The sequence below is a fragment of the Haliaeetus leucocephalus genome, unplaced genomic scaffold (genome assembly GCF_000737465.1).
Source record: "Haliaeetus leucocephalus isolate CR32 unplaced genomic scaffold, Haliaeetus_leucocephalus-4.0 Scaffold646, whole genome shotgun sequence".
NCBI classification, from domain to species: Eukaryota; Metazoa; Chordata; class Aves; order Accipitriformes; family Accipitridae; genus Haliaeetus; species Haliaeetus leucocephalus.
In genome coordinates, this window is record NW_010973082.1 from 2247837 (window position 1) to 2314884 (window position 67048).

The 67048-nt window shown below is 47.6% G+C and overlaps 1 protein-coding gene across 1 annotated transcript; it reads right to left on the bottom strand.

The window, feature by feature from the left end:
• Positions 1–24159: 24159 nt before the first annotated feature.
• Positions 24160–43751, bottom strand: MAP2K6 (mitogen-activated protein kinase kinase 6). Its single transcript, XM_010578732.1, has 12 exons — positions 43745–43751; positions 41725–41791; positions 40713–40761; positions 38091–38204; positions 36459–36578; positions 35564–35680; positions 35045–35096; positions 32831–32958; positions 32060–32137; positions 31145–31284; positions 28164–28209; positions 24160–24709 (listed from the first exon to the last, which is right to left on the bottom strand). The coding sequence occupies exons 1-12, from the start codon at positions 43749–43751 to the stop codon at positions 24632–24634; spliced, it is 996 nt and encodes a 331-aa protein (XP_010577034.1). The 3' UTR covers positions 24160–24631.
• Between the last annotated feature and the right edge of the window lie 23297 nt (positions 43752–67048).

Consider the following 67048-nt stretch of genomic DNA (forward strand, 5'->3'; position numbering starts at 1 on the left):
TCCGTCCCCCCCTGCCCCATGCTGTCCACAGCCGGACCCAGCCCCATTTTACAGCAGACATCATCCCTCATGATGCCAACGAGTCTTTTCTTCCCCACAGCGTTGCCAGAGTTTAATACTGTAAAGGCCGGACTCAAAGTCGGCTGCAAGGTTTTAGCTCCCGACACTTCCCAAATAACCTCGCGCGGGATTAACCGGCATTAATAGACATTGTGGTCCTGGGGACACAGCAGAGACATCAGAGCTTCTCTGAGGAGAAACAACTGCACTTTTTAAGCTGTGCCGATTTCTTCCTCTTGTCCCCCCCCCTTCTTCTTTTTATCTTCTTGTATTTCAGGAGGGAGAGGAGGAGGAGGAAGGAAAGGGTAATTTTGACTGATGACAAGGAAACAATTTGGTGTAACTCTAGCCAGTTTTTTGTCAAACACTCAGCACCCAGCATCATTTTCCCCAGCTTGGGGAGGCTCATCTTACCATACTACCTGGAGGGTGTTTAACGGGCTACATCCATCCCCCCAGCAGGCCAGAGTTTTCCACACTTCCATGGAAGGAGGAAATTTGTGTTTCTTTTTTTCATTTTTTTTTTTTTTTCAAACACAACTTGTCCTTTCTGCCTTGGGGCGGGCTGGGGAGCAGCTCCCGAGCTGGCTCCACTCTGCGGGAAGCAGCAGCACCTCTTAGCAAGGAAAAAAAATCCCAACACATGGAAAGCCTTAAAAATTGCCATTTAGGTTTTTGTGCTGAAATATCTTCAGTAGGGCACAAAAGAGGGAATGTAGGTCTGCAATATTTATGCTGATAGGAGAAGACTGAAACGGAGATAGGAAAAGGCTGAAGAACTACAATTGCATCGGAGGGACTTGATGCAAGAGGCTGCAGCTCTAAGAAAGGATTTTAATAAAAGACAGCACGAAAGCATCAGTGATCAGGAGCTGGTCCAGCTTACATGGGCCGCAGGGTCTGAAATTTCCCTCTAGTGTCTGAGAGGGGTCGAGCCTCCGTTTTGGCATCACTCCCTCCCCTTTGGCCCCTCCAGCTCAGCTCACGGGGCTCCTTCTTAACTCGGAGATGTCTTTCTACACCAGCATCTTCTCAATGATGATGACCAAGGAAAGGGAAGATCACCCAGCCGTGCTCTAGCTATGCACGGCCCTCAGTTCATATACACTGTGTTAAATGTGAATAGTCTTGGCTGATAACATACTGTACAAGAAAGTATAGAGGAAAAGGTGAAGCAGCTCAGAGGAAGGACAGCTGGAAGAGAGGAGTCATTGTCAGCGCATGAATCACAAGTATAGGCAAAGACATTTGTCTGCATTATGAATAACAGTCCTTCCTTAGCTGAATAAAATGATTAACTTTTAAAAACCCAGCTGCTTTTTATTATTAATGTTCTACCTGAGTGCCTTGCACTTGTGAATAAAATAAATTTGGGTTGGTTTCAGATTTATCTTCAGGTGGTTTCACTTCAAGCATTTTAGAGAGAAAAACTGGTTTGCAAACAAAATAGAGATTGTTAAATATGTTTATAATCAAATGGTTTCATGGACATATTCTCAACTCATAGAAGCTTTTTCATTTCAGTTGGTGGGTTTTTATGTTTGATGATTGCTTTGAATAAAACAGAGTTTGGAATTTTTTTGTTTGTTTTTTCTTCTGACTTAGGATGAAGAGAAGTACACAGCATCTGGTAAAGTTGTGCGAGCATGTGGTTTAAACCTGCTTCGAAGCAGTCGCAAGTGTGTTATGCATATTTATCAGGGACACAGGGATTATAATACAATTATTCACTACTAGTCAATAAAAAAGGAATTATTGTAACAGCTTCCATGTCACACATGGGATCACATTGCAATTAGGAAGGAAGAGCCCACAGTTAATCACTCCAAATGCTTTCTTCGTATTTTACAACCTACTGAGGGGAACATTTCCAGGGAGAAGTGACAACCTGAAGATGCTGTGGCTCAGCACCCGCTGCCTCTGGGCAAAGGCAAAGGTGCCAGGACCAAACCGGCGACACCTTCCCGCAGCAAGGACGGTGGCAGCTCCGTGGCGCTGGGCATGGGCACGAGTCTGCAAAGCTCTCCAGCCAACGTCTCTTTGCTGCAGAAATCACTAGGAAGTGATACAACTAAGAGGATTTAGGACCTGAACGACTTCTGCAGGTCTGGGCAGATGTGGTCCTGTATCGCGGCCAACATACAAGAAAATTTAACCTGATTCCCTTGCATTAATCCCACTACGGAAAAAGAGTTTTTGCAGCAAAAGCAGAAGGGGAAAGGGCTGAGCGCTGCCCCTGGATCGTTCATCTGCATTAGAGGGGGAGGCGAGGGGCAAAGGGCAGCGGGGACGGCTGCCCCCCACCACGGCAGGCTGCTGAATTACTGCACGGGGCCACGAAGCTGCTCCCTGTCACTGCAGAGTATTTGCTTTCAGGGGATGACAACAGTGCCCATCAGAAAAAGCAGCAATTTCTAAACCGTCCCATATTCCGATTCAGTACCATGAAATGGAAGAAGCTGTACATGCTACTGTTAACGTATAGAGACAGTGAGGGATTTGCGACTCATTTTTCTCTGTTAGCTGGTCAAGCGGTCGAGAGAGAAGTCACTCTGTCATCACCCAGGTTTGTTTCCCTGGGCTTCAAGGGAAACACGCACTCATTTTCCAAAGCCTGTGCTATCCTGAAGTGCATCTAGCCACGGATGTGATAACTGTCGGAACTGCTGCTGGTGCTGGGTTAGTTTGCTGTTGCTGTAATAGATCAGTCTTCTTCCAAGCACAATAAATGCTGTGACCACCAGCCCCAGAAGTCTCTCTTCTAATTAAAGGCTTTAGGTATGGATATTCCAAGAGCTGCTGAGATCCGGTGGAAGTGGGACAATGTAAACACCTTGGAAAACGCCTCAGTTTCCAAATGAGTTCCCCACATAAAAAACTGTAGCAGCTGATCTACCAGAGCAGACCAGCAGTGAAGCCAGTGCATTGGCCCTCGCTCTGCTAAGCCATAGGGGAGATGGAAAAATAGGGCTTATTGCTTCATTCCTGATCATTACTGATCAGCAGTGATCCAGAAACTTGGTAAAGGAGCTCTATTATTTTTTTCCCAGCTCTTGTATATAAAGTGTCTATTACTGTTATTGATTCCTGTCCTACTGCGCCGAATGTCATGCTCTGGGATGGGTTATAGGACCTAAAAAGCAAAAGCTTTTCTTGCTCTGGGGGCAACAGGGACTGGAAACATTTGATCCACGTTTTCAAAGTTCTCTGAGGATTTTCCTCTCCCAGGGAGGCTGTGACCTTGGGCATGGCCCATCAGGGGTAGTAAAAACCATTCTGCATACTTTGACATTATCTTCCATCAAAGAATCCCTGAGGCCTTTTTACACTCATTAATTAAACCTCATGTGCTGCCTGGGCGGTAGATACAGGTTATCCACCTCTATTTACGTTGGAGAAGGTTAATTGGCTCATTGGACCTCACAGAGCCAGGCTAGCAGGTGCCCTCCCATTCCTGCTGAGCTCCCAAATAACCTGGGACCCAGTAACCTCGCACTGGTGCTGTTTTCTCTTGAATCCCATCACAGACCACACAGGGGAATCAAGTGAGCAATACCAAAAAAACCCTCCTGCCTGTATCCATCGCCTGCTTCCCCTCTTGCTTTTCTTAGTATCCAGAAGAGAGAAAGAAAAAAAAAAATTTAAAGGCAACATGAAACCACTCCGCACTCCCAATGAGAAAATAAAAATGGATGTTGCAGGCTCATGTGTTCTATACGTTTCCAAATATTTCCATCTGCTCTTGAAATTTCCATTAGGAGTTGCCAAAAAGTCTTACAAAATTGTTAACACGATGGTAAATTTAGATTCTTTTTATGGAGAGACGTTTCCCCACCCTCTTAAAAGTCTGGTATCAATTTGTTCTGTCACTGATAAGCCAAAGGTATTGCTGAATTTGCCCTTTTGCCCTGCTCGTGGGCTTAGCGCAGGCAGAGCCGCTCGCTGGGACAGGGACGGGAGCGCAGAGGCAGCATCCACGAGGGGAGTGGGTCCGGCTTCACCCCTCCATCCTCCTGCTATCAGCGTGAACAACAGAAATACCTGGCAAGAAAATTACGGACCGTCTATTGCTGGTTTCCCCAGCCATCACCCCGTTGACCTGTTCTGCAGTTTGGAAACTCCCAAATGAAGGTCGGAGGCTGTTGGTGTGTCCTGCCCGTGCGCTACCCAGGCTCCCAGCCCCTAATTAAAACCTCTGCACTAACGAGCAGGTTTCTGTGCTCAGAAGGGCTCAGGGCAGCTATGCCTTTAGCTGGAGGAGGGCAGAGTGTTAAGCTGGACGTGTCCCCATCGCCTGCCATCAAGGCACCCACAAATACGGGACCTGGTTTGGTGGCTTCGCAGGGGGCAATGACGGAGGAGGGAGCCAGGCAGAGGTGGGGACCAGAGGAATAGCATCACTCAGGGGCCTTGGAAGCTAAAACAAAAGAGCAAGATGAGGTGGGGAAAGCAGGGAGAGGCCATAGCATCTCCTTGGCCAGGCATCGGGTACCACGGGGATGCTGCTCGCTGTGTCGGCCACATGCAGTGGATGCACTCGTGAATATTTATATGTGTAATGACGCCCCACAGGCAGAGCTCTGGCATAAGCAACTTAATTCAGATGAAGTTGTGTCATCAGGCTGTTTCGTCAAGGATAGCTGGATCAAAATACTCTTGCTTTTTCAGTAAAACAGGGTATTCTTTCTTGTCAGAAAGTGCCTTTTCTGGTTGGCTCTCGTGTGCGCTCTATCCAGTGAATTAATAGTGGCATCATTCAGGGCTGATCAACCTGTTATTAGCGTAACTGAGCAAGAGCACAGTGAGTACTCTGCAATATTATTTTAAGGCAATTACTCTCTGTGACCTTTTAATAATAGTCCTGTTCCCACAGCATAGCAAATAAGGGCCATTTTCCAGAGGAGGCACTTAATAGAGATAAAAGATTCAGAGCCGTTGCAAAAAGGCAGAAAGCACCACTCACTTCTCCGGCAGTGGGACTGATGCTGAAGAACTGGCAGAGCCCGAGCCTTATACAACCTGTTGTTTTGCGTCTTGAGATAGACCCTGTACGGCTTAGACAAGTGAACTCCCTACTACAACCTGAGCTTCTGTGCAATATCGGAGCCCTCGCCAGAGCTTTCCCTGCCCTCCTGGCAAAGCTGCTCCATTTTCAGAGGCATTTCTCCATGTAGAGAGTGATCTCTCCTCCCATGTTCCCAGGCTGTTCTGCCAGGCTGCCTCCGCCGGTGACCCTCCATCTCCCGGGATTAAATATGCTGCACCAGGGCTGATTAGCAAAACCCCAGTGCAAAAAAACCCTTACAGACACCTTTAGTTATGAGTAAAACCCTGCTACAGCACCTAGGGACGCAGCATTGCTAGATGGACGCTGTAAGGGCACTATAATGCACTTAGGGACACTATAAATCATAACTTCATTAATCTGAGTTTGACTTTGGTTAATCTTCCTTAAGGAAAGAGGGAGAGGTGCAGGTCTGTATTCTTGCTCCCGGGTGAACAACACGACAACGAGCCCAGGGAAGGAGAATTAAAGATGCCTCATTTCATCCTTTCTACTTAAGATATTCCCTGATGTGCCCCAGAGCTTTGCCCATCTCGGGGGACGCTGCTCCACTTCCAGACGACTTCTCCGCCTGGCTCCCGGCACAACCCACGCGGCACCGCACAAAGGCCAGCGGCCGGGCAGGGGCTGAGGGGGCGAAGCAGAAAAACCACAGCCGCTGCCTTTAGAAATGAGCCGTTCCCGCTGAAAGGAAACCTATTTGATCTCTTCCTAACCCCTTCCCTGCAATTATGCTTATCGTATTTCCCTCCTGATGTATTTCTTCTTCGAGAGCAACATCTTCTGCTTCCGATCCCGGCGCGGCGTTTCGGGCAGCGCTCGCTCTCATGCTCCGAGACACGAACATAAATGTATTGCCACCTGCAGCCTGCTTGTAAAAGAGCCGCGCTCGGGATCGAGCTGCTGAAACCAGACTTGCAGGCTGGTATTGAATCTGCTTGTACCCTTCCAAATCCCTAGATTATTCAGGAATGACGGGCATCAGCCCTTGTCTCATCATTGTGTAAGGTAATTAGTCCACTTTATTTCAGATTTTAGAGCTTGACCTTTGTCCGGAGATGCGAGCTCAGAGGAAACAGGAAAGTTTCCATCTGATTACATGCTTGGGCAATATGAATTACTAACTACCTGGGGTAGTGTTATTCAAGCCTTGGTGTTAAAAAGATGTGGTTAATATCTTCCTTGCTTTTCATGTTCTTGTCCATTTTCAGAGCAAAACTTCCTTGCCTTCAGTGCTAAATACCTGCAGGGATCCACGGCAGCACTCCTCAGCTCTGCAGAGACAGGCAGAGCGCGTGTGTTTATGCTGCCATGCGTTATCTTTAACTGTTAATATTTCATAACATTGCATTTTTTAAGTATTAGTGACTGTGCTCTCAGCCAGGATTTTTTTTTAATATTTGTAGGCAAAAAAAATCATATTTGCCTGAAGAAAGTATCAAAATTTGAACAGATGGGAGTTTTTACCAAAAGAAGACTGTTTTGCTCAGAAATCATTCCATTTCCAAAACCTCAAATAAAGTTTCATATCTTTCAGCAGATCTTGGACCGGGATTATAAATTCAAAATAAAAATACAGAAATTTCCTATGTTGAGCTTATAAATGCTAGTTTACGATATTTTCTGGTGTCTTAATGAGAGCCATGTGACCAAAGTTACATATTCTAGGAAATAGCCAAAAGGCACATATTATTTTACAGGTATATTTTTAAATGTAGAGGATTGCTTTTTAAAATTTTAACACAAGATGTTATTATCCTTTTTTAATTAAAAAATTACTGGGCTATTTTTTCCATTTTTAATATGCTCTGCACTGCACAAGAGAACCAAGTCCTGCCTCCAGAGTCCCCAGGGCACTGCAGATGGTTGCACCAGGGGTATTTACATTCCCCTTGCAGCTCCCAAAAGCCCAGACTCACCCGTTTTCCTCCCCGTAAGCCCTCAAAAAGGGTTTTGTGAGTACAGCACCGATGATGTTGTTGGATAGTAAGAGCATCATTAAACCACATTTGTTGTACTTAAACCCAGCAAACTGAGACAGTGACCATAATGGTACATAATGGTATCGGAGGGGGAAGACTCGGGGCCGTTGCTAAGCCTCGCCAGTTATATATTATGAGTTTTAGCGTCGCAGGAGACCTGAGCTCTCTGCTCCTCACAACTTGGTCCTTGTAATTATCCCCATCTCCAGCCCCATCTCCGCTTGTTTGTCCCTATTGACAGCGTTGCTATTGAATACCCAGTAATGGGTTGTAGCCTCCAGCGATCCTCCCTCTCGATTTCTAGCTCAGGGAAAACACAACAGATGAGCCCATACACTAAAAGGCTGGGAGGCCATGCTCGCTTAAGACAGTGGTTCCCTGTAAAGTCAACAGCGGAGCTCTTTCGGGTCTTGGGCACATGGGGCACACACCAATGATGACCCAGCAGCGGTTTCTCTCTATCTATACGGTGCTAAACATGGGCTCCAGATACAGTTTGCAATTAAATCCATCAGCTGTCAGCACTGGGTGGGCACCTTGAGGCTGACCTAGGGAGAAAAGGCACTGGGTCAGGTTCAGGAGCAGTATGGAGACGTCCTTCGCCCCGGGCTGGCTCATGCCGGGAAGAAGCCACAGCTGAAATCTTGTCCTGGCACTTCAGATCTCCAGATGCTACCACAAGATCAACACGTATCCTTCAGACAGTCCATAGAAGCCTTCAGCGGCACCAATTTGATTGTAAAATATTTGCATGTTTTCAATTATAATTTAGCCCAGGCAGGCCCACGAGACTCTTTGCAATACCGAGACTGTGTGATGGATGCATTATATCCTCTTAAGCGTTGCCTGGTGGGCCAGAAAAACTCTGGGTTGACAAGAGTTAAGGACTGGGGGCTGGGAATTAATTGACATCTTCCATCTTCATATGATCTCAGGTGGATACTTTATTTTTTTGTCTGAGGAGGTTTATTTTCCTCCAGATTGATTGGATGAGTTGTGTTCCCAGAGATCAGAGAGTTCAGATGGCAGAGGATCCTCTTACCAGAAGATGAAAGCCAATATAATCAACTGCACAACTTCAAAACATGCAGCTTGTTCTTGTTGGCTGCACCTAAGTTTTCCCTGCAGAGAAGCTGTCGACAATGATTTGATATCAATCCAGTAACAATCCCTGGTTTCTAATAATAATTTGCACTTCAGTAGAAATGTTCATGTGAGTCTCTGAGAACATTTAGCAGATGGTCATTAGTGAAGCTCCCCAGTTCTCCTGCAAGGAAGAGATAACAATTATTAGCCTTGTTTTACAGATGGTGACACTGAGGTGAGGCACTGAAAGGTGAAATAACTCTCCTAATTTTCCATAATGAGCCAGTGGCAACAGATCTATGAATGAAACCCAGGCATCCTGCTGCGATTACTCCACAAACCCTATATCCTTATCTCTTACAGGAAGACATGGTCAAAGAGGTGAGCCTGGAAAGCAAAAAGCGAATGACTCAAAGGCAGGATTCATGACACATTTCTGGAAATAAGGAATTAGGTCTGGGTCAATAAATAACTGGAAAACCAGGGGGACGCAATGTGAGAGGCATGTGAAATGAGGATGGATGGAAAAGAAAGAAGATAATGGAAGGGAGGGGAAGGAAAACAGAGCGTAGCTCTGACTTTTTATTTCCACTCTTGGTTTCAATCAACGTTGTAAAATTAAAGGTTAGGGCTCTGAAAGAAAGAAGAAAGCGACCTCCATCTGCTCCCGTGGGGGTACAGCTAATGGGTGAGGCTTCAAATGTGAATTGCCGATAACAAAACCCTCCTCCTCGCGTGTCCGATGGTACGTCACCCCGCAGCAAAGTGCCGGCCGCGGTGCTGCCGGGGGCACTGGCTTGTGTTTTGGGTGCCACAGAGACCTGCCTCTCCCTGGGCTGGGCAAGGAAACGGGGCTGGAGCTCCTGGGAATGCCGGCTCTGCCCAACGGCATCCGCACGCCGTCTTTTACCAAAAAACCCAGGTGCTGGCTGGGCTAGAGAGCGCTCGCCCCTGCTTTCCGCGGCCGGCAGCGGCTGGGCAGTAGGTCAGCCGCCGAGCTGGAGGTGCACGGACGGGTGCTTCGGGGACTAATTTTAGCTTTCAGTTACACTGTCTTTTCCTTTCTCACCCAGAACGTCTGGACTGCTAATACTGATGGACTGGCTGATACTACAAAACGCCCTGCTAACATCACACATACGCGATGAGGGGAACACAGCCCAGCTAGCTGGCCCAGCGGTGGACTTTATACAACAGCCAAATGGAAGCCAAAAGACTTGAGTTTAATCCCTCCAGTTAAGTCATCTAGATTCCTTCTCGCCACCAGCCATCTGATCTCAATCAACAAATCTTGGCCTTCATCTCCTAACCTAGACGAGAGTTGCAATGCTGAAGCCTGAAGTAATCTGCATGCAAAAGGCTTTAGTAATGATTCCCTCAAGAGGGATTATTATTATTAGTTATTATTAGTATTAGTATGTGAAAGTGGTAGGCAAACAAGAAAGGTGTCTTAGTAATGTTTGCCATTAATAATTTGTTAACATTCTGTAATGTTCTTCCATTTATTTTCAATACTTATAGTTGACAGAAGCATATTGAGAGGGACCCATTAACATGAATATGTTAAAACCAATCACTGGGTATCAAAATAAGATGCTTTTTTAAGACTGAAAATACGTCCAATTTGGCTATTCCTCTCATAACATTAGTAGGATTTGGCAAGAAAATGAAACAGAATTAAATGTCTGTATCTTTAACATCAGTAAACTACCTCACCTCTAGATGCAATGTATTTTTAAGAAGCTTTGCAATATATTGCTTTCAGCATCCCACCATGCACTTGCAGAACCAGAGAGACAGACAGAGCCAGAACTGTAACCAAACATGTGTTGGGGTGGTAATACATGGCTTTGTAGCAGGAAATATCAGGGCAATTTGAGAGAGCAGAAATGATGTCTGCATTGGCAAGATCAAAGATACAGTTCAAAAAAACATAACCATGAACATAAACATAGATGCTGCTATTGCAGGTGCTCCTGAGCAGCATGGAGAGCTTGCTGGAAGGAGTAAGTGCCCACCAGTAGCTGACTGGCATGAAAATTGGGATGGGAATTTTGGAGTGGAAATCAAACTGCAGCGTAGCCAACCTGCAGAGAAAGAACTATATTTGAACAGGTACCGTGTGCTTAAAAAAACTCCTGCAGTTTCTTCAAACCCTTCGTCCATAGTCCTAGACATCTGTCACCATGGAGAAGTATTAGGAAAATGCCATCTGTCAAGCCAAAGTGTGTCCCAGTAAAAGTCACAAATCAAAGTTGGATTCTAGATATTCAAGGCTATCTTTAGCAAGAATAGATGTGAAACACGTCTCTCTTCAATTTTATAATCTCTAACGACTGCAAATTGTTTATGCCTCAGCATTTGATTTTTCCTTATCATCTCTTTCCAGTTTCAGCAAGCACCACATATACAGAAAACAAGGACACGTTCAGGGGACGAGGTACTTTCCACAAGGGCAGGGATATTTCTCTCTGAGTGCTACTTGCTGTGGCAGAGGATCGCTCTTGTGCCGTGTGAAGAGAAAATTGTGTGTATATTCACAAGTCCACAACCACCAGGCAAAGGCATTTCAGCAGCCACCTCCTTTCTAGTTTTGAGGATTTCAGAAAGCCTCTAGTAGCAAATTTATCACCATTATTAGTACAGAAACCCCAAGGTCAAATCACCTTGTCTTGCATGGGTGCAAGACCAAAAGGCAGGATTCCCAGCCTCACAAACACTTCAGTTACTGTAAAATGGCTCTTATTCTTTTCTTCACTTAATTCCATGAGACTGCTGCTGTTAAAAGGTATTTGGGACTTCATTCCAGCTTAATCTGCATTTGTCTTAGAGAAAGTTTTGCCTTTGGTGATGGTGAGAGTGGATTAAGACGGGTGCCTGCAACTTCTGAAAACCCATTGCCAACCCAACATTGGCTCTACAAGTCACATCCAGTGTGAGCGACTGAGTTTTGGGAAAATACCCCAAAGAAGGACCATATAAAAGATATGCTTTAGGCTGGATGCTTTTAAATATTGTCTTGTACAGGCCTGGAGTTCCTGTTCGGCTGTGAGAACCTCAACCTTCGCTCCTCTTCTTTTGCTCATTTCAGTGTGATGTTAGTTGTGATAATGCAGGACATTATTTCGCAATTTCATTTTCTGCACATACATGAAATACTATATAGTAGGCAAGGGAGACAGAGGGAACAAGATCTGCCATTTCGCCAGCTAAAACAATTGTATTACAAAGCTCAGCACAGTTTACATTACTGTGCCGTGTTCAATCAAACTCTATCCCAAAGGTGCATACGTATCTCCAGACTATTTCAGGGGTTGGCAGCTGCTTCAGAACACTTACTCCTTTTTATTTTTTATTTTTTTTTCATCTTGGGGCTTTTAAAATTGATGGGAGGCTGAAGGCAAGAACTGATGCATTGTAGATGACAACAAAAGAGGCTCCATAAAATTGCTTTTGGCATCTCGTGTGCGTTCTGTCTACATCTTATAAATTACTGCTGCATTTCAGCGACAAAAATAGTTTTGTATTTGGAATTGATTACAGTGAGATAAAGCTCTAATAAAAAAAATGTACTGATGCATAAATGTTCTGAACATACAAGGGTAATTTGATTTGATAAAATACAAGTATGGCTCTTAATTTCTTCCTTTTAAACAGAACACACATACACATACCACAGTGCAGATAAAACTTCGGCAGCTGTTTTGCTTAGGATTCCCAGAAATGGTTATGTGCCTCTTGCAACTCTTCTCTTCAGACATTTTTATGGCAATGTCCGTATCACCGGCATTCCCATCACCGACGCCGGGTAACATTCTCCCTCCAATCTGAAAGCGTTCAGCCCAGGCCACTGTGCTTTCTTCTATGCGATAAACATTGATTCCTCTCCTGTGCCCTTAAAGGTTATTATATTAACTGGGCTATTTTTGTTTAGTTTGTTCCCTAGCGCATCAGCTCTGCAACTAGTGCTTTTGCCTTAACTGGGACTGCAGGATCAGCAGAGGGAGCTGATATATTGTTTTCGGCAATTCTAATACAAATGGAAGCATAATTTTATTTACATGAGAAAGAGGGAAATAGCGATTCATGTTTCAGTATGACCCAGACCAGCACGCCTTACTCAAGCAAAATGCTATTTGACTTAGCCTAATAAATTAAGGGTGAAAATTGGCTTTGCATCATGACAAATGCACAGCCTAATAGTTAACCTTTAAAGAAATGCAAGGCTTAATTGCACATAATAGTGATGGGGCTGGCAGTGGAATCCAGGGTCGGATCCAGGATTTGGTGAGACAGAGCAAAGCACCACGTCTGTTTTCCAGCCTGCGAGCGCCGGGGCCGACAGCTGCACAAAACCAACGCTCGCTTCGGCCACATCGGTGCAAGGTGCTGAGCGAGCCACCGGGATTCCAAACCCCCGCAGCACGTGTGTTGGTGTCCCAGCCCCAAGACCCGCACCCCCAGGCAATGCTGGGCACGGAGGCCGTGTCCGCTCGCAGCCCCTCGAACCCCCCTATCCACGCTGGAAAGCTTATTTTTGGGGGGGGAGGGCAGGAAGCCGGCCCCTCTCGTCGCACCAGCACCCTGCCAGAGCCACGGCGGGAGCCGGGGCTCGCGCCTTTGATGTGGGCTGGACGGGATGTGGATGTGTCTGCTCTCGCCAGCCACGCTAGCCGAAGCGCAGAAAGAAAAACCAACGGCAGAAAGACTGATAATTATTTCTGTAGAGCAGCTTGAGCATTCCTGAGTTTTCAGTAATGTGCGATAAGCCGTTGTGAGTAAGATGATCCTTAAAAACCTTCCATATGAACAGCAAAAGCAGTACAAAGTGTGTGCCCAACAACTGGTAGTACTTCCACGGGGTAAATACAGGTAGACCGACAGCACGTTACTTTTAAATTTCATTTATTTATTTTTGTGTACATTTTTCTTAATTTGACTGACATACCATTGCTATAAAGATGCCCTGCTCTTTGAATATTTAATCCAAGACCACTAGTTCAAGTGTGGTTATGAAAAGTCACGGCAAACATATGACTGGAAAGAGGTGGTTGGTTTTGACTTCCAGGCAGTTGTTTGAAGCATTTCATAGATGCACACAATATTCAGCAGAACACACGCACACACAGTGCTGAGTTTAACACACACACGCGCGCGCGCACACACACACACATCTGGAAAACGGTTACAGTGGTTGAAGTTTCAAAAAGGTGTACTGTCCCCTTCTCTCAGCAGCAGTGAAAAACCTTTGGATATCCTGAGAAATAAAATTGAAGCGTAGTAAAGAAGATTAACTCATTTCATCAGCAAGGTTTGGGTTTTTTTTTCAAGTTAAATATGTTCTCCCAATCTAATTTTTTTTAAACGAAGAGCGTGGAGGGAAAGGATCTGGGGCAGTCGGGGTTAAAGAATACCAGTTCAATTGTTCCACCAATATCCTTAATCCAGTACAACAAAGATCCTAAAAGCATCTCATGAAAACAACAACAACATTAAATAAAAACCTACCTAATGTTACACACATGGTCCTACTGTCAGTCTCCTACTATTTATCATCTTCATGGTATGAGGAGCGGCTTTGAGATGAATGAAGACAACACAGGTTAAGAGAAGTGTTTCAGATGGAGCAGACGTGAAGCCGTACGGGTGGGCAGCCAGGCAACTCTCTGGAGTGCAGGGAGAACCCTGTGAGCTTTGCAATATCTGACTGATGAAATTTCGCCTGGTTGCAGGCAGGAATAGGAGCTCGGAGCGATAGTTCATCACGGCACGGGGTGGCACTGCCTCCTGGCAGCTGGCTCTGCGTGGCTACAAACCCTGGGCAAAGCCTGAGGGGACCTTAACCAGTCCTGACAAGAACCTGGGTGGCATCTCACAAAGATGACAGCACCTCATTTCTTTTAAATATACCACCAGTACATGTTCCCAAGAACTGGCCAAGGCAGGGATGCTATCTCTGGACAAATCCACCCTCCCCCAAAGCTATGATGTGGGGGTCTTGCATTAGGATGTGGGCAGTTTTGATTCTCATGAGGAGAGAGTTACCTCCACAAGGCTAAAAACTGAGTAACTCTCATGCATTGTCCTGCCTTTCCATCTAATATTACCTTTCCCGTTCCTCCCATCGATGAGAACACCATGTTTCTCCTGATGAGCCGCAGAGCCTGTGCTCCTGCGAGCTCCCCTGTGCCATGCGCTCCCTCGCTGCGAGAGGGGTTGTGTGAGGTTACGGGCTGCTAAGTAGCAACGAGCACCGCAGAGGAAACAGGCCAGCAAAGACTTAGACAACAAAAACAAACATGAAGCAATTAAAAGAAGGATGGGAGATGTGGTCTGATGTACTTTTGCCAAGAAATAAATATTTTACATTGCCTTTTTTAAAAACACTTGCATTGTGTTTTTTAAATCTCCAAAATGGTAGACTTACTCGCTCCACCCACCCATGCACAACACGTGCACACACACACACACTCTCACACACACACACTCTCTCTCTCTCTCTAATGCACATACCTTTCCAGCTTTGTAGAGCTACTGGATTTACTTTGAGACAAGTTTCTTGTGCATTTTGACAATTTACTTTGAGACAAGTTATTTGCAAGAAGGCAAAGTTCATGCGTGGCTTTGACAGCTCCACTTTCTCATAAATGGTTTTTGAAAAGCAGAAAGCAAATGAGGGCCAAAGCTCCATTTAAAGTTCACCTCAGATGCCTGAAAAGCATTTATACCCACATCCTTCTGAGGTCCCTGCTTTATGAACTTCTAATGAATTCCACATTCTGCTACCCAACGTTTCTTATACATAGGGGGAAGAAAAAACAAACCAGAAAACCAATGCAAGCTGTTTGAAAACAGATGCACCACAGCATTCTTTATCAGATAGGCTGGGGAGGCTTCTGAAGCAGTGGAGCAGCAAGGCACCTTTGCAAAGAGGAGAAAGGGAATAAAAAGAACAAAAAGCTGATGGTTTTGCACCCTCAAACCTGCTTGTCTCACACAGGTCACGCTTACAGGATTTCACCTCAATGTCTCTTACAGAGCAAGAAGCAGCTGTTCCTTAGTTGCTCCATCATTTCTGTAGGACTCGTGTCCTCCGTACCCAGAGCAGACATTTGGCCAGAGGGTGCCCGGGTGGCCCTCAGTCCTGCTTCAAAGCAATCCTGGCAACCCCAAGTCTCACTGGCTCGAGGGCTAAAGGAAAACTCCAGGCAAATTCGATACAGAAAAGCCTGGCATGAGACTTGGACAAACCAAGTTCATCACAAACCAGATTTTATTTTTCAGGTGGAAAACTATCTTTTTCTCAGAATGCCAGTGCGCTTTTGGTTAATGATGTTGTGACATAGAGCATTTTTACTAGTTAAACTGAACCCTGATGCTAGTTAATCCCCTCTTGAAGGAACAATTACAACCCAACTGATGCTTTTCCTATCAAAACCAAAACAGTAGGTTTATTCAGAAGCCTCCAAGATGTTTAAAGAAAAATTGAAAAATGTGATTTTTTAAAAAAGATTCCTAATCCCAATCCCTAATTCTAGAACAAACCAGGTCACTAAAAGAAAATCTAAATTGCTATAAATATAATTTAAAATCATAATTAGCCATCTACTGCCATTCGCCATCCCAGCTGTTAGGAGATACTACAGTGATTCCATATGGCTCAAGGGCAGGCTGGGAGATACCTTCAGCACGTCTTGGATAGTACCAGAAATGGATAAATAATAAATAGTAAGAACATGAGAAAGAATAATCAGCCTTCCACATGTAAGGAAAAGCAGAGACTTTCACAGTTGTAAAACAAATGATGTTAATGTGAAAAAAAAATCCTAAAAATAAAGTAAAATAAGGACTTGTATTACAGCAGGTTGGAAAGCCTTCTCTTTTCTAACATGTTCAAAACACAGGTGCTTTGCCTGTGCCTCTTCGATACCAGCAGACCACTGGGAAGTGGTTGCTTTTCCATTGTGCTCATCTTTTTTATTTTATTCTAGCTGAAAGCATGTAGACATATCCTTGTTACAAATTTACCACCATCTCAAGAAAAAGCAGATTTCACGCCTTAAGACAGAAACTCTAGAAATTTCATATATTTTCATGCTAAACATGGATCTTTGCCAATAACTCTGTAATTGCTTCAATTGGAGATTTTGGACATTTTTAGACAGTTATTTTTTTCTACGAGAAATGACAAGTTTTACTCCAACACATTTCCAGTTTGCAAGAAACTACATTTAGCAGCTTCCCCCCAATGTATTGCTATTAAAAAATAAATGCAAAATTCCTACTATTTTGTATGTTGTGACTATTTCCAGCAGACCCACTGGCACAGTAACAGTTGTCACCAAGCACAAGCCGCTCGATTCACAATTATGGAGGAAACAAAACGGTGGCAGAGCTCTGGAAATTCACTTCATACATAGATTATATAGGAAATGTTTGGAGCCAGATCCTGGTTTTGGCGATAGTGTATTTTGAACCAAGCTTTTTTTTGCCTGTAGAGCCCCAGTCTGTCAGAAGCCCACCAAATGGTACGGTCCATGCTATTAGATATTTATAAGATATTTATGCAAGACTCATGACTAAATCTGGGCTAAACGTGGACGGAGAGCTCTGCAGCTGCACCTGTATATGTGAAAATTTGATCCTGACTTAACAGCTATGACAGAGACTGTAATTTATCTTTAAACACACCTTTTTGGCTCTTATGAGGCACTTAATCTACATCTCTTCACTCTGGCTGCGTAAATCAAGGACACCTGGCCCTTCCTAACTTTTCACAGTATCCGTCCTGAAAAAAACCATACAAGTGGGCTGAAAAATACCGAAGGCTTTCAGTTATTGTTCCAGGACACTCTGAGATGGCTGAATGTTCTTTACTAGAGGGAAAAAAATGAGACGTGGCAGACCCTGATACCTCCATCACACAGCTCCTGGGGAAACTGTATCTACCTATGTTTTTGGAGGCCGTCGGCACGCTTGCTGCCAGACTGCTCTTTCCAGCCATCAGACATTGGCCACCTCTTACTGTAGAACTGATCCCCATCCGCCTTCTGGCACAATTTGGTGCGTACGCTTGCGTGACGGGTCACAGAGTTTTGGAAAGACCATGTTCTGATCTCTTATTTTCTCAAAAAGAATTAGGATAAATCCTGAGGTGGCCTGAATTATTCCTGTAAGAGAAACCAAACAGAAACTTTCCTGATCGGTTCGGTAATACTTGGGGTGTGTTTACCCTTTATTTAAAAATTACACTGTTGTGAGTTTCCTGGATTTAGCTAGGCCTAAAAGCGAAAGTAACATATCAAAATACCCTGCAATAAACTTCTAGGAAGGGTTTTCAGGTCTGGCTAAAACCACACAGCTTTGGAAATTGCCGAAAGACATCTGATCTTTTGAGATTTCCATCTCTATTTCCAGAGCGTTTAAGATGCTTCCAAGCTTTTCCCAGCGTATCCTTGCGGTACCTCACAGCCGCTGGACTTTTGCCCCATCATTTAGAGAAAACCAAGAGCCTTTCGAGGAAGGAAACGCGGCCTGTCCTGCAGCCCAGCTGCCGGCAAGGGCGAGCCGCCTTGGACTGAGGCTGCTGCAACACCAGCGCTGCTCCACTTCCAGAAAGGGATTTTTAATGCAATGGCAGCGAAGCACGAAAGGAGAAGCTCTCGCTTCGGCTGGATACCTGCAGGGTAGCTAGCCTCTGGCTGCAGCATCCCATTAAGCAGGCACTGGATAACAGACAGGCAGCTCCTTTCTCCCCCAAAGCCCTCTGCGGAGAGCTGGCTGGAGGCCCCTTTCCCTTGCCTTCACTCTGACCAACCGCCTAGAAAAAAGGCTGCTAGTAAAATCCCAGACAGTAAAATACAAAATGTAAAGGTGACTGAGACGTAAGGTGACGATGGAGGCAAAGAGCTTTCTAGCAACCCAGGAGTGCACTAAAGGAGGCCATGTAATAAATGTCATGCAGCCAAAATTGTTCCCAGTGGAATGGCACTGCCGGCTGCATAGGCCCCTGAAGAATTCATTTATCACTGTGGCCTGTAAATTAGATATTTCCACCATTAGGCTAGTTAGAGACCACCTTAAAATGTTTACCCTCTTCTTTCTCAGCTACAGAGGCCTTTCCCATGCTTTCTCCATCATTTAAGTCAGACCTCTGAATCTCACTGACGAGCTCGGCAGGGGAAGCAGCAATGCACAAGGCCACGCAGCAGGCAACAAGCATCAGCTCGCGATTTTTCCCTGTGGGTTTCTTTTGGGGTTTAGATTTTGTTTCTCTTGCTGGATGTGGGGATGCAGTGGCAATCTGGGACTTGTGAGCAAACCCATTACCTACAAATCCGGGCCTGAAGGAGTACATGGCAAAAGAAAGGGGAGACAGGCTGCTCTCACCAGGCTATGTACTCCATTGAGTCTGTGGTCGCCTCTTTCGCCCCCTCTTTCTGCTCCAGCCTTCCCCATCAACTCCCAGCTGCCTATCAGAGGACTCTTTTTGTCCTTATGCCATTAAAACCACCCTTGCAGTTTACTACACTCTCTTTAGAGTCCTCTTCATTTATACAGCACATGAAGCTTTGCGCCCAGACCACTGGGACCACCACCTCCTATCTGTATCTATACACATCTGCAAACACATAAAAGCCGAGATTCAACTGAGCTTTTTCTGGCCCTCTTTATTAACAAAATCAACTGCTTTTATGATGTGGGGTTATGTGAAGGAGCAGCATCCTTTCAACCTGCAACACAGCTGCCTACTGCACAGAAAGCATCTATTCAAGCCATGGCCCGGGAGAGCGAATCTCACTGCACTGCAGAGCTCTGGCCTGCTAGAACGCACGTCAAATTTCATATTATCCATCTGCTCCAGTAAAGGCTGAGCTGAAATATTAATTAGGAGATCTGATCCCTTCTCACCAGAAACAATCTGGATTTTATAGCTCAGCCAGAGGCCAGCGAAGCAGACAAAGCTCTGTGATACATCCTTTGCTGCTGGTTAACGGCTTTCAAGGAAACAACCAACTTGGGGGGAGGACACAGACTGTAAAACACGTGGACATCTGGTCTGTTTTGTCCACCCTTCATCTCCCCCATGCTCAACCCCCACCTCCTAAGTGCATGTTCAGAACACAGAGAGACGACTCCTCTAACATAAACAGCTATAATATAGCAATAAAGATTAATGAGTAAAACTTGCCATTTTATGTATAATCCGTGGGGATTTACAATCATTAATCTTTATTAGTGTGTAATAACTGTTTAGACATTAAGAACAGATTCTCAGCTGGACAAAACTGGCCTTATTCCAGCCAAGCCAATGGAGCAATGCCAGTTTACACCCTCCATGACCCTAGCTCTAAATGAGACCCATCCCCATCTGTAGGAATCATATCACTAACAGTATTTCCCCAACAGCAGGAGCACACTAGTGAAGGCAACTATTTGTCTTTCTCTGTATCTGAAAAAGAGAGCTGCATGTGTCCAGGAAGCTCAACAATAGACATGTCAATAAACATGAGGAAATTCAATGAAAAAGCAACAGCAACAAAAGGAACCCCAAGGAGCAGGGAAGTGGATGATTTTTGAGGCAAGACTATAAGATCTGGTTTGGCAGGAGCATAACTAAGAGGGATGTAGCAATCTTTGGCATGTGAAAGAGTGAAAGCACCAAGATGGGCTCCCAGAGTTCCTCTAAGAGGAACAAGATGGAAGAGAGAAAAAAAGAGAATCTTGGCTGGCTTTTCGGAGAGAGGAGTTTGGGTTTTGTTTTTAATAAAAAAGAGGTCTATTAAACAAGGGAGCTGGTGGGAACCTTGTCTGAACTACATCAGACCAGCCACTAAAGCAATGCTGCATTGACCGAGCAGGATTTCCTCTTCCAAAATGTCTAGGAAAGAAGGGAAATGTGCAGGTACATACTTAGCTTGCAGCAAGTGTGGAGAAATCCCAGCTAAGACTGTGCATGCCGGTGTCTCTGCCCTCAGCACCAGGCACTGCTCCGCTGCGTGGGCGAAGGGCCTGGCAGTCCCTTCCCACCAAGACAAGGTGCAGGTAGCACTGACCCAGCAGGCACACAGCCACGTCCCTCTGCACCTGCTGAAGAACTGCAAGCTCAACTGCGTATCTTTTTTTAGAGCTTTTTCTGAGTAATGACCCACCAACTGCCTCCTCCATCACACAGGGGAAACCAGCTGCCTCCAGAAATGGTGTTCCCACCTCTTTAACAAGTCAGAAATGCCTTCTTCCCCACCAGTAAACCCGACAAAAGTCAGGGAAAATGCAGAAATACAGTACATAGATATCTGTGTAAAGTTTTGTACACTGGGAAAAACTCCAGAAAAGATGGGCATTTCCCCCACTGCAGCAGCAAGAACCTGGCATTCAAAAACAGTAGCCAGCAAATGCCCTCCAACTCCTCTTTCAGGTTTAAGAGACCTTCGAGACGCAGAAAATAGCTTTCCTGGCAGTGACACTTCAAGAGCTCTAGCAATGGCAAGGTCTCAAGCATCCAGGAGGTTGCAGGAACATCAAGAGCTGTATGGTGGAGGAAAAAAGAGGATGAACACCCTGTCCCGGTGGTCCCCCACCACCTGCCACAGGGCTGGGCTGTGCATCTTTCATGCAGCCCGATAACCACTGCTTGTGGCAGAGCGGAGAAGCCCTCCCTGCCTTGCAAATGGCTAACTGTGCTGGAATTAATTCATGCAGCTGGTCCAGGTCACAGCTCAGTGCTGAGCTCCGAGCAGCTTTTCTCTCCTCTCTGCTCCCTGGTGTGGTTTTGGTTTGTTTCAGGTTTATGGCATGAGATCTGCATCTTTTGCAGTTTAAAAATCCCAGTTCAGGACAATGCGCTGCCCACAGTCCTGTCCTGTCTGAAAACAGAAGAGGTTTCTGAAGAACAGCTTTAAGCCTCAATACCTTGGCTGTTCAGGGGGCTTGGTTGTTGGGAAAGCCTTAATGTCCCAGAGACCACGGGTGTCCCAGGCAACCCTGTGCTCATGTTCTAGCCAAGCAAAGTTCTGAGCACCGACCAAAGGCTTTACATCTTCACAGAGGTTACAATCAAATGAAAGAGAAAAGAGTCTGACTTTCATCTTGTAGCCCAGGATGTTTTCAGGGCTTTTAAGCACACAGGAGTCCCTGGCTCTCCTCCCTGCGCCGAGGCCACCAGCTCAGGCTTCTCTCTAAGAAAATCCTGCGTCAGGCCGAGCTTTATGTCAATACGTGCCACAAGGGATGCAGAGACAGACAGACAGACAGCCTCTGCATTTCTCTCCTGCCATAACTACCTTCTGCACTGGCAATCACTTGGATCACTGTTTTCATTCACACTGGTCATACGGATTCACACTTACTCTGGGCTGACGCAAATGACTTTTAAAGGAACAAAGTCATGGAGAATCAGGAGGGAAGTGAAGTGATTTGTTGCATGCTCTATTGTAATGTCATTAAAACAAAGGGATTAGATGGCCCAAGCACTGCAAGAGCAAAAAGCATAAAAGAAAGCACTCAGCATGTAGTGTCGAGGCATGTAGGAATCATTTTAGAGGGTTACTAGCTGCAGACAACGCTGACATTAATTTTCTATTGGAAAACGCTGGTGACATTAATATCTGCTATTAATACTGAACTTTGACAGTATCTCATAAATTCAACCTGTCAATTACAATGGCACTGAAATAAAGGTGCTCTGAGGTCAAGGAGATGTGGTGTCCAAATGAGACTTATATTCCAGGAGAAAAGCGGCAAAAACAATCTTTAACAAAAGCATCAGATCCATATGTAGGAAAACCAAAGGGTGGTTTTAAATGTCATGTTTTTCAAAGCGAGAATTGATGCTGGAACCAACTCTATAAACTGGCTGGCTGGACTTTTAGCTGCAGCTGAGGACAATCAATCAAAACAGCTCTGCGACTCTGAGAAAGTGAGAGAGAGAAAACACACACACACACACCATGGAATATGAGAGGGCAGATTATGAGCCATGCGAGGCCTCTTAAAATTACACTGCGAAGTAAAACATCCTTGTGTTTCATCCGCAACAAAATGTAACCTGAAAGGCTCCCCTCGACACACAGCGGAATATGGGGCTTATCGTTACCGAGGGCCGGGCAGGCTCGTGAAACACAGCTGAGGAAGAGGAACTTCTTCCCCAAAGTCTGCACGACCCGTGAGCTCTTTGCAGCAAGGAAACCCCTGCAGCCCGATTCCTGTGAGCCCTCCTCAAGCCACCCTGCTCTGCAGCTGAGGGGCACAAGGATTGATAAATCTCCACGAGCAATGCTCCCCTATCTCCTTCGATGCTGGCTCCAGGGCAGAGCTGCAGTATTTTAGGGTTCACAGCCACCTCTGCAGGCACTGCCAGCCACGGCCGTGGCAGTGACAGTGCCAGCCCAGACACTGGCAGTGTCTATGTGCACCTCTTCAAAGTGGTCGGCATGTCCCTAGCGCAAGAGGTACCACCATTCGGGAACCCCTGCTCTAAATATCACCCTCCCCATCAGCCCTTCCAAGGGATCGCTTCCCAAACAGACACCTAGACTAGTCCAGAAGCCCAAACTGCCCCAACAGAGACTGGAGCCACTAACCTGGGAGAGAAAGGGCTGGATCCCAGGCTGAATTACATCCTGCACAACTTAAATATTGCAGAGCAAGTTGGGATTTGACTCTGAAAGTCTGCGCCGAAGCGATGGATGGGGAAGGGAAGCATGTGGAGGGGCACGAGGCACGTGTGCATGCCCCGGCGCAGCTGCACGCACAGGCACTCTCCTTTGCAGGGCTGGGGGAAGGAGCCACGGGCAAAGGCAAAGGACCTCATAGCCGAGCGAGGCAGCTATGCAGGTTTGGCTCAGTCAAACCAGCATCAATCTGGAGCCAGTGGCCTTGCTCCAGACTCAGCAACACCTTGCAGTGCACGGTCCCCCCTTTCTCTAGACAGTAACCGTGTTACCCAAAAGCAGCATGAGCTGCCGTCTTCCCCTCCCACCCCGACAGCCCCCATGCTCCTGCCTTTGGCTAGCAGCTTTTCTCTGAGGACCTGGCCAACAGCAACGAGCTCCTGATAGGGGTGGGCTGTGGTTTCCCTGCGTGGTTTCCCAGGCTGCAGCTCTCGTGGGGGACACCTGCAGCCCACGCTGGAGCCCAGTACTCCTGGCTGCCTTCAGCATCCCGACCAGAGCTGGACACAGCCCAAACCGCACGCCGGCACAGGCTCCAGGGGAGCTCACTAGCACTCCGAAAGTCTGTGGGCAAGTACAGAGGGATTGCTGCCGATGCAGTGCTGAGAGCCCTGGAAACTTGCGCTGAGATATCCCATTTTTCACAGATGTCGTGCTATGCATACTGTTATCCTTTCTCATCTGGAGAAGAAGAGCGGAACACCCTTTTAGGCCCAAAGCAGCTCATCCCCAGCCCAAGGGAGCCCTGGGCGCTGCAATGCTGCTGGGCTTGCGGGCAGGTGGGGGACTGACCATTGCAGCCTCCTCCTGATCTTTGTGCAACTTATCTGACAATCTATTTCCCTCTGGAGCTTTTGTCCCAGACACTACCCCAGCAATGTCTTCCCACTCCAGACCTCATCACCCGCCTGATATAGCAGAGTAAGTCGGTGGGACGTAGGGCAGGGGCCTTCTGCAGGCAGGAGGCTGGCAGTGCACCGCAGGTGGCAGGCTGGCCGGGACGGGCCGGCCGGACTCGGAGCGCGGTGTCCGGAGAAGAGGCGACCTCACGGGACGCTGGGGCCTCCCTCCCTTACAGTGATGCTGCCTCGTATGCTGCGAAAGCAGCTCGAGTAGCTGAGCTGAGATCCTTGTTTATAAATTCTTTTTACGATGAGCATTAAATATTTTCCACAACACAGACACTTCTTCTCTTCTTTCTCTTTTCCTTTGACACCTTTTCCCCAGCAAAGCCCTATGACTATTGCTTGCTGTGGCCTCATTTAGCATCACCATCGTCACCACACATTCATCCTCATATAAAACAGAAATCTATTCCATCAAGCACTTAACATAAATATTAAAATAATGGAAGGGACAAAATATAAATCTACATACAACTTCATGACTACCATAGCACCTATTACCATGACAAAGCAAATTCTGGTTCAGGGGGAAGGGAAAGGGAATGAGGAGAAAGTTAGGAAGAGGGACTTCGACTGTCATTAAATATGTAAATCACTCTTTTACATTTTTTTTGTTTTGTTTTTGTTTTAAGGTTACCAACCTTATTAAAATTCATTTCACTAACCAGCTCGTTCTATGTCACTATGGATACCAAAGAACCCTTTTAAAAACTTCGGCGAGGCGGGGGTTTCTCAGAATAAAAACAAAACAAAACAAAACATAGCGACTTTCTGTTGGTGCTTTCATGACAAGTCCTGCCACGCGCCCCTCCCCTGCACCCACCAGTCCACAGAAGGGCAATTCATTTACAAGTCCAGTTCTCAGTCTCCCAGGATGAGTTTGACAAAAGAGGCGACGTCTGTCTCTTTGGATTCATGCAGGGTGAAGAAAGGATGTTGCTGGGAAAGAAAAGAAAGAAAAAATAGAAAAGTTTATTATTCACAACGCTGAGGACCAAACCTAAAACCTTTTCAGACAGTCTTCTAGGCAGTGAAAAAGATTTTGTTGCTAGCATCATAATATTGGGCTTTCCATTCTTTGCAGCTGAGGCAAGTCAGGGAGCCCGAGGGGCCATTTCATGAAGGCTGCAGATTCGTGCTGGCCTCTCAGGTTCCCTCTAAACCCTGCCCTGGATGGGATGGCTGAACTGGGCTGCTCTCAAAGCGAGGGAAAGTATTAAAAAACACTGCCTCCATCTCTAGCACTTCATGCCCTTCGGCACACGCTGGCTCACAGCTCTGCGGTGCCCAGGGAGGAGATGTGCTCCTCTTGAGACGGTGGTTACCCACCCCACCGTGCGCCAGCTCCAACAGGAGCAAGGAAAACCTTGCAGGAAAGCTGACTGTAGTGGGTTTTCCCTCAGCTTCCTGCTTTATCTGTGTATTTACCCTCCGGTGACTTCTGAGTCTCATTTCTTCCCTGCAATTGCTCATACTCGCAGCAGGAGATGGCTACTTTACCCCCAACCACCGCAAAGAGGAAAGCCATCCCGGCTGGAAAGCCATCCGCAGTTGTATGTTTAACTACTTAATCGTGACCAACATGGGAAGACATCCTGCCAGAAAATCTTGCCTACATTTCAGCACAAATGGAAAAATATGTGTAAGGAGAAAAAAACACAACGAAATGCCCCTGACGGCAACAGCAAAGCCCCTCTCTGCTAGCACCAGTGACTCAGTTTGCTACCAGGGAGTCAGCCAACATCCACCTGAAATCACCACACACTGTTCGACACGCTGTCCTAGCAGTTAATTGGATTTATTTGTATGGAGGGTCTCAGAAAGAACCAAAAGGCAGCTGGGGCCCTGCAGGGCTCACAGGTGACCTCCAGTCTGTGCAAAATGCTGTTGTGCTTCCTATACACAGGCTGGGGGTGCTCAGTTTGATTCCTGACCCTCTCATTTCAAGCCAGATTTTTAAAGACAACTTGAGGTTTCCAGGGTTTTTCAAAGCTGCCCCTCACCTCAGACCCTGAGCGTTGGCTGTTTTATGGCAGTGGCCGAGTGGAGGGAGAAGATGAGCAAAGAAAAGAGACTTTCCAAGGTGGGCTTGAGCGGAAAGTTATCCAGTGAACAAAAAGAGGCAGCTCTGAGCAGCTGGGAAGCAACCCAAAGACACACCAGCAAGGAAGAGGAAGCACAATTATGTGGGAAACAGAGCTGAAATGGGCTGAGGCAAGGATCCAGACATAATTCAAGGTCTCCCTGGGTCAGACAGTCACGGGAATCGAAGTGTCCTGAATAGCTCTCAGAGAGATGGCCCAAATGGCCTGCCGTGCTATTATCCCAGCGTGATGCCACTGCTTTCACATCCCAGCTAAGTCGCACCCAAAGCAGAGCTTCTGTAGCCTGGAAGAACCCGCAAGCGTGACATGGGCGGCAGTAGTGGCCTCCAGCCCTGTCTCTCAGTGAATCCAAGCCCTTTGCAACAACTGAGTCTGGTTATAGCACAAAACACCCCGTGCCAGGTGGGATGTGCTCCATGCAATGTGCAGACCACCGGGGAGGAGTCCTGCAGTAGTTTCATGCTCCACTTCACCTGGGGAAGTGGGTTTTCAAATGAAATTAAGCATCCGTATCAGTTTTCCTGATGCTCAAGATAGCACAGAGTCATACTTTCCATGAGAAACCTCAATTCCACAGGAAAGCAAGGGAGCAGTCTTGGTCTAAATGACAAGTCCAATCCAGTACCGCAACTTAATGCCATAAGAGAGAGAGGAGAGAGAAAAAAAAACAACAAAACAGCAACCCTCAGCCACAGGACCTCACAACATTCATGTCAGCCATAAAATACCACAGCATTGAGATACTCTGGAGAGGTGATCCAAGAACCTAATTCAATAGAAATGCACTTGCTTGCCAATGCGTATTAATGCTGCAACAGACGGAGCTGCTCCGGTGAACCTTTTTGATAAAAGGCCATTTGGCAAACTTCAGAAATTTTCTTAAAATATATATGTATTTATTCAATAATAAAAAAAAAAAAGGAAAAAAAAAAGCCCTAAACCTCAGGCCTCCCTTTGTTTGAAACCAGTGTTTGGGCAAACTGTGTGTAAATCAGATCTATATATAGTCTAATTGCATTACAGGGCCTAGCAAGAAATGCCACAGGAATTATTCATTGCTTACAACTCACGTTCAAAAGGTACATGGATTTCCAGCATGTATTGCAGCTAGAGAGCACCTTAAACCCTGGTACCTTCACACCACAGAGGTCCCAACACCTCCAAGCAGACAGAGTGAGGTAGCAGGGAGGCTGACCCCCTGGATGGTATAACGCATGTCCTACAAGTTATGGGGTAGGAGACACCAATGCCTGAGGAAATTCTGCAGCAGTTTCCACCCTTAACCCAGAAGATCTTGCCAGATCTTGACACCAGACAGGGGTGGGCATGTAGGGACAGGCAAGCATTTGGGTCAGGATCTTCAGAAATAACAAAGTTAGGCACCTTCCTGCCTTTAGGAAGCTGTGAATCAGGTGAGAGTAAAAAAGGGACTAGATGCTTATGGGAGTGAAACACTGACTTCCTAAGCTCTCCTGCTTTTTGCCAGCTATTAGGAGCACCAGGATCAATACCAGAAAGTCAGGAGAGAGAGAGGCCGTGAAGCTGTGGAGCCCTAGCAGAAAAATCTCACCACAGACCCTGTTCTTGCCAGCTCCAGCCCAGAGCTCTGGCTGAGTACACACCAGTGTCTGCACTGCTGGGAGTTCATCAGCAGTTAAGTGCATCTGACCTCAAAGCCCTGCACTGCCTTGCATTTCCCCTGTCATAAGCCTTTATCAGCATTTTCTTCCTTAGTTATTCCTCTGTCCTAGACGTGCTCACAGCAAACAGTCTCTAAGCAGCAGATGAAATTCAATAACCGGAATTATTAGTCACAGACTCGTCCCTGTCCCTAACATCCAGGAATTACTCTGTCCAAAAAGTCTCCTCTCCAAGGCACCTTGACAGTAAAGCCTAGCAGGCCACTCAGCTCCTGCAACCCACGTGGAGCATCCGTGATACATCCATTTCACTTAGGTGTTTGAAGCCATCACACAAACCCAAGAGGAGGATTTTATCCTTGCTAACTGATTCTTCACAGCCTCATTCTTGTCCCTTAGCAAATTTGTTAAGAGATTTTTCTCCCTTGATCTGACTGCAATAGCACCTGAGCGAGATTTCAAAGAGCATCTCTGATTTGCAGTCACCCTCCTGAGACCCTGAAGTGCCATGATTCTCACATCTGTTATGAAAAAAGAGATGCTAAGTATCCCAAATCACCAGTCACTACTGGAAACCCTGTCTTCAGCATCTCACTGCAATCCATCTCAGCTCTGAAGCAATACACTGCTTAATGCAGGCACACTCACCATAAGCTCTGGGTATGTTGGCCGTTCTTTGGAATTCTTCTTCAAGCTTTAATGAAAAACAAAGAAGAAAAAATTTAGAAGTTACATTCTGTGTGCAATTTAAGCAAGGCCATAAAATTATACCATGACAAAAGCCAGGTTTCAAGTCTCTGTAGAATTAAGTTCAACTACTCATCCGTATGTTAAGCGAACAGCTTTAGGCCTTGAGGACACCTACAGCCAACACAGCCTGCACACAGTGCTGGGTACACACAAGTGCAGTGAGCTCAAGGTCAAACAAGAGATCCAGAGACACCATATACACCAGTCAAGGCACTGCCTGTTGCTTGGGGGCCAGGTACAATTGGGTTTTTGGGTACTATCCAGTAGGCCAGTGACTAAGGGCATGGATACAGCCTCCAACCTCTGATTGGGAGCAGCGACCAAGTGGCTCCGAAGCACGTGTACAACTATTTGTTTATCACCACGCTGTTATCAGCAGGGACGGTTACATGGGACATCCTTTTTTTCTCCTCTCCTACAACAGATGGCTCTGGAGGGTTGTAGCTGGAAGTTATTTTGGTTTCCCTCCAGCAGAAAATAGCTTTTAAAAGACAGGACGTAATCTCTACTCACTTCCTGACAGTGTATTTAGGGGAAAGACACTTGGAGCAACTTGAAAAGATCTTCACACACGTACACGTCGGTGGCGGGGAAAAGGTGTCACACTGAGCAAAACAAAAGTGAGAACCTCGGCGATGATAAGTCGCTCCTCTGCTGGGATTTGCCGGAGCCCAGAGGAAGCGGAGTACACACACTGAATAGATATTTCCTGCTTGCTGTGTGTAGCAGGCTCATGTTTAGTGTCATGTTGTGAATGAACAGAGGAACCTAGTAACGATACGTGCCAATATTGCCGAACTGAAGGTACGGGATGTGTCACATCCTCTGAGCTCAAAAGCAGCCCAAGCCGAGATGCTAAGGTGAATTTGAAGGTTAGGTGTGTCTAGAAGCAGGATTTGGGTACAATCCTCTTAATTTAGACCCTCTACAAACAAAAACCTTGTTCCCGGGTTACTAATACCAGGAAATCTGGTGACAAGTTACTGAAATCAATGTTAATCTTCAGGAATGAAGAGCCGTATTTGGATCTGATCCTGACTCAGACATCCCAGGAACTTCCCTGCAGTGGCTACAGGTAATCAGACTTTCACTGCCCCAGGCACCAGACGGTGCGATTCACTCTGCGACCTCTTGAATTTGAGATAGGCCCGAGCCAGGCCAATCTCGATACACTGAGTTGATGTAACCTGGTTCCGGGTCAGAAAAAATTCTCAGGCTCCAACAACACAAAACTAGTGCAATCTGGAGCCAAAGCGCACTTTTCTGAGTCCACGCCACTCCACTGGCGCTGAGGGATCTTCAGTGATCCTGGAGGACAGGATTTGCAAAGAGAGCAACCGCCACGTGCTCCCCAAAGGATGAGCTTTCAAGTCATGAGTGCACCTCAACAGGGTTATTCTTCTCGCTGCAACCATCATGAATGGCTGCGGCTATCTTACTCCTAAATCAGCCCACAGCTATAGCTGCAAGACACCGTGCTTGCAAAAGCAAAATATTCAGTGGGGAACAACAGCCTGCCTGGCACAAACAGGCAACTTTGCAATAACAAGTAGCGAGCCAGCAGCACGGGAGAAAGGCAGCTGGTCCAAAATCTCAGTGTGGGCCTTGCAAAAACGGTGGGCATTTTGTGAGAGGGTTTTTCCAAGCCAGCTCCCACCTCTGATAGACACAGAGCAGTGTGGGCACGGGCAGGTATTCCCCAGCGTGGGTCGGTAGAGGCGTGCAGCTGAATCACAGGCACCTCGAAAACATGTTTGAACAAGACTCCGAAGAATCTGAGTGTCGGTACTTAAAGTCCCTGGGCAGGAGTGGCTGATAATCCCCTTCCTGGGTCACAGCAGAGCCGGCCGGGCTCCAGGCCCTGACGCTGGCAGCTCGGGAACAGTCTCACATTTCTGTATTTGTCGATCTGCCGTCCTTTCTTGGCTACCACGCAAACCCACCATCCACCTGCCAACTTGGCAAGCCGTGGATGGCACTGCAGCGCCTGGAAAATAAAAACGCCTCCCAGGCGGTTTCCAGGGAAGCTGGAGGGAGAAGCAGTCAGGAGCCGCGGGGCTGCCGCCAGCTCTCTTTGAACCATACGATGAGGGCAGCTGTGAGTCTCCTCGGGTGCTGGGAGAGCCTGTGCTTTTATGCAGCTCTCGCAACCTCCAGACAGCGCACATCTGCTCCAACCCTTTTCCTACACCGCAGCCAAACTCTCCCGCTGCTTCCAGCTCCGAGTCCCACGGAAAGCAGCACAGCAGCCGGAGGGCCCCGGTAGCGGGACAACTGCCGACGGGGGCCACCACGGGGCAAAATCCGCACCGTCCCTGCCCTCAGAGCTGTGTGTGTGTGTGTCCCCGGAGTGGGAGGCAGGAGGAGGCAGCCATTTTGTGCCCTGCTCCCCTTCCTCACCCCACATCAGCCCCGGAGACATCAGGGGCTCCACAGACCTGCCTGCCTGCACCTGCCTGTGCTGCCGGCCCGGCCACAGACACCCTGTGTTGTTGATATGGGATGACTGGATGAGAAAATCTCCTAAATCCCTTCCTCTTGCGTTGTCCCCCCAAGGCGACCAAGCCTGTTCCTCACCACCTCAGGTGGGGAAGAAGCCCCCCACAACCGCCATCACCAGTGCTCTGGCAAAGGGCGCGTGTTGCCTGCGCGGCACCAGGCCTCAGCCCAGCCCTCAGAGCTCAGTGAGGGCATGAAGGCTCGTCCCTTTCCCGGGGAGGGGGGATATTTTGTTCAAAAATTTGGGGTGTACCCCAGAGAGACGCCTGTGGGGACGGGGATGGAGGAGGCTGCCGGCACCCGCCCTCCTCAGCATGGCGGAGGCGAGCAGGGCCGGGGTGAGCAGGGCCGGGGCAAGCGGGGCCGAGGGGGTATTTTACCATTGCGAGGTAAAATCGACAAACTCCGCCGAGAACTTCTCTGCCGGGAGCTGCGGCGACGGTTCCTCCACCACCTGCTTGAGCTGCTGGAAGGGCGTCCCCCAGGAATCGTAGGGAAAGCGCAGGATGGCCAGCTCGATCTGGGGAGACAGAGCCCAAGCCTCAGGCATCAGGGGGAGGACGCCCCACGGATTCCAGATTCCTGTGTGCCCACCCAGGACTGTGGGGTTTTTTTTAGGCGCCGCAGAAATACGTGGCATTTCCTCACCCCAGCTGGCCACAACGTCTTGCTTAACCTCCCCCGGCAGAAGGGAAAGGCCTGAGGAGACCCAGCAGTCTCCATATTCAATCCTCCGTTACCCTCGTGTTAGACGTCGCTTGGGAAAGTTTAGAGGTTAAAAAAAAACAAAACCAAAACAAACAACATTGCAAAGGGTAATTGCGCTATAAAACGACTCTGCAAGCAGACGGATTCCCCCTAAATGCTGTGTGGGAGATGCCACCCATCCCTCTTCTTCTGAGGGGGACTTTGCTTAATTTCTAAGTGCTGGGGAGTATTTTTTTGGTATTGAAATCCAACCTGCTCCAAGGCGACAGATGTGCAGTGCCGGACTCTTTTTCGCCTTAGCCCATGCTGCCATCTCCCGGCAGCCCACGGCCACGGCAGCGGGGTCGTCCCCACCAGGGTGGCAACCCACGGACACATACAAAGACAGCGAGGAGTTGTCAAAGCACCTCCATCCTCCTTCCCCTCAACCCTGCGGCGTGCTCCCTGGTATCCCCAGAGGTGTATTCCCATTTCCACCCCCACCACCTTCCCAGGGAACCAGTGCCACCAGTGTCGGGGGGGGAAAATGACTGCATGAGCAACGCTCAACCCTCCTGGCATCACTGCGAGCCCCGAGGACTCCCTACCATTGTGATCCCCAGGCTCCAGATATCGGATTTGACGCTGTATCCCTTCTGGTTCAGCTCCGGGTTAATTCTTTCAGGCTGTGAACAGAGACAAAGGCAGTTGAGGGACAGGGATGGCCCCAACACGATGCCCACGCCGACCTAAGAGGGGTCTTTCATGGTGACAGCCCAGGGCCACTTAGTCCATGCCACCAGCTTGCTCCCTGGGTTGTCAAGGGGCCAGATCTGGTCCTAGATCCTTGCCGGTAAGGGCAGGCAATGAAATGGGTCACCAGAAGCAGATGATACCTGCACCAGGGACTGGGCTGGTGGAGCTGACCCAGCACATCTGCACGTAGGGGTGACACGTTTCAATTCTCCGGGACCATTTTCACCCTGTGCAAGTGCTCCACACAGAGCAAATCACAAACAGCAGCTCCCCGGAGGAGTCTGGGGACTGTTTTTCCTCCCAGATGGAAAGTACTATTGTCCCCACAGGGCAAATGGCAAAAAATGCAACACGGAGTAATTACAGAGCCTTCCCCAAGGTCACAGGGAGGTGATAAGGCAGCAAGAAGCTGTGCCTAGGAGATCTGATCTGACCCCTGAGATCCGTCTCCCCTCTCTGCCCCTTTACGAGTAACTTCAGGGATACGTCTTCCAAAACGAGTCCCCAGGACACATGCCGGAGGCTGATCCTTCCCCCTTTAGGATGACCCGATGCCCAGGCTCATGTTCCTCTGGCTGTCCCACAGCAGCTTTCACACGCAGCTTCTCCGTGGCTCAACTTACAGCCATGTAGGGTTTGCATCCTGCATCCATAGTTTTAGCAACCGAGTCAACGAGGTAACCGCTAATTCCAAAATCGCACATTTTCACCTGCCCCTGCGTATTGATCAACACGTTAGAGGGCTTTACATCTGCAAGAAGGAACACATACCACAGTCACTGTCATGCATGGGTGGCTGTGCCAAGCCAAAAAAAAAGCCAAAGAGCTTCCTATCAGCAGAGGGCACCAACGGTGCCCGTGCAAACCCCTGTGCTTTGTGCATGCCAGAAACCCGGCTGGCCGCGGGTATTGCAAGTTCAGGTGACTGCCTCATGGGCCTGTCATATGTCCTGCAAGTGTCCCTTCGCTGCCAGACTCCTCTCTCTGATTTGGGGGAGTAGGAGGTAACCCTGCACGTAACCATCGGATCCCGCTGCGCAGGGGTGGCCACGGACATCAGAGCGCTCACAGGGGAACAGCCGAGCGGGGCTGGGGGCATCTCCAGAGGGTGTCTGCAAACGGCTGGACCGCTGGCAAGTCCCCAGCTGGATCTGGTCTCATGCCAGCAAAAGGAAAAACCCATGGGGAAAGGATGAGGGGTGGGCAGGAAAGGGTGAAGAGGAGCAGGGGTTGCAGAAGGAGGGAGCAGTAAACTAAGGCAAGGACCAAGATTTCAGAAATGGCCTCTAATTTTAAGGATACCAAGCTTGAAGGCAATGTGAACAGCAGCAGGCGTGTGGGTGCTCCACACCTTATGGAAATCAGGCCAGTGTCTCATCTATTTATTACTGCCAGATTTATCTGCTTCCCATCACGGCCTTATAATCCTTGGTGCATTCACACTTGCATCATGCCCATGAAGGCAGTTACAATCACCATCAGAAAGAGAAATTAAGGCATAGAAAGAATAAGTGATATCCAGGAGAGCATGGAGGTGCTTTCCTGCACAGCAGGCAATTGCTCCCTGTGAGGCTAACCCCAGATGAAATCTCAACACAGCGCAGGTAGCGCAGGCTACCCTGCTTTCTCGTCCCAGCACTGATCCTCAGAAAGGGAGCAATCCTTTCCCTGCTGCCACCCAGAAATAAGAGGTCTCTTCTGCAAGAAGGTCCCCTGTCTACATGTGATAAACTATTAAATAGAAGAACTGAAACACCATCCGAAGGAGGCCAGAAGCTGCTTTTGAATCCTGCTTATTAGAATTGGGTGGTTTACAGTTCGTTAACATCTGCTCTCTAATCAGCATTTTGCAATCAAAAGCTTCAGGTAGCTGAGATCCTCACCCATCTGTTACTATGCTGAAATAAGACAATTTTCAGTGGAAATCAAACAAGTAAACAGAAATCCAGAAGCCGAGCAGCATTTTCCACCTACTGTAAATGATACAGAAGGCAGAAACTCAACCCCCAGCCACATGCAGAGTGTACAAAATATGACTGCTAGAGCTGAACTTTGTTCGCTTGAGATGCTCCTTTCCCCGGCAGTCACACACTCCAGAGAGGGCTTTTTCCTCCTCATGACAAATTGAAAATGACCCTTTAAAAATAAAGGTGTCAAGCAGCAACACTGCAAATTTGTTTCTTTCTAAGTGTGTTCATGGCATCTTTGAGATGCTCTAGAGGGGAAAATGTCAGAAGAGTTTAAGGAGGGTATTTACGACTTCACTTGAGGCTATTTTAGATATCAAACTGTTCTGCCCCACCAGTGCTCAGGGAAGCTCACAGAAGGGGATGAGGATGGTCAGATCACTGCATGAGGCATCACACTGGCATGGAGACGCCTCTCACTGCACGTCAACATGGAGCCGTCGAGCCAGGGAAGAAGCCTTTGCAAAGCCTGATCCAAAGCCCACCAAGGTCAGAAGGAAAAGTCTGTTTTAATTTTGCAGAGGTGTTGAAGCAGACCATGGATGTAGACTGTGCATTAGGGAAATGCAACCCAGGGGGAAACAGCCCTTTTTCTGCCAGCACAATAAGGCTGGAGTTCACTTCTCCACCTCGGGGCAACGCTGGGACCAGCATGCAGTTTTTAAAGAGCAAACCAGCAGACATTTCCTCTGACTACATTGTGCTAGTCATGAGATGCTGGGGCATATTTTTGCTGTCAAAGGCCCATTTTATCTCGGATATTTTGAGAGCCCTGTGCCTGGCCGCAAGGCCAGCCCTTGCAAAGCTGAGAGCACGCGGCACAGGGCAGACAGATACCAGCATGGTCATGGCTGTGCGCCTGGCACTTACCTCTGTGGATCACGGAGAGCTTACTGTGTAGATGTTCTAGTGCTTTTACAATCTGAAACAACAAATCCAGAGTGAATCACAGCTGGCAGCACCATGGTGAGGAGGAAATTCTATCTGGCTTCATCCACCCCATCCTCACTGGACCTACTTGCAGGGAAGGAACTACATTTCCCACAAGTCCTGCACCCTCACGGCAACCCAACGTGACAGTGGGTACCCAGGGATCTCCCAGGAGCTCCAGGACCCTAATGAGAAGGCAAAGTCGCTGCAGGGCCCTCCCCACATCTAACACTGTGCCATCTCTCAATTACATGTATAGGCACATTTTGGGTTGCTTATGGCTTATAAATAACATCACCTCAGACCAGATACTGGAAGCCAGCTTAGGAATGTCCACGTGGGCTGGCCCATGGACCATGCTCTTCCTGGTACAAATACAGCAGGGAGCTTGGGTCATGTAGGACTTGGCTTAGAAGAGAAATGCCCTTTCCCTTCCCTCCTTGCCCTGCTAATACTCACAGAGACGGCTATTTTCCCTAAGATGTCCTCAGGAATCGTCAGGCCTTTGTCAATGACGTGTTTGTAGAATTTGTCCAGTGAGGTATCCATCAGCTCCATGCAAATCCACACGTCTCCCTGGAGGATAAAGAAAGCAAATATCTGCCTACTGGAATGAAGCATCCATTCCTTTCCTTTCACATGCAAAGGTCTTCTTTGGCACTTGCCCTTTGCTGGCCTGTTTGCCTCTTCCCTGTCTTTTAAAACTCATTCAACAAAACTGTACTGGGCTTTCTTTTTCCCTCCTCTCCAGCTGGAATTAAGTGCTGTCCACCTTCACTACCATTTAGGATGTATTTTCTGCTGTCTTTTCCCAAAGCAGAGTCCCGCTGATTTAGGAGCCCAGAAAGTTATCGGGACTGAGGCTCCTACACGTTCAGGTCACTGCAAATGCTCAGCCAGGAAAAGTTCAGTTCTGCAGAGCTATGCTTAAAACTCTTCAATAAATCTTGCTTTGCAGAGCTTTCCACATTTTTCCTCCATGTGGCTTTCTCATTGCAAGTCAGGACAATATTAACACTAACGGACCGGGCTGTGAGTTGGTGTCCCCATCACTCAAACTCACTACCAAGCCCCAACGTCTCAGCGCAAGGGCCTCGCACATTCCTGGCACTGGGGCTTGCCTGCCCTTGGCTCCTCCTCACGTGGGACCGCATCTCTCCTCGCTCGCCAAGAAGTAACTGTACGTGACAGATCCTTAGGCCAGGACTGAGCAAATCCATATTGTACCAAGTCTCCATGTCTAGATGGAGATTAAAGCCCTGGCACTTGGAGGGAGTCTAGGCATGGGAATTCAGAGCCTGGGACAGGATCCAGTCTCCCAGGGGAAGCACGGCGGATCTCCAGGATGCCATACCTCTCGGAAAAGTGCCCCGTAAAAGGTGACAGTGAAGGGGCAATCAACCGTCCTCATGGAGATATCCAGATCCATTAATAACCTCTTCTGCTCCTGGCTGTTCACGGTGGCTCGGATCCGCTGGAAGACAAAGCATTTTAGCGTTGGCTGTCAGCACCGCCATACCACAGCCATACCCGTGCTGGCCTCGGTGCCTTGACATCACACCTTTACCCTTTTATCACACCTCTTTGCATTACTGTTTTATCATACCTATTTGTCATAGGCACATCAGAAGCACAGCACCCGCAGTAGGAGCACCCTGGTGCAACAGCGCAATGGTGGCTGAAGGGGTCTTCTCACCTCAGCCCAAAGGGCAGGTGATTTTGCTCTTCCCTGCAAACGCCACTCTTTTTGCAACAGCCAAAAGTCACTGGGGCTTGGGAGAGGAGAACGGAGCAGGAAATCAACTTCTAGGCTGGTGAAAACCCATGACTTTTGGAGCTGCGGTGGACATTTATTTACAACAGCAGACTTTGGTCACAAGAGAGGGCTCCAGCCCTGCAGCCAGAGCCCAACTCCTCCCCATGGCTTTGGAAAATGGACATTTCCCAGTCTCCCAGGGAAGAGATGTCATTTACGTGAAACACCTGGAGACCCTCAGCTGGGAAGCACCACAAAGGGGCATGACACAGTCCAACTGAGGTCAGTAATGTGATAGAATTAAACTGTTCAGCATCAGAGATGCAAGTAATAGCCTGAATGTTCCTGCCATACCCTCTTCAGGCCTTCCATCATACTCAGAGAGGTCTTTTGCTTTTTGGTGAACACCAAAGCAAACACAAAGACCAAATACAGAGCACAGAGGCCCTGAGACACATCCCAGCATCCACAGCAAAGTCTATCCACAACTGAGGAGCTAAGAATTTTCCTTCAGTTTGCTCATAGCTTCCAGCTCTACATCTTTTTTTCTCTTTTTTCTTATTCTGAAAGGAAACTTGAGCTAAAATTCAGCCAAGCAAAAATTGGTCCTTCCCAAATTACAAATTTTCCCATGACTATTTCCCTAAGCTGCAAGCTTATGAGTCTAAACTGTTATTATGAAAAATTTCATAATAGTATCTACAAGCCTGTCATGAATCAAGATGCCACTGTAGCAGACAAAATGTGAAAATTCCACCAAAAATTTCCTGTTCCAAAGAGGCTAAAAAAGTCCCAGCTGAAGAAAATTATCTTATGCAATTAAATTTACAGTACACTCTTCGTTACAATTACAATTAGTGTGCAGAGCCCTGAATTGGAGGGTATATCTACATTAGGAAAAAATACGCATATTTAAAAAATGATGGCAAATAGCTTGTAAAATCCTAGTGAAAACAGGAATATTGTAGACAAAGGTGAACAATATGTTCGTAGGCACTACAATGCTGGAAACACATTGAGCATCATATTTTTAAAACACATCCCTTCTCTTGGTTAAATGGCCCAAATCTACCTCGGCACTCTTTGCGCCTGTGTAGAAAGAGGATTCCGTACAGAAAGAAGTCGATCCCAGTAAAGGCATGCGTGAGAACAAGTGAGATTAGAAATGTGCACAGAGGGTGTCCACACACAACGATACAGACAGAAAGCACCTCGGGAGGCTCACTCTACCTTCACTGCCATGATCTGCCCGCTAGGCATGTGCCGCATCTTCTCCACCACCCCGTACGCACCTCGTCCCAGCTCGGAGATGGGCTCCAGGTCATCGGCTTTCACCTCAAAGTTCTGCAGGGGAAAAAAGCACCAGTGCTAAGGTCATCATGTGCTATGCAAGGAGTGAAACACCCCTAAAATCCAGCCCTGCTTGGCACATAAATTCACCTCTGTGCATCCCCCTCCCTGTCTGTGTTCATGAGGCTAGAAACAAAATCATGGTCCTCAGGGGCTGCCAGGAGGCTTAACTACCGTGCAGTAATTAGCAGAGTTCTGAAGAGGATGTGCCTCCTAACGGCATCAGCAGGAAGCCTGTGTCAATGAGCATCCTGAGCAGGGCGGGCGCAGGAAGGACCGTTCTTTCGGTGGGATGCTCTCCCCCCAGCCACCCGCACCCGAGTGTCCCTCCCCACCACCTTCAGCTGCCAGCACTTTCAGCTTCTCCATCATTTAAGGGCTGGGATGAAAAACATCACGGCAGCTTCTCCCCTAGGAATCACCTTCAGGCTTTTTTTTTTTTTTTCCCCCTTCCATCCTCCTCCCACAAACAATTATGGAAATATCTCCACATTTTTTTAAGGCCTGTAAAAGCTTATTTCTCCAGACCTGTAGATGGGCCAAATACCAGCTGAGTGTGCCCCATTTTTAAACCACAGAGGATTTATTTTGTCTAGCATTCGAGATCTCTTTCTCCTGGCCTTACACAAAGGATGACTTTGTTTGGAGCCCTGCATTCTAACCTGCCCTTCTCCTTTCTGCCGCGATATTGTGCAGCAGCTCTATTTTTTGCTTATTATTATTTTTGGATGTTTAAAATATGCTTTTGCTACTAAAACCAGCCATTCTGTTTGCTGAACGCACAACCACATCAGTCAATCATCCTACAGAAAGAAGCGGTTATAATGAACTGATTCACAGTGCATAATCCCACACCGCTTTTTGCCGGCGCAGCAAAAAAAAACCTGCAGCCTGAAATGTGCTGGCTGGGGATGCCACGGCGTGCAGGGCCCATACACTGCGTTACTGTGCGCTCGGGCTCCCGGTCATTCACTCGCAGCTCCGTCGCATGCAAAAGGAGCCCTGACTAACATTTTTGTGTTACGGCAGAGATTTAAGCATCCCTGACTGCCTGACACTGCTCCTACTGTTCAACGGGACCCTCTCCAAGAAAGGACTTTGACTCTCTCAAGGCCACTCTTAAATTTAGCAGCCAAGTTTAAAGGGAGGAGAGGGAAAGTGGCTTTCTCTAGGGATCAGGGGTGAGTGTAGAAAGGCTGGTGGAAAAGGGAGCACATCCTAAAGGAACTTGGCTGGACAAATAGGTAACAGATCTATGGGAAATGCAAGCCATGGCATGTTGGTCCCTCTGAGATAGCCACATATCTGCACCCATAAAACAGACTGAGCTCCGGGTTTTACAAGTGCGTTTCTCTTTGCACTGTCCAACGTGGGCTCTCTGCCTCTGTGCATGGAGCCTTTTTGGAGTGCTTGAGCTTTTCCTCGTCCCTGGGACTGCAGGGGAGAAATGATTTTCTTGGAGCGGGCGCTTGCTCTAGCAGCAGGCATTTTCTATGCCTCAGTGCTGCACCATTTTGCTCCAGAGGCATCTCACACTCTTTCCACCTTCCAGCCCCTGCTCCATGCCAGGGAAAATACAAAATCCAAAATGAAAAAAAAAAAAAAAGCATCCAAAGATAGACATTATAAAACACTATTGGATTAGCATTTCACTTCATAAATTAACTTGCCGACACCGAGGCCTATCTTTTGCACCTAATAAATTTATTGCCCAGCTTTAAATTGCTTGTATGAATGCTGCTGTGCCATTTTCTCCTATCAAAATAGCTGTCCTCAGTTTTGTTTTTTCCCTGCTATTTTTTTATAACATCAGGTGGACTGGTTTCCATGCTGTCAGAAGGATTTGCTTCCAGGACAGGAAGATCTGCCTTGAGTTAGACTCCTGATGAGAAGACCTTCTATATTAGTGAAAGGAAATACTTTGGATGAAGGCTTTAAATCAGCAAAGGAACTGCAAAGGAGAGTAAAATCTGCTGTCAGCAATCCGCTTGCTTTATAATTGTTATTTCCAGGGGACTAGGTGCACCTTATTGAAGCAAGGAAGGAATTTCTAATGTGGAAAACATGAAGGGGACCCAGGTGCAATGGGATGCAAAGGGTGAGCATTTGGAGGCATGTTCATCAAAGCGGTGACAACCAGTAGGTCACACTGCAGCTGGCCATGGGGCCGTGGGTCCCACGCAGACAGCCCTTGTCGGAGAAGCACAAACACCAGACACTAGTCAGTTCTCTGTGGCTGGAGGTGGCTGTCAGGGCTCACACAAGCTCCCAGGCTGGCTCTGCTTAGCTTTTATTCATCCAGCAACTGCCTTCCATTTCAAGCAAAATGGGCTACATTTTTTTTTAATAGCTGCTGTTTATTAATCTGCCCTTTTTGGGGGGGGTGAAGTTAAGCAATCCCACGAGCAGCCTGCCTGGACAAGCAGTCAGCACCACAGCAGCCAGCCCAGGATGGTCACCCGTCCCCAGAGGTCTTCTCCTCACCATAACTCCTAGTCTTACCTCCTCACCAATAGAGATACAGGCTTTGGAGTCTAGATCTCTGGGTGGCCTGCAGGAGAGAAAAGGGTAAAGATGTGAAATGTTCCTTATAAAGATCATTTTTCCCTCAATGAATAAATACAACCCACACGGTCCCCTAGGCTATCCCCTCACACCAGCAGGACAGAAGCCCTTGCAGCCCTGAGCAGCCTAACCAGTCTCCTTGCTTTGCAGGAGCAATAGATCCTGCAAAGATCTACAGCCAAGATCCACAAAGTCACCCCAAAAAGAGAACAGGAAGGAAACTGCTGCAATTGGCATTTCTCACATCCAACCTCCCTGTGCAGGAACCCAGAGAGATTCACTGCGAAAGGCGAGCCAGGTGGCAAGCACCAAATCTCTGCCAGCCTGTATGAAAAATGGATTAAATGGGCATAAAGGTCTAAAACCACTGTAAATGATTGCTTAAGTCATACAGCATGGGTTAACAGGCTAATAAAAATCAATCCTCAAGGAAGCAAAGAAAGTCAGGCGGGCTGGAGTTGCAACTTAAAAACACAGGGTTTTCTTTTGCAAGGCTGACTATGTAGGGAAGGGTGTGCATTTTTATGCCTTGACCAAATGCATTAGTTACTCAAACTGGGTGGCAGAAGGGTCACATCAATTAAAATTGGGTGCCCATTCTCTTTTTTCCTTTTCCTGGGCACATCATTAAGCAGCACATGAGCCATGTACCACGTGTAGTGATGGGTAGAGGGTGATGGGCTGAGACTCCCTGGTTGTACCCGGGGCTACGAGAGAAATACAAGGGCTGTTATTATCCTCCCTAATGGTCCCCAAATTAACCTAGGCATTTTGCCCCTGTTCCTCATGAAGGGTCCCAGTTACCCCAGACCTGCAAGCACGAGCCCCAGGTGCTGGCCGTGACCGGCCGCTGGCCCTTGGCCGTGGTAGCGCAGGCGCTAGCAAAGGCTGGAAGGCAGCTGGAGTTCGTGGTTTTCTTTTTATTCTGCCTTAGTGTTTGCAGACTTACGTGGAGCTTGTCTGTGGTTGCTCAAATGCTTCTTTAGGAATTTTCAGCCCAGGGTTTCTCTTCTTGCCTGTGAAACAAGAAAGAGGCAGAATTAAAGAAAGGCGCTTTTTTGTTTTGTTTTGTTTTGTTTTAATTTGCAAAACACAGCTTGTCTATATTTGTTGACCTTATTTAACATAAATGCCTGGCCAGGCTGGTGGTGTAGACTCAGGGCACAGAGTTCAAAACATAAAGTGCCTTTGTTCAGTAACGCTTCATTTAGACCTGCAAGGTCTGGCTGCCAACTTGGTACAGAAAACAGGCAAGAGTTCTGGCAAAGGCAGGCCATGTGAAAATGCAAAGAGAAAGGTATTTCTCCTTCGTCAGCCCTACCCACATAGGATCCCTTAAAATGTTTCTTAAATTTTAAACTATTCCAGATACATAACTGTGAACGCTGGCAGGATTAAAAATCTTTTTAAAATTGAATCTGAAAGTCCAGAACCAGATTCTGATTCTGTTTAAATGGATGTTTCACCTCTTGGTCATTAAAGTTGTGCAAACCCAGCAAAAATGAAGCAGAATTAAGTTTGCAGGCTTCAAAGTCATTTGTTTCTGTTCACACTGACCAGCCAAGCTTTTCTGAGCTGGATGAAGCTCAAGCTCTGAAGTAGTTCAAATGCAGGCTCTCCTGTAAAGGGGGTCCAAGCCGGCAGACACAAGAGCCAGGCAGACTAGAGAAATACAAGAACCTTTTTATGACTAAACATATACAGCCACATTTCAGCACGGGGTTTTGAATTCATGGATAGAATAACCTGAAAACATAAGTCATGTCACCAAAACCCCAAGGTAAACAGCTGGCTGTTTGGCTGTGTAATAAAATCCCTGGTCCCCCAAAAAGGCACAAGCATCTAATTTAGGCGTTAAACATTTTCAACCTAACAATTTATATCAATTACTTTCTTTCTTTTAAGCATGAGTTTCACTCTCTATTCCCAACACTTTCTTTCAAACTTTACCTATGTATGTTTGAGTTTGGTTTTCCTCTTGACACAAACTCATGTCAGTAGATGTCTGTGCATTCCAGTGCCAGAGGAGTGCTAGATCAAAGTGCAGGCACCCAGAACTGAAAATGACCTTTTTGAAGCGATTAGTCAATTCAGATTGCCAATCTTTTCTTAATCTTTTTTTTTTTTTTTCCTTGTCTTCTCCAAAAGACAGGACTGCTCTCGCTCCTTTTGGCAGAGTCATTCCAGGATGGGACAGGCTGCGACAACCCAGCTGACGCCTCGTGGGAAAAGCATTTATTGGAAACCACTGTGCATACTCGCTATTGTTATTAGAAATCTACAGAGCTGCAAATTTACAAAAGGAAAAAAAAAAAAGCCAATTCTCTGCTCCAAGGATCTTCCAGTCTAGCACAGAAAAGGCAAAATAAAAGAAGCAGGGTCACTCAGAAGCATGAAGAATAGCTCTCAGTTTTCCCAAAGGGTGAAAGCTGGTGCGTTAGGAAGTAAAAATCATTGTAAAAACAAGTGGAGGAACTCCTACAGTTAGCTGTTCTTTGACCTTTTTCCTTCTAGTTTTCTTAGTTGTACTACAAAGGTCTCTAGAAGGCACAACTGAGAAGCAAGCCCTGCTGTGCGACATGCTCTAGATAGCATTTCTTGCCCAAACTGCGCCAAGTGCACATCGGATCCAACAGGATGCTAAATGGGTAACGGTGTTCTTGATGTTGTCATGTTTTAGCTAAAAAAGGAATCTCAAAATCACTGCAGTCTTGCAGTGCAGGCAAACAAAAACCCTGTTTCTCTGGCAATTTCCAAGTCTGCCATCCCAGTGACCTCTCTGCCTCCAAAAACCTGCCTGCATTCTCTTGCAGTTCAAGCAAACAAGACAACCATGGGCACAAGTAAAGCAGTACCTTCATCCTTATTTTGCACGTGGGAATCAAGACACAGAAATTCGCCGGCTTGCCCACAAAGGCAGGAACTGCCTCTTTAGCTCTAGAGCTGAACTCTTTCCCATTAACACTCACCAGCCATCTCTTGGCATACTTTGACATATCGACCATCCATCCACACTGCTGCAATGGCATTCACACAACAACCAAAATCAAAAGAGAAACAAGCACAAATTTGCTCTGTTCTTTCCATTTTTTCTTTTTTTCTTTTGTTGATTTGCTTGCACGATCCCATGTGCTGTACCTTAGCCTCAGAAACCTGCTCTGGGAGGGTGAAAACAAACCTACTGGATATTAACCTAATTTGACCCAGAACAGGTTGTACAGCATTTAATCTTATCATGGTTCACAAGTGGTGTCAGCAGAAGAACTAGGTAGAAAAATGCCAAACCCAAATAAGTATTAAAGGCCTTCCGCCTTCTGGTGAAATAAAATCTGCACTTTGGGGAGTTTATTTTCCTTGTCTCTTCTTCACAGAATACAATATTTTGAAACTTTGCCATTTTTTTGAAGCACAATCTGTTCATGTATTCGAGTTGCCAAGACACAGACACAGTTTAACGTTCTTTGGGGTTTTCTTTTCAAGAAAGAAGAAAGCAACAACAGTAGCAAGATTAAAACACGGATTTCACAATGGCACCAGGAGAAGGGATTGCAAATGGGAATTGCCATGGCCGGCACTCGCACCTGCAGCACCAACAGCTCTGGTGGGATTAGCTCACGGTGCGGAGGGGGAGAGTGGTTACCGCCGCCCCGCAGCTCACCGCACGGTTATTTCATAAAAGTCTCGGGCTGTGATCAGGCAATTTCATGCCTCTCAACGGGATCAGGCAAAGTTTCTGAGCTCCTTTTGTTACAACATGCAAAATGCTTGTCTCTCCAAGCCTTCTGGGGCCAGCGTCTGCAAAGTGTCTTGCAGGAAGGATTAGCAATCCTGAACATGACTCTGCCTTAAAACCAGAAGCACGGAGCAGCGGTCAGCGTTGCTCTGCAGAGCTGCGGCTGCGCACCCCGGTAGGTTGCAACGGGGTGCAGGAACTGGGGTCCCCCCCATCGCCCCGTGCCCCAGCTCCCCGGCTCCCAGCTGCATGGCAGGGGCTCAGCCAAGGCAGCTGCTCCGAAAAACAAGGGTCTAGGTCACACATGCTTGAAGGAGTTTCTCCCCAAAGGCAAACACTGACGCTTAGAGAGCTTTTTTTTTTTTTTTTCAGAAAAGGAATAATTGCAAGTCCCAAGATCAGTTCTCTTCAATAACAACTGCCAAGCAAGTATCTCGCTGTCAAAATAAAATCCCCCGGTTTACCATAGCAGACATCGGCTTTGAAAGACTTGTATTAAATTGCAGTTTGCAGAGAAAGTCATCTGTACCAGAGCTCAAAATGTGGAGGCAGCTTAATAACATACAAAATTGGATGTTACCTGTTCCATCCACTAGAAAACCAGTATTTTCCATAGTGTTTTTATGAATCATTATTATTTTTAGCTTTGTTTCCTGAAGAAAATCACCGCATGTGTGTATTTGACAGTCTGTGTCCCTTGTGGCAAGTTTAAATCCACTGGCCAATTTCAGCCCTCTCTGACAGAGAAACCGAGCTTTTGGAGATTGCAAATCTGATAAAACCAGGTGACTAAATAAAGAAGTTCCCAACCTAGAGGCAGGCTGAAGCACAAAAGCAACCCATGGCAGACACCAGGCATCCGCATTCGAGCTGTGCAGAAGCCCCGGGTGTCTCAGACACCAAAATAACAGCACGAGGCTCGATCCTGAGGCACAAACCAGCCAGGGCCTGAGCATCGGTGGGGGGGTTCACTGCAACTCCTTGGGATTTGCAAGAAGGAAAGCCCCAATAAGCTGCCATACAAAGCATGAAGTCTATAAACGTCACTCCTTCCGCAGAACGTTCACAGTCCTGGTTGATGATGGGATCGTACATCTACTCCCCAGCATCCAAAAAATCATGATTTTTCCATGTAAACAACCACTGGTGGCTTTCTGGTCTCCAAGCCTTCAAGCTAGAGCTCATTTGAGAGCTCTCCCTGCAATTTTCCACACAGACACTTCCACAGGCACTTGACTCAAAAGCCAGGTTTGAAGAATAATTGAGGGAAAAAAACAGACTGGTTTGGAGCGATGCTGAGAGACATCTCCAGAACCGAGTTTTGATTCAGCAAAACATCCGGGATATCTGTAACGTTAAGCACAGGCTTAAATCTACTTTCTTTTAGCAAAGCAATTACCCACAGTAAATAGTGAACTGACTGATGCTAGAGAAGTTGCCACCTTTAAAAAACCTCCGTGCGTTCTTGGCAAGCACACCGATCCGGACAGCAGTAATGCACAAACAGTTAGGGGCAACATCACTGCAACCTTCCGTGCCCACCTACCCACCGCGCGTCCCTTCTGCGGGCACTGGCTAGACCAGCCCAAGAAAGTCAATGCTGAGAACGAAGTGAGGTCTGAAAGCAAAATCGTAATAGGAAAAAGAAAACCTGACTTAATGAAAACACATTAAATACTTCCCTGTGAAGGTCTTAAACCCAATTCCTGAGGGAGGGGAGAAAAAATACACCTTCCAATGGGCTTGTTAACCTCTTCCCACCAGCACTGACAGAGCGGACAGAGAGATTAATGTTGCTAGCTCCTTCCAATTAGGGCAGCGTTAAATATCAATATTGAAAAAGGAAACTTCAAAGTTTCACAACAAAAGGGTAGGAAGCATAACAGAGAATAATAAAGAAAGGGAAGACAGAGGAATTCACTACCCACGTACTCTGTAACAGAAAATAAACTTTTACTTCTGAAGGAAAATCCCATTCCCCAGTCTCCAGACTTTTCATTGCAGTCAAAAACTTTTTATGATATAATCCAAAGTAAATGGTTCCTTGCCGCAAAAAGCTCCTATTTCCTTCAAAGGATATTAACCAGTTCTGTCTTCACCACAATTTATTATTAAAGCTGTGTTCAATAGCAATGTAGCAACACTTTCTTTCAAATAACACTCTTTAGCATATAATTTGCTGGTAAAATTTCACAGGCGGGAAATGCCTCATTCTCCCACTTTTTTAAGAGATAAAAGTGGCTCATTTACTATTCCTGTCTTTCCTAAGGATTTTTTGTCTGATTTCTTGAAAGGTTTTGAAAGCCAAATGATCTGCATTTCCCCTAGCAGCTGTACTCAACTGTGTAAGCAAAACCCCCACCCCTAACATGAGGGCAAAATGGAAATGCTTGGTGTGTTTTCGTGGCAGAAGAGTGACTGGGCATCTCGTGGGCTCTGCGAGACAGCCCTGTACCACACAGCTGCACAACCAACGTCTCGCCCGATACTGAAGTGCCACTGTGCCCACTTTGCAGTGGAAAAGGACCCGTGGCCATGGCTTAGCTGCAAAACCCCAAACTGAGATGGTTCTTGCAAACCCAAGAAATTAAGATTAACCTTTTTTTGTCCCAGCTGCCCTGGAAATGCCCAGCAGGAGACAGTTCTTCATGTAAAGACTGGGTCTTCAGCTGCAAAGGGCATCTCTGAGCCATTGCTCAGTTCCAGCCTGTATTTCAGCAAGCAATGGCTGTCAATGAGAAGTTCAAGCCTTGCAGGCCAGGTGGGAATATCCAAACTTCTGAGAACTTCACCCATTAACACACCTGGACCCAGGCATATAAACACAGAGATATCTTAAAGCTGCCCATGGCATCCAGGGCAGAGCAGGGTCACCTGGAGCAACTGCTGCTGTAGAAGATGAGGCAACCTCATATTTAACATCAGTTTCACACAGGGTGAGCAAAGAGGGGGGGAAAAATTTGTTTTAAACTAGTATTAAAGATCATCTCACTGGTTTATTATTTAGGCTTGCAAATTATTAAAGGTTAAGGCACACGTAATGGTTAGAGCTGATATAAACCCATCTTAGCACACATGGGAGTTCAAAGGCTGGTGATGGACTTGCCCATCTCCTTTGGTCCTCAGTCACCTGCCCCAGCAACAGCTTGTCACCGCTCACCAGTTCTCAAGGTGAAAAGCCTTTAATTCTGTCCAGGTCTTTCCACCAAGGAATCCCACAAGTGGGGACGCCCCAGCCAAGCGTAAGAGGAGTAGGAAGGCCAAGTGCATTCCTGGCATCCCCGCAGTCAAACACTCACCACCTCTAGACTAAACAACAGGCACCGAGCAAAGATGCCCGAGATTCCCTGCCAAATCATTGTGCTTAAAAATTAAAATATACGTAGATAACAAAGTATATTTTAAACGAGTGGGTCTGAGGAAGATGCCATGCTGCCAGAGCTCATTCTTACCACCTGGCTCCAGTCTAGCTGAAATGGAAATCAAGTCCTCAGTCAAAGAGAACAAACGCAAATGGGTGTAAATTCACAAACTAGCCACTTCTGGTGGTTTTAGTAGTACAAATGTATCTTTCCGGCAGCCCTGCTTGCCCTCCTATGGGTCGTTGTGGGATCTCCGCAGCCATGACCACAGTGCCTCCTCCCACGGGCTTCGTCTGTGCGAAAGCCTTTGAATTTTGCCACACAGGTAGTCAAAGCATGGAATCAGACCATGCCTTTTCAATTTAAATGTCTTTGGGACAGATCTGCAGGTGATAGGGAGGCTGGTGTTGGTGACAGCGGTTTGGTGGCTAGGGTGGGGAGGCACGAGAGAAGTTCTCTCACCACTTCTCCCTCCGTGGTTGGGTTGCGTGTCTTGGTAACACTTTGGTAAAGCTGCATAAAACCTGGTTGTGCGATGCTTGAAGCAGGGTGCCAGGGACAGAGTGGGTGAGTGGCTGAGCTGTGCCCACCGTCCAGTTTGTAAGTGCAGAGCTTTAGCCAAGCCCTGGATTCTGGAGAAAAAAAAAAGCTAGGTGTTTGTGTAGGCACCAATGATGTGGAAGTGGGCCTGAAAATCTGTTTTCCAACCCCTCATTAAGCCACAGAAAAATAATTTGATGTGCAAGAGATTCTTAAAACCTGTTGAAATTTCAACCAAAGGCCAAAAGAAGACATGAAGTGGATATTGTGCTTTATTTGCCTCCTTAAAATATAATACAGCTGCTCGCTCCTTAGCCCTGTCAATAAGTAAGCATGGGCAAGCACCAGTGGCTGCTCTTCCATCACTGCCATGAGCAACTGGATCGGCTGGAGGCAAATGGAGATGCTCCAACGAGGAACATGGAACGTCCTTTGCGCAGGATAGGGACGTTTCCTGCACGTCCTTTATCTGTGTCTTCCCTCGCGGTTGTTTGCAGTAACTCCTTGGAAACGGCAAACTTGAAATCTGTTTCCTTAACAACTCATTTCAGGGCTGCTTGGGAGAAGGGAGCCGAGCCTGCCGTGGTCGTGAGGCTGAGACATCTCCCAGCTCCGGGCTTTCCTTTCTTATTTCGGTGCCACGGAGTTGCCGGCTCATTTGGTGGCCATTGGCGCATCCAGGTCTGGGCACACCATCGCTGCTGCCAGCCCCATCACTGCACCCCGTGTCCACACTGCACCTCACACCTTTATGTCTCAAAAATTGAAGCATTATTTATTTTTCTTTTTTTTCCCCCTGGAACCACGTTTTGAGACAGGAAGCGGCAAAGGCAAAAGCACTTTTATAACCGTGACGGATTTTGCCAACGCGTACCAGAACCAGGATACGCCTAAAACACTGCGCCAGGCGCAGAGATGCCACGGGACAGCCCTAATTGCCTCTGAACGCCTAGTCCTCCACTCCTCCTCTTGGTGCTTTTCTCAAAAAATAAATAAATAAGCAAATCTCATTTCATACCAAACCTGGAAATGCCAGCAGGCTAAATGGAGTGCTTGAGTCACTTCTCGCTCTGCCTCTCCTTTCTAGCTCTGACTGATGGCTGAGACACACCGCACTGAGCAGGGGGGAACCTGCTCCTAAAGACACCTCCCGGAGACTCAACCAGCCAACACATCGCCCCAAGCGCAACCAAATTTGCTTTGGCAAAGAGGAGATGACCTCAGAACCACAGCCTAGAGGCAGATACTTTCTTTTCTCAGGTTCAGTCTGAGCAATGAAAATACAGAGACAGAAAAACCCTGCATCCCCATCTGCAAAACCTATGTCTGGAAACCTGTACAGTAGGAAACCTTGAACTGTTGGCACAAGACGCGAGCAGAGGATGCTGCATTCACCTTCCATTTTAATTCCCAAGGCTCCTGAAGAAGAGCATGGCATGCCACAACCTGGGCACAATTCCCAGCGACCACGTACCGGCCGATCCCAAACTACTTGCCGACACCGTTAGCACCCACAATATAATGCTGGAAATGTAATTCACTGTCCGTGCCAGCGGCTGCCCCAGGGTTTCTCTGTCGCAGGGCTCGGCTCGCTCCTCTGACTCAGTCCTGCAACCTGTAATAAACCCAGCGCAGGAGAGGCCCCAAACCAAAATAGCAGGGCTTTTGCAAGGAGCGATGGAGGTGCACCGAACGAACGGCGTGGCAGAGGTTGTGCAACGTCTGCGCGGATCACGCCAGGGTTATTTGCGTCTCAGGGCCTGTCTCCGCTGCAAGAGCGAGCCGCGGCTGACGTAGGTCAGCTCTGCTGAGGCACAAACACGACGGAGACAAAGATCTTCAGCTTTACTGCAAGGTAAAATCACAAGGTCAGTCCTTCATGCCTGCCTCAAGATTGGCCTCCAGCAGGAGACGGGTTTGGTGGCAAAGCTCTCAACAGCACAAGAACAAAACGCTGGAAGAAGGTGAAGCACAAAGCTTTGCAGCAAGGACTCCAGCAGACTAATCTCTGGATCCCACAGTGCAGAAACATACAGAAATGTCACCAAACTGTGCAAATATCAGAACCTATTTGCCTGCCTTTCAATAAGCTCTGTACTTCAGTAATTCAATTTTGAAGATAATTTCCTGATTCAGGCTAATCTCTCTTACTCTGCCCATTTTGCTCTTAACACATCCTGCAAAAGGGCTGCAGGCTACTGTGTTTATTCATGTCAATACAGAAACCAGAGGGATGCAATTTCTTCTTATCTATCTGCACATTTTGGTTATGAGAGTCTGTTTGTCACTCTGATAAGAGTACATCTCAAAATTTTAGAAGAGTTAAGACCTTCTGAGTGTGAAGCGGAAGAGACACTTTGATAGAGATTAGACATGAGATCCTGTGCTAAGACATGCACTGAACACAGGCCTGCACAGACTCTGGGAAGGGGGGGGCAGGGAGCTGACACAGCTTTTGGGCAATTCTGTACCCTCCTGTAATCCCCCACCAAACAAAACTGAGCCCCCCTGCAGCTCCAGTCCGTAGGAGCTTGCAGGGAGCACTGGGGTAATCACGTGCTGGAGCAACCTTCCAGCAGGTTTTGTGGGACACCAACACCCAACACCAGTTTGGAGATGAAGACTGGCTGGCTGAGGGAGGGGGTGATACAACGCAGCTGCACGGGAGAGGGTATGAGGGTTTCGGATGATCTTTCGTGTCCGGTGGAAGTTGCTGCCACCTTGCTGGGCTGTTTTATGGGCTCCCACCCTGGTTTGGACCTTCCATTGCGAAGACCTTGGACTTCATTTCCCAACTTGGCTCTGCCCCGATGAGTTCCCTGCACCCCGCTCCAGTGTTTGTTTGCAGGAACACCAACATGAGAGAGGAGACGGGGCCTTCCGAGCCCATTTTCACACTCACAGACCAACAAAGAGCAACCACATGCTCCCTTCTGACGCGAACAGTTCCGAGGAAACGGGGAGGTGACAACAAACAGCTTTTCCAGATAATGTCCCTTCCCAGCCCAGACACAGCATCGCTCCCAATCTCAGCAAGGGAACTGCAGGCACAGCATGGGGCCACCCATCATGCTCCTGTTGAGCTGGTGCCAGGACCACACTGGTATCTGCAGACGTGACAAGGCAAGACAGAGTCCTCCCCTGACATCCTGCACTGCCGAGGCAGCCTTTAGATTAGACGGTTTTTCTTTAGAAAACAGATGCAATGCAAAGCAGCCCTAAATCCGTCGTACTTTAGGTGCTAATGTAAGTGGGAGATGGTAGATACGAGAAGTTTTGCCTGCCTACGGCTTTCAGCATAGGGCACAAGAGACTTTAATATTAAAAACCCTGTTACAACACTTTGGCTGAACTCATCTGGCGCGTGCATCCAGCTGCTCAAACCTCGATGGCCTGGGGGAAAGGGCACGGCTCCTCCCGAACAGCAGCACCTCTGTGCAACCAGCGACAACATCACCTAGAAGGAAAGGCACTCGATGCACCACAGCTGGGAGCATCTGCTGTCGGGCAATTCCGACCTGATCCCCAGCACCAGCCCTGCTCCTCCACAGCTCTCCAGGGATCACCGGCTTCCTTCTCTGGGATCTCCCAATTGGGTGCAAAGTGGAAACGTGCAGTTCTCTGCTGATTCACCCCAGTTGCAAGATGTTCTGTCAGGGACCGGGCGCTGCCTCGTGACCCGTCGGATAAAGAGGGGAGGAGGAGGTGGTGGGTGGAAGGGACTGTGCGCTGGGATGTGCACGCTCCAGTTTCAGCTCTAACAATCCCATCCATGGCTGCAGGCAAGTTAATCATAGAAGATCTCGAGTTGGAAGGGACCCATGAGGATCTCATCGAGTCCAACTCCCAAAGTTGCACAAGCCTTGTTTGTGTGCGTGTCCCCTCTCTGCCTACTGTGCAGGTGTGCTGCAATAATGAATTAAGACAAAAACACCTCTGTTGCTTTGGGCTCTGACTCACATCCACCAAAGCGAAGGACTTCCATGGATGAGGTTGTTGGCAGCCGCCAAAGAACACTGCCCACATCGCACGGGGGGCTACAAGGCAGCACGGGCTCACACCACCATCCCGTTCCCCTTGGCACCTGAGAGTATTGGCCCGAACCCATGGAGGTGGCTCAAGCTAGGGATGGGAGAGCAGCACCCATCCCCACCAGGCTTGTGAGACATCTGTGTCACCCTTTAGCTGCAAGGACACAGCTGCCCGTGCCGAGGCTGGGGCTCTCCCTTGATGCTCCAGACATGCTGGATCCTCCAGAGACCACTGTGGAGGCACATGCATAAAAACCCAAAATGCAAAATTCAACAGTTTGCCTCTGCATACCCCCATCTCCAACAGTCTGATGGAAATCCTATAAGGACCAAAGCCTCTTCCTTCTTCTCACCTTGCTTTGCCTAACTACTTTTCCACCCATCAACTTAATTTCCTTCCTCATCCTTCCAAGCCTTTTTCATCACACACAGAGAAAAACCACTTCCACTCCTCCTGTCACACCACCTCAAACGCCCTCAAATCCTCCAAATCCCTCACAGCTGCCCGACGTGAAGCTGCGAGAGCCAAAGGCAGCTAACGGCTCAGGGAAATCTTATTGGGGTCCAAGCAACGCCAAAAAGGACTTTGTTTTCTGCTCCCTGCGGTCGCTGGAGCGGGTCGCATCCTTCGCGGGGCTCCTGAGCCTCCAGCATTTGGGCAAGTGCATCCTCCTGTTGCTCTGGGAAAGATGCGATGGTGGCGGAGATCCCACAGAGCAACAGAGGCTGTCGGGAGCCTGGTGGCCTCTCCCCTCGCCCCTGTTATCATGAGAAATCGCAGCAGTGGAGCTCCAGGGAGGCGAGTAGCAGGGGCAGTCACTCCCTCCCATCACCAGTACACCATAAATCAAGCCCGTATTTTCCCTCTGCCAAGGTCCGCTGGCTTCGCTGCCTCCCCATCCCAGAGCCTGTTTTCTTTGCTGCTTATCTCAAATTAGGAAATCCACAGGAACTGCAGGCCGGGGAAGCTGTTTGTCAAGAGCCTCCGGCCTTCATGGGGATTTTTTATGAGGGACTTTTCATTTAGTTGCTGCTTTGTTTTCAAACCCTCGGCTGTCTGCTTGCAGTGGGAGTTTGCTGGAATCAAAACTGGAGAAAAGCTCTTGGAATTCACCCGGGGAACAAAAGGGCTTTTGTGCAGGAGGATTTGGAGGACGCGGCTGCTTTCATTGCCGCTACCTTAATTTCTATTTTCTCCCTGCCAAAGAGCACCTGCCAGCGGCACCGGAGGAGGTGGGCTGCTGCCCGTGCACAGGGGGGAATGTGCAGGCAAGAGGACGGATGCCTTCCACTCCCACAGGCAGCGGAAGCAGAGCGCTTTCCAAAACATTCACGCATCGTGGCGTGCAAGATTTACCCGAGCCTTTCGGCCGAGCTTCACGCTCCCTGCCCCGGCTCTGGCCCTCACACGGAAGGCAGGGTGGGCTCTGCTCCTCCATGCGGTGGCTGGACCCTAAAAAGTCTCCCAAGGGACGGGCAGGTGCTGTGCAGTGGGTGCTCCCATGCGACGCAGCCCCATGGATGAGGGGCTGAAGCTTCCACGGCCAGCGTGAGTGGGGATGCTGCGGGTTCACCCGTGAGCGGGGCATCACTCCTGCTACTCCATTTGCTTTTTTTTTTTACTTCCCCTTATCCACCGAGATTTCACCTCAAAATGCCAGAGTGAGTGACCACATGCAGCTACGGGGCTCTGACCAACTTCCCATACAAATATTTAGCAGGCAGCAGCAAGCCTCCTTATACACAGTCTTATCTGCCTCATCCATGGTGGGAACAGGATTTGCCTTAAATCTACCAGCCTCAACCCAGCTACAAACACTTCTACGCTTCCCAAACCCGCTGCTCCGTGGAAAACTCGACGCAGTAAAGGAGCATCCACCTCCTTTCCCCACTGCTCTGCGGAGCCTCAAAACCCAACCTTCTTAGGTCTGGCTGCAGGGAGGCGATAAGGATGCTCTCCCCATCAGACAGACTTTTTGCTCGAGGTCTACCTCCAGTTTCAATTTCGGTTTTCAGGTTTTTTTAACGTGCTTGATGCAGCTGGGATTTTTCTCCCAGCGGGTCCTGCAAGGTGTTTTTAAAGAAGCATCACGAGTGGAGGACCCCGCAGCAGAGTTTCATTTCCCTTGAAAAAAAATGATCAGCTCCCAGATCTGTCCCGGCTGCCCGGACACCGAGGGGTGACGAGTCCACGCACCCGGCTGAGCAGGCGAGGGGCAGCCACCCTGCCAGCGCCAGCACCGTGCTTTCTGAGCCAGGGCCTCTTGGAGCTGTCAGATGTGCTGCCAGCCTGGGGAAATGCAAATTGCTTTGGAAAACGAAGGTGACATTTCCACCCGCGTGCTGATTTCTGCTGCGCTGAAGACTCAAAAGCCCAATTCAGGCCTGCGGCTCCAGCTATGAAGGTTTGTATGTCTTGATGATTTAAGCATGTGCTTACCGGGAGCACACGTTCCTATTAGGGCTGTATTAAGCGGCAAACTGAGCAGGACCACGTACCTAAAGGCTCTGCCAGACTGCTGTCTTAGCCTTTGCTGTCTTAGCCTTTGCAATAGCTGCAGCAAGCATCTGTCCCCTGGATACCCGGCTGCAGGCTTCAGCCCATTGCTCAGCCAGACCCACCAAAAGACGCAACCCACACACAGACACTGGCAGAAGTCCCTCTGCAAGCGGTGGTGCCAGCCGGGTTGCTGGTTCCCCGTCATTTCTTCCCCGTGCCCGAGATGCCGTCCCGCAGCATCCGCTGGCGAAGCTACGCGGGCAAGCGCTGTTCAGCCAAAAACAAGTCAGGAGGGTTAAACACGGGAAAAGCAGGTCTTTGCTAAATCAGGAGGGCGCAATGGACCAGGAAGACTCTCCTGGGGAGCTCAGCAAACTGGCCCTTTGGGGTGTCACTGGCCCCAGGAAAGCCAGTTATTTGTCCTTCAGCTCTGAACGGCTTCTCCCCGCGTGTTAACGCAGCCCCGTTTCTCTGCAGAGACGCTTTTGCTCGCTGAGCAGGATTGCACCTTGTCTGTGGGATACCTGTCTTGGTGTCATCACCCTCGCAGCAGGACAGAATAAAATCTAATCAATACCACAGGGCAATCTGAGCTCTGGTTTTATTTCTGTTACCGGGTGCTCCAGGCAGCCACAGGAGTCTCATTTTACCAAGCACAGATTTAATTCGTTCAGCATATTGTAAATGTTGGACATTTACACTACACCATTATCAGCCATCTTCTACTGCTGATGCGCTGCATATAAAACTCGGGTTTATAATTTTCTGCTCATGAGTAAAGCCACCTTCGGACAAAATGGGCAGTTTATGTTCCACAGAGAGAAAACTGCCCAATGATTTGGTCATTCTGTGAGTTGTAGAGTACCAATAACTTTTACAGCCAAATGGGAATATCCACGGAATAGAGGAATGTACCCCAAGCCATTACTTTAGCGAATATCCTCACCCTCTGCAGAAGGTCCCTGATGAACAGGAGGGCTACGTTAACACCTCTGGGTTGAAAAGATTTATTAAATAGTGCCAAAGTTGTACAAGACACCTCTAGACTGAATTACTTCTCTTCAGTTCCCAAGTTGTGCTGTTCTGCTTGGCAGCTGGCAACTGTTTGTTTCAACTAAAAGTGTTGAACCAAAGATAATTTTAGGACCACTTCCCTCTTCTGTGGTGCAAATAACACTCAGAAGAATTTCAAATCAACATCTAATTTTAATGATATGCTGCTTATGCCCCGTCCTTCACTCGTGGCTGGGGCCAAGCAGATGAGCTGATTAGAAATCTGGTGGCAATCTCGCCCAGAGGTTTTCCCGCATCAAAAGAATGCCGCGGCACCCGCAGCACTGACATGGAAGGAGAAGATCTGCTTCCTTCCTTAACGTTTTGCCATGGGGCATTTTTGTAAAGGTTCAGCCAAATATTGTGATTCAGTTTTCAACACGGTCAAGACCTTGACCAATCTGCCTTTGCGCTACCCTGTCAGACAGCTCTCTTTTGCTATTCTTTTTTTAACAGCTTATCTGCTTATTTTTGTACCTAAATTATTAAAGATGGTATTTGACAGTTGTGGACAGCATAGATGGGAGGAACTAACTCATGCTCCCTCTGCTGGCAATGCCTCCCAGCAAAGGTGTAGGTCCTACTTTAAAAACGCACAGGAACCCTATTCACAGTGAGAAGCTAAAGACAACCACAGCAAAACGAAACCCACGTCCCCTCGGAGCCCCAGCGTCCACCCGGGGTCTCCAGCAGCGTGATTTTGGGCAATACCCCAACACCGGAGCAGGACAGGAGGCACCAGGACAGTAACGACACCCGGTTTCCACTGTCAGCAACAACAGCGGCTGCTCCAAGAAACCGCCGACGGCAGAGACGGGCGACAACCAAGTCCGTCCGACCACCAACACGATGTCTCGGTCCTGCAACCACTTCAGCAATGCATCTTTGCGCATATAAGAAGGCCCAGGAGGCTCAGAGCCGCGCACGTGAAGGTCTGCAGGATGCAGCATGGCTCGCGGGGCTTCCAGGGAAGCTCTTTCAAGTTCAAACAGATTTTAGCCAGAGGTCAGAGAGCGTGAACTTCCAGCTCTCCTTCCAGGCACCTGCGAAGAGCATACACTTGCTTGTATGTCATATAATAAAGTAAAGCAAGCAGTATGTAAGGAACAAAAGCCTTTCCCCAGCTTTTATCATGCAATTTTATTTCAGTTTGGAAAATGTTGAAGAAATGCATTACGGCACAGTACAGCAAGTCTTGTCCTTTCTCTCCCAACAAAGTGTCCCTGACACAACTGGGCAGATTTTTTTCTATCCACATATGTCCACGTGGATCAAACCCCGTCAGGTTACACCTCTCCACCCAGCCTTCTAAATCAGGAGCTGTAAATACAAAACTCCCTTTATAAGCCTTTCTATCAAAGCCTCCATAGAACTCCCTGTGCGAGGTTCACGACTGTAGTTTCAGTTACATACATACACGCTCGCAAACACAATATTGCTTTCTAAGTCGCAAGAACAGATAAGCAGAAAGGGGAAAAAAGAAACCAAGAGAAAGCGGGGTAGTATAAATCATCTACGCAGATCCACGATGTCCATCCTACTTAGCAACCAGGACAAAATACATCCCCAACCTTGTAAATTCTTACGTGTGTGCTCAACCCCAAGCACATTCAGTCCCACTGACTCCTGCAAAAGGACTCATACGCTCTAAGTTTAGCACATGCCTGAGTAGTTTCGAGATCAGAGCATGAAAAAAATCCTATTTAACTTCTCTTTTAAGGGGAAAGAAAAAAATTCTTCAGACCCCACTCCTCCAAATGAGGGCCCTGCTTGACTACAGCTGCTCTGAATCGGCTTGGATTCAATCTCCCAGATTGCTCCTTGCGTTTCAGCTGCGGCAATGCCTTTTTAAAGCAAGCTCCTGGAAAAAAAAGCCTCCCCCTCCTTTGCAGGAGGTGCTGGCTGGGGAGATGCTTGCACAGGATGGGCCCTAAATGAGTGTGCTGCAAGGTAAAGTAAATGCTGGTTGTTGCTGGAAGCGCTGGCATTGTTCTGAGGTCCGTGCAGGAAGAGCAAGAGGAGGAATGCTCTCCTAGTGCAGGAAGCTGTTCCAGCCTTTTATCAGACATAAAGCTTCTGATTTCTTGCGGGGGAAGTACCAAATGTTTTTGAGGGGAATTAAAAAAAAAAGGGGGAAAAAAAATATCACATGCTTAGCTATAAAGGAAGCTGCCTAATGACATGAATGAAACTGAAGTCATGCTACGTGGAAGCTTGCTGTGCTGCCCAGCTCAGGTGGTCATGAGCAAGGGCACGTTCCCGTCCTGTCACCCTACACAGACCCGGAGAGGTGCAAGCCCAGAGGTCCTGCTCTCTGCCAAAAAAGTGCCTGCTGTGAATTCAGTCTGTCTTGTCTCCAGAAAGCAACTTACTACACTAATCATCTTTGAATGCAGCGTCTGTGTTACCCTCCCTGGCTGCCGGGAACTATTTTGGGCTCTCCCTCCAGTTCAGATGCTGCTCCGTCAGGGGGCTGTTTTGTGATGTCCTTTCACGCAGTGCTCCGCACCGATCTGGTCTTTTAGTTAATTTGTAAAACTGATTCCTTGGCAGGAATTCAAGCTCTCCGTAGAGATGTTCCAAGTTTTATTAGCAATGAGCAAATTACTGGTGTCCTTGGGAAAGGTAAGGAAGTCAGAGTCTGTGTTAATTGCCTTTATTTTTTTCTAGAGGGTATCTCCCAAAGGACAACTCTATGCCACATAGAATGGCTCTCTGGTTACATAAGTACCTGTATATATAATGGCTGTCATGGCTTATTGCATAGATATCTGAGGAAACTTCAGACCAAAGTGCGTTCACCTTTTTATCAGACTTTGTGCTTTGAGCCAACCGCTCCTCGTCTGCAGCCTGGTTTCTCGTGGTAGGTTATTAGGGGGTTATGGTTTCCATCTCTTACAGCTAAAAAGCCAAAACCACCTTGGAACAGGTTGAAAAACAACAGTATCTAGAGTATTGCCTTTAATAGGCTACTCCGTCAACCCTCTGCTTGTTAAATGAGAGAAAAATCTGTGGGCATGTAGTGAAGGTCAGTCTTGTGGTTTTTGAAAGCATTTAATTAGTACGGTTAAGTACTGAGGTCTGCTTGGGAGTGAACTTCTGCATTAACCATCAGCATCTTTCTATTCAGAGACGCAAATCTGCAAGAGGGGGCTGCAGGTTAAGTCTACACCTCCACATCCAAAACTTCAGTGGTGGTCAAGCTTAGGATGAAAACTGTTGCAGCTTCCCTGCCCTGTTGCTAGCTCCGAAACCTTCATGGCATTTGGAAATCAAGGTCAGATCTCTGTCTGCACCTCATTAACAGCACAGAGTCCCAGCTGGCCAGATCCTGACCTTCTTGTGCAGGGTGACCCACTGCACCTTCAGGGACCCATCAGGGCTGCCAAAAGCCGGGTGCTGTGACTTGCACTTCTGCCGAGTCATTTTCGCTAAGTGCTGAGGCTCAGTGCTTAAACAAATCTACTTAAGATGTAGTTTTGCCCCAAGGGGTTTTGGCATTTGGATGATGGCATGTAAAGTCCCTGTCTTTTCCTTCATCTAACTGGAAGAAGGAGGCCAGCTGTTCTCAGCTCCTACAGGTGCTTCACTCCTTGAAGGCAGCAACAATAAATGGCACATACCTGGGCTGTAGTCCCTGGGCAGTAGTGTGCAAAAATGCTATGATCACAGGCTGACGCTTCCTTTTTAAAAGGCTACAGCATCAGCTGTTTGAAAGAAGAAATCAATTCCAGTCCTCGCAAAGCCAAACTTGGTTTTATTTCTTCATACTTCTGCAGCACTGGAGACCCTAATTGTAGGCAATTAAAGCAGCCCTAGGAAAAAAAGGGCTGTGTTGAAATCCAAGCTGGAAAGTGTGCCTCTAAATGGGTGCCAGTTGCCAGCACTGGAGAAGTGCCCTGGAACAAGGAGCCGGTGCCCAGGGCAGTGCTAGGCGCTGTACCAAAAGGACCTTCTCATCTCCTGTGTCCTCTTTAAGTGAATGCTTCACCTCCTACATGCATGTACTTGCGGGAGCCCGCAAGTCTAGCGGGCTCTTACTGGGGCTCCTGCGAACGGGAGATGCTGAGAGCAGATACCATGGAGCGACTCCAGGGAAAGAAAATCAGTAATCGATGCTGGGTTTGCCTTCAAAATGTTCTCTCTCCCTTCCTTTTTGATGCTGGTACTCTGGGAAGGTTTGTCTTTGCCAGATGGGGACTTCCATTACTTTAGAGCTGTCAGAACAACAAAAGACTTCTTTGAGTCCTTTTCTGTATCTGACCTTGAACTACTGGAGAAGCAATAAACGTTCTTAAGAGGAATGATAACATGGAGTGAAGTTGTAATTTTTATATTTTAACTTGTTGCTGGAGTGTCAAATAAGCCCTGCTGAAAACACACGAATAGGGAACTTCAGGCTCAGACCCCATTGTGGGAGGAAAATAAGCACAAAAGCATGTTGCCTGGGATTTCCACAGAAGAACTGCCAGATGATGCTCTGAGGCCATTTGGCGCTGATAAGCATTGTTTCACTGAGTGCAATTACATATTTTTGTTTAGAAAGAGATTCTCCTTCAAAAGCAGCTACCAAGTCTATGCTGATTCAGCCTTCATTAAAGGCCTCTTACTGCAGACACAGTGAAGTGTTGACTCCTGTACGTACTTTCTGTTGCTGCCTTATCTGTGGCATCTCATCTGCAACTTCTGCTGGGTTTTTTTTTTCCACTGGTTTCATGCGAGTGCAGTACAAGTGGATGCTGCTTGGGCTTCAGTTCTTCTAATAATTTTTGATCTGCTTGGGTGAAGGCTAGGAAAACCTAGCTTCGATTATAAAATTGCAAGCTAAGTAGGCTAACAAAACAGCAACAGCAAGAAACTGGATCAGCTGTGCTCGGTGAAGTTTTCCTGCTCAAACAGGGGAAAAAAAATGCTTTCTCTCTCTGCAATCTTTCTTACAGATATGAAACTATCTCAGCTGCAGAGGCTGCTCTCTCCAGCTGTTTGCACGATGCTCCTTGGGCTTCACTGCACGCAGCTTTTTGCAGCAGCCTAACAAGCCATGGCCGTTGCTCCTACAGCAACTGTGGGGGGAAAGCAGCCCGAGTAGCTCCCGAGTGCCCCAAAGTACTGTCCTGATGCTGCTTTTACCATGCCCATACAAATTCAGACCCCTACTTGACTATGGGATGCAAATCCAGAACGATGTTCAGCTGCAGCTTGGCTAGCACCAGCAGACCAAGATGCACAAGTGGCTTCTTGGAGCTTCCATAAAGGATGTTCAGCATCTGTTTGCAACATCTCCAAAGTAAAGATGACTCAGAAGTGCTTTAGCACCCCAGAGACTTTCATGGTGGGATGAACCTTCTGAAATATCAACTGAGTGTTTGGAAAGTCTAGCTTAAAAGGAAGGATAGCTTTAATTTTGGCTTTCAGGCAAAAGAAAGCCCTACAAGCGAGAGTCTCCGGCTTCCCCTCTCCAAATTGCTTTTTACTGAGCAGAAGACACTTTTCCATTCACACTTGTCAACATGCAGAATGTTGTGGATTTGGAAGATAAAAGAAAAAAAAACAAAAAACCTTTTTGCACAATGAGTAGATATGGAAATTGCACTGAATGGCCTTCACCACCTTGCCACCACAGATGATAATATCTAATGTGGCACAGCTCCAGGGTCCTAGATCTGTTTTCCTGCTAACATTGCTCTAGCTGATAATGCTAATCTCTTAAACTATTCCCAGACAGGCCCTAAGGAAGGGAGCTAAGTAACTCTACAGGTAATGAAACATCATTTTTTTTTAATTATAGCTCTGTCCATGTCTAAAATTAAAAGAACAGTCCTGCAATTTATCCGGCCACTGGAGACTGACTCAACGCTTTATATAATGATGCTGCCAGTGGCCATGCTGCCGACTCGTACAACGCACCGATCGTCCCCCAAAACGTGAGCGACTGCAGTAAGGGATGCCTGCATGCTCTGGTTTTTACCCCTTTCCCTTACTCAGAATTACTTGTGCCACCCGCTGCCGTCGGGAAGCTGGGACCTGCCCAGCGAGCGCTGCTGCGGATGCTTTAGCTCCCTGTGAGATGTAGAGCTTTGCCTTTGGAGCGGGAGGAGACCTGTGGGCAGCCCAAGCATTAGAAATGCACGTTCATGGGGTGAAGGCAGGGAATCCCACGGGAATGGGCTGGGAATCGTGGCCGTGCCCAACGATCAGGGTAACAGACGCTACGGTCCTCCACGTGCATTCACAGAGGAGGGCTGCAAGTGCGTTCCCGCTCCTCTGCTTCCAAAGCTCCCATACTATTTTTCTTTTTCCAACATAAAAAAGGGATCTGAGCTTGTTTCAGATGTGTTGTTTTTAAATCCTTTTCCAAGAGGCTTCTATAGGTGTTGTTATGGCTCTTTTCCGCAAGAGAAAATGGACAAGTGACATCAAATGCATGATTTGTTTGCGGAAAAAAAAGCGCAACTTTTTAGTCATCTTGTATATTTGCAACCACAGTACACAGGATTTGCAAATCTGCCATGTAACTTTGAAGGTAATTGTGTTCCATTAATGCCAATACTCTTGGAGGAATGAAGCGTCTCATCTCTCTAAATTACTCCTGTGGTTTTAATTGAGTATCATTTGCTTCACCTTAGCAGCAGCTTGTGTATGTGTCATGGGAGGGAATTCACCCCAAAGGAAGCTCTGTTTTTTTTGGTGACTACAGTAACAAATGAGCAACGCTTACTGTGGCAGTGAGAAACCTAAACTTTTTTCAGCTGGGAGGAGAGAACAGCTCTTTGCTCCTTTTTCCCTGCAACTTATCGCTTTTATTGCTAGAATTACTTCTATAGCTTGAGCTCTTAAATCATGTCTTCCTGTCCCTGCTGAACAGCCCACTTAGCACTGGGGAGCTGCTGCCCTGACCAGCACGTTGCTGGCTGTCGTGCCATGTCGCGACATGGGGACAGGGCGCCCTGCAAACGCACTCTGGTTTTTGCACCCCCGGTGTTGCTGCCTGGGGTGTGGGGGGACGAGGGTTCCTTCCCCGCAAGCAAATGCCTCTTTAGTGCAATGCAGAAGGAGCAGGCAGCAAAATGCAGCAACTGGAGGGGCTCGACTGGGTGTCTCGGTTCCCAGTTGCCCAGGTGGCTAGCGCAGTGATTTGGCTTATGTCAAACATCATTTCTAGCCTAATACTTTCCACCCCAACTAGTTGGTTTATTTTTTTTCCCGTGCTGGTTAATTCCTCCAGCGTGGCATCGTGTGAGACTTTTAAACCTCTTTATAAACGTTTGCCCCCTCTTAACCCGCAGCGGGTACACGGGCACCTCCGTCACAGAAGCGGTAGCGCAGGCAGCACATGCAACAGGGCGAAAGAGTAAATCAACATGGTAACCTTAAATAATAAATAAATAAATAGATCAACAACTCGAACTGAAATCGGCTGTGCTTGCTGCTAGACTAGGCTTTGCTAGGCTTGCACCTCCCTGACCGTGCCACGGCTTTGCTCACCGTGCTTTTGCAAAGCCCGTCCTTGCCAAGTGCCTATGTCATGGGAGTGCGTTAATGGGGAGAAGCTGCGGTGGTGCTGACGAGGCAAACTGCACATTGCACAACCAACAGGAGCCTCACGCTGCTTACAGGTTAATTTTATACCAGCAAAAACCTGCCACCTACGTAGGACTTTTTTTTAAAAAAAAAAAAAAGCTACCATTTAGGCTTTACATCTGTTCCACTGAGACTTCTAGCTGGAAAGAGAGCATTTTACATAAAATATAGTATTTTTAATAGGCGCAGGGCCTTTGGTCAAAGTCCGTAGGGTACGCGTTCAGTCAGCACCACGTGGGACGTGGTTCTCATAATCCCAGTGTTCCCTTTCAGCTAGAGCACAGAAAATTGTATTCGAAACAACAAAGTCTAAGAATTAGGAATGAGATCAATGGAGAGCAATATTTAGTTAAACGTAGCTCATTTCAATGTACTATTTATGAATTAGTGCTCCAATGGGAACCGCTCCCCCTTCCCTTTTCCTATTTCAATAGAGACATTTGCATATTTCCAGGTTGCTTCTCTGATGTGGGCTTTGTGAGTGAATAATTCCCCCATTACAATGAATTTGGAAGACTCTTGAATATATCTGCTGTCACGAGAGTTCAGATTTATAGCCTCAAACTGTGTTTAGCTTGTAATTAATACGGACTTCCGCATTTTTTTTCTCTTCCAGAATAATATCCTATTAGTCATGACAGCCAAATGTGCCGTATTTGGGCAACAATTCAACTTCTTCCGAGCTACCATCAACATCAAGTCCCACTTGTGCGGAGCGGGCTCCTCTCCGAAGGTGAGAATCGGACCGCAGGGACCTGCTGCGCTCCGGGAATTCTTCCTCGCTGCGGATTGCTCCGTCCAACTCAAAATACCGTTTTGCAACTTAAAAGCGGGAACGAAGGTAGAAACGAGCACGGTGCAAAACGCAGGAGTTTGCACCCGGGGCTGTCTTTTTGACTTGATCTGTATTTTGTCGACTGCAAAGTCTCAGGGAGTCCATCAGGGCGCAGGTACGGTGGGTGAGCGCTGCAAGTGCGATGCCGGAGGTGTCCGCCAGTTTCTGCTATGGAAAGGGCCGGAATGAAACTGTTGCTTCCAAACTCCAGGGAGATTTTTATCTTCTCCAGCCCACGCTATGGTTGCGCAGAGAGCAGACCACCTCTGCTTCTTCGCGCGGCACAGGTCGGGTCCAAGGAGCAGTTCTGCTCTCTTAACTAGGTGAGATTCCTTGCAGGGAGTAAGTCTTATCAGAGAATAACCCTCCCGCCTACATGTTCCCCTGACAAGCAGCATTAAAAAAAATTAATCTCTGGCAAATTCTCAGAACAACTTTGGAAATGATTCAAAGCAGGGAGAGGGCTCAGCAGCTGGCCGAAGCTCTGTGCAGTATTTTAGAAAGCTGACGAGGAACCTCCTGTGCAACACATGAAAGCTGATCCCGACGTGCAGATTATGCCTCCCTTAATTCATCCCGAAGAACGATACCTCTGGTGCAAACCCCGGCGCTGAAACCCCTTCCCGAGCAAAACCTCAGCCTGAACAGCTGAACTTGGAAAAGTTATCCGTGTAAGGAATTCAGCCTAAGACACCCGTATTGCAGAGCGTGAGATGGCCGGCAAACGGATTCAAGAATGATGCCATTCATCGAGATCATGTTTTGTGGGTTAGCTACTCGTATTTTTCCCATTTTCCCGGTACCGAGGAGGACGGCCAAGGCCCGTGGGCTGCGGGGTCACCAGCACAGGTCCCTGCCCGTCACCGGCTCCGTGCCATCAGGTTTTCCCACCCCGAGGTTTTCCGGGGATCCCTGGGAAGCGGCTGCTCCCCTGCCCCTCCGGGGGTCTCGTGGGGACGGCGGCGTGCCGTGGGTACCATTTGGTTCAATTTTGCATTATCAAACTCCCTTGGCTCTTTCTATTGGAAACTTTTACAATTCTCTGCTTGGCTGGAAAAGATGACTGCAGCAAACCCAAATTAGGAATAAATTATACAACAACTTTACATTTTTCTTACAAAGGAAAAACTGTGTGGCAAGAGCTGTGAAGGCACCTCCTTCCTATGTCCTCCCAGCAAGGCTTATAGTGGAAGGCCACGGACTTCACAGATGTCTTGGGTTTGTTTTTTAAACAACAACAACAACAAGAAAAAAGCCTCAGTCCCAGTTTGGGAGCTGCTCTCCCACCGGGCCATGCACTGTCTCTCCCCCCCCCCAAAACCCAATATGTGCGAGGGCTGCAAAATGCAAGGAGAAGCAAGCTGCAACATCAAATCCAAACATTTAAAAGAAGCTCCAAAAGCTGCATCTGTGTGGCCAATCCCTGACATATATGTGCATCTATTTTCACAATGAATGGCCGGAGCAACTCCTCCTTAAACATCTCAGCCTGGTCTTGCAGGGACTATTGCATTCCCACAGCATTTTTGCAATATTAAATTCTCCACCTCCTCCCACCACCCCCTTGCAGGACACAAGGCAGAGCCACGCCGGAATAATCACCAAGTTAAAAAGCAAAGATCAAGCTTTCCCCACCACGCTGGCAAAAAAAAAAAAAAAAAACAAACCAAAAAAAAATAAAATCACTGTTGTCCCCTACCCAAACACGCCCCTCCCGCTCCATCCCAAGTGCTGAGCCCCTGCTCTTAAATTCTAAATAAAGCAGCCCTTCTGCATGCTCTCAGCGATCTGGTGTTACAAACCACATTGCTGCCTCTGACCAAAAGTTACCAAATATTAAGGCGGGGGGGGGGGGGGGAGAAATCGGTGGAAAATGATCTCAGTCCTGGCACAAGAACAATACTTTCCCATGGAAACATAGGTATATATTTAATTCCTGGTAACTCCACTCAAGTTTCACCTTTCATCTCCTCCCCGCACTTCTTTAAAAGTTTCATTTCATTCCGCGCTTGCAATCAGCTGCAATTCGCATGCATTGTGCCCATTTTGCATGCAGATCTACGGCAGCGAACGCATCTGCTCTTCGACACCCTTTTATCTGTCCTGACTGTGCAAAAGGCAAAAAAAAAAAAAAAAAAAAAAAAAAGGCTCAGTAATCCCCGCAGAAGAATTCAAATAACGTCAATGCACAGCTGAACTGCAAGCCCTGCCTTACAGGAACTGTGTGTGTGAGTGTGTGTGTGGCTGCAAAAAGGCACATACTAAACAGGAAATGCAACTGAGAGCCATTGAAAGCCCTCAAACTTCAAAATGCAATTGCATCCCGAAAAAAAATAAATAAATAAAATAAAATGCATGCATGCACTGAAGAAAAAAAAAAATAATTTTGCAGGCACGGCTTTTTTTTTTTTTTTTTTTTTTGCATATTTGCAACGAACCGAAGTAGGAGCCTTACCTCTCGCCTGAGACATTTTCCCCTTTGCTTTGCTGGGGGGAGGGGAAGCACAAAAGACTTTGCCTTGCCTCTCGTCTGGAGCGAGTTTTGCAACAAAGATGCAAACTGCAAGCGCTCAATCTTCATGCAACTGGAGTTTTCCTGACTTGCTGCAGCAGCTCTCCTTGCAGCGAGGGGGGGGGG

Excerpts from the sequence above, each read along its gene's own strand:
- MAP2K6 (XM_010578732.1), bottom strand. Across the intron at positions 32,138-32,830 it reads GATGCAAACCCTACATGGCT|CCTGAAAGAATTAACCCGGA; the intron begins GTAAGTTGAGCC and ends CTCTGTTCACAG. Across the intron at positions 24,710-28,163 it reads CAACATACCCAGAGCTTATG|CAACATCCTTTCTTCACCCT; the intron begins GTGAGTGTGCCT and ends TTTCTTTCCCAG.